General features: G+C 47.4%; 1 protein-coding gene across 2 annotated transcripts; it reads right to left on the bottom strand.

Annotated features, from left to right (window-relative positions):
- Positions 1–28,505: 28,505 nt before the first annotated feature.
- LOC121442698 (protein SSUH2 homolog) lies at positions 28,506–49,747 on the bottom strand. 2 transcript variants are annotated; one of them, XM_041644310.1, is made up of 12 exons: positions 49,647–49,747; positions 45,758–45,856; positions 45,134–45,215; positions 42,905–43,037; positions 41,618–41,678; positions 40,534–40,658; positions 39,145–39,207; positions 37,508–37,593; positions 35,935–36,027; positions 35,147–35,252; positions 34,325–34,435; positions 28,506–29,437 (listed from the first exon to the last, which is right to left on the bottom strand). In XM_041644310.1, the coding sequence occupies exons 1-12, from the start codon at positions 49,705–49,707 to the stop codon at positions 29,291–29,293; spliced, it is 1,167 nt and encodes a 388-aa protein (XP_041500244.1). In that variant the 5' UTR covers positions 49,708–49,747; the 3' UTR covers positions 28,506–29,290. The 2 variants fall into 2 exon arrangements, with proteins under 2 accessions (XP_041500244.1, XP_041500245.1); XM_041644311.1 differs by having other exon boundaries at positions 42,905–43,034.
- Positions 49,748–72,089: the final 22,342 nt, after the last annotated feature.

The following is a 72,089-nucleotide window of genomic DNA, read 5'->3' as shown; positions in this document are numbered from 1 at the left end:
GCTCACACACAAAGAAATTGGCAAAGCCATGCCTTGACCATTGTTAGTCATGTGTCCGGATCCAAGGTTCTCCCAAGTAAGGGCAGAAGAACAGGGCTTTATATCCCCATGGGGCTCACAATTTCTCCTCACCCACCATACATCCTGGTCTTGCCTCTGGGATGCTGTATCTTTTGCTGAACACATATAGCATTCAGAGTGATGCCTGGATTCCAGGCATTCAAGTGAAATTACAATTAATGCCTATGAAATCATAGCAGTATTATTCTTGGCTAGCATTACAAAGCTGCTGAGCGGGGATCAGACAACAGCTGTCCTCACAATACAACTTCAACATTTTTTGTTAGTAAAAAACTGATGCAAAAAATATTTAAATCTAGGCAGAACATCTAAATGTCCCTATTGTATTGAAAATTCATAAGATCCAGCCACGCCAGCCTTCAGGGACCTGTTTCTCTAATCCCACTGCCTCTCTAGCCAAGTCATCCATTCTCCCTCAAGCCGTAACAGCAGCCCAGACAGAAGTGTACTCTAGCCCTACTCTCCAATATTCCTTGTATACCTCTTCTCGTTGCAGAGGAGCCCAGGGAATTCTATTCTCTGCTCTTGCACTGGGGTCTCTTAAATATTGATATTATCATGCAAGTCAGATCCTGACTCTAAATTGCAGATTTTTTATCTTTATACAACATAACATCTAACCTTCATAATGAGTCATTTCAACCCTTGTCTGTCTACTCTCTGATTACTATGTCAGTCTCAACTCTTTTCACTCCTTGCAAAACCATCTTAAACTGCAATCATATTAGTGAGTGAGACACAAAATAAGCAAAAAAAAAAGAATGTAGGAATAAGAATGTAAAAGAGCTAAGATGGAGCATGACAGACACTATGACAAGAAATGATCACAGGCCGCCTTGAGATTTAGTGATCTGGTAAGGTTGCTTATAGGAGGTAGCCTCTGATCTGAGACTGGTGAATAAGAAGTGTCTGATGACTACTAACCTCCTCTCAGGATGCACTGTGGTGATGTGGGATCCCCCTCTGTATTCTGTGAATACCATTGGTTAATAAAGAAACTGTCTTGGCCTGATAGGGTCAAACAGAGCTAGGTGGTGAAAACTAAACAGAATACTGGGAGAAAGAAGGTGGAGCCAGGGAGAAGCCATGGAACCACCACCAGAGACAGACATGCTGAAACTTTGCCAGTAAGTCACTGCCATGTGGCGATACACAGATTAGTGAAGATGGGTTTGTTGAAGGGAGCTGTGGGCTGCGTTCCTGCTACCTGGCTCCCAGCCACCGGCTAGCTTATGCCCTAAAATAACAACACACAAACTGTATTCATATAAACACTGCTTGTCCCATTTCTATTAATGTTTGTAGCACCACGAGGTGGTGACTTACCAGGGAGATTCTAGCCTACGTGCATCTTGGGTCACAGCTTCATTGCATCTGCCTTAGAGAGCAGCAGCATGGCTTCTGAGCTCACTTCCCTTCTTCCCAGCATTCTGTTCTGTTTACTCTGCCTACCTAATTTTCTGTCCTATCAGGTCCAAGGCAGTTTCTTTATTTAACCAATGACCTTCCTCCATCATGGGTTAAATTAATATGTAAGAGTTAGCCAATAAGAAGCCGGAGCTAATGAGCCAAGCAGTGATTTAATTAATACAGTTTCTGAGTGATTATTTCGGGAGTCTGGGTGGCCAGGAAACAAACAAGCCACCTCCCACAACACTTTTTCTAAGCAATAAACAGCAGGAAGCAGTTTGGAGAGAACTATGCCCAAATTTTCCAAATGATTGTTTATAAATGTTTGCTTACATTTAATGAGATATGTTATAGAGATTTGCATAGGCTTGGCTTATTAATACAAATTTAAGGCCAATTTTTATATGTATATTTCTGCTCTTGATTAAGGTATTATGTTTATGCAGCTCACTTAAAACTGTAATGTATAATTAAGAAATATAGGTTAATAGAGAGTCATCTATAATAGTCAAGCTTGTAGCCATGTTAGATATATATATATATATATATATATATATATCCTAACTAACATATAACACCTAACTAAAATATATCCCTACCATATATATGGTAGGGATATATATATATATATATATATATATATATATATATGGTAGGGATATATATATATATATATATATATATATATATATATATATATGGTAGGGATATATTTTAGTTAGGTGGATAATCTTCAAACCTTTCAAAGACCTACAGAATATGACATTTAAAATGTATTAAGAAATTAGGACTTTTTATGACATGAGACACATCTGCTCCTGGCAGCACCAATTATCTCAAGAGGAAGATGTGCATCAAAGAGGCACCTTATGGAGTTTGCTAGCCACTTTGGCAAGAAACTGCTCTTGCCTGGGCTGCTTGATGTTATACTGCATGAAATGGACGTGCAGGACCCACAGAGAAATGACTGCTGAACTTGCCTAAAGGTGAGACAATCCTTCAGGGTTCCTGCTTCATGAAAGAGTCTGCAAGACACAAAAAAAGGTGACTGACAAACTGCTAATATAGGTAGAACTGTCTTTGAAATATCCTGCTTCATGGAAAAGTCTTGGACACTATGGGCCTGTAGGCTAAAGATTGGATGCCCCAATAATATGAAAGATCTTTGGGTGACTGTCCAGATAGTGAGATGTCTCTGTCAATTCTAGAGTTTTGGAAGTTGCTTACAATGTACTTTCTGTTTACTTAGGTATGATTATATCCATCTGGGGTCTTTGATGGAGTTGAAGACTAGATAAAATAAATATAAATATTGTAACTGTAATTCTTGCTTGATACCTGTTTTTTATATGTAATTTTATTATGTTAAAGGTAAATCCTTCCTTTCTATTTAAACAGAAAAGGGGAGATGATGTGGAGATTCCTTCTGTATATGTATTGCTTTTATTAGTTGATTAATAAAGATCTGCCTTGGCCTGGGATAGGATAGAGTAGAGCTAGATGTGGAAAACTAAACTGAGTGCTGGGAGAAAGAAGGTGGGATTGGATAGATGCCATGTAGTCACGGGGGACAGACGAGCTGGAACCTTGCCAGTAAGCCACAGCCACATGGCGATGCACAGATTAATAGAAATGAGTTAAATTAAGATGTAGGAGCTTGACAATAAGAAGCTAAAGCTAATAGGCCAAGCAGTGATTTAATTAATACAGTTTCTGTGTGGTTATTGCAAGCCTGGGCAGTTGGGAACATACAATCAGGTTCCCACAACACCTGCCTGTAGTGATGTACTTCTTCCAGGAAAGCTCTACTTCTAAAGGTTCTACAGCCTTCCAGAATAGCACTCTCAGGTGAGGACCAAGTGTCAAACGAAGAAGCCTGTGGAGGGTACCCACACTACTCATTCTAACCCAAAGGTCACTGTGAGACTTCACCTCCAACTGTGAGTTCATCACAGGTCCTGGACCTTGGGAATTCAACATGAATTGTTAGGGAGGAGAGGACTCAACCAGTCCAGCACAGCTCCAACATGGAGTATCTTTGAAGACTTAAGCTAAAAGAGCAAGTAAGACACTAAAGCACAGATAGATACCTTTTGAATCTCTAAAGTGACCAAATCCATGGAGACAGAGAGTATGACAGATGTTACCATGGTTTGGGGGAATATGAAATGAGAAGATGTTTCTTCATAGTGATGGTATATGATTAAAAAATCTAGAAAATGATGCTGGAGTACAGAATAGTAACGTGTGGTGCCATTAAATCATACACCTCACAGTGATAAGAGTGGAAAATTCCATATTGTATATATTCCTTCACAGTCAGAAATAATATTCAAGGAAATCCACAAAAAGAAATTATTTTCAATTTATTCTCTCATGTCTGAAAACTGTTGTCACAGCAAAAATTATTTCTATTTTTCTCACTTTCTAAGACAAGATATTTCTATTTTCTCTTAATTTTTCCCCTTGGATTATGTGACACCAGTCATTAGTTTAAGATATGAGGCAGGTCCACTAAAAGCACAAAGAGAAATAAGATGACTGATGAACAAATCATTTTTAAATATAATATTAAAGTCATCTTTTGCAGCTTAAATATTTAATGTTTACTGTGCCCATCCTTAGATTCTGTCTCCTGGCATCTCTCCCCAGGCCCAAGCTGTCCAGATCCTTGCCAGTCCACTGCTGGGCCCTGTAGACAGTTACTGTGGACTTCTGCCACAAGGAGCAGGTCACACCAGCCAGAACTGGTGTGTGACCTGCCAGCCAGAGGAACTGCACCCCTCCCTGGATTCAGCCCACACCATTGCAGCTCAACACCACCACTGTTGGGCCTGCCCCCAACCCAGGAGACTTTTGCCACTCAGAGGGAAGCCACCCCTATCAGAACCAATGAGTGACCCACCTATGGGTAGAACTGTTTCACTCCTTAGATTCTGCATCCCAAGAACCTTCCCATGGTCCATGCCATCCCATCTCAGTGCTGGTCCTTCTGCTGAACCTTGCTCTGACCCCCAGTGGACTTCCACCACTCGGGCCCACATAGTACCAGTCAAAACAGGCACAAGCCACACCAGCTTGAACAAACTTCAGCGACTCAGGTGCAAGCCACACCAGGAAGAACAGGTGCAGGTCACACCACTCAGAAGAACAATGACACCCTGCTGCACCAAAGGCCAAGCTAACCACCAGAAGGTCAACTCACAACTTGGACAGAGGTCACACCAGCCTCCAGAAACCCTGGTCACAAAGACTGGAAAAACAAAGAGGAAACAGAAACCAAGAAACAAACCATCCATCCAGTAAAGGCCAACTCAGAAATGAGGGACTAGAGCTAATCATCCCAAATCTAGATGACTAAACACCAGTCTAAAAATGCAATCAACAACAGCCAGGACAATATGGCACTACCAGAGTCCAACTATCGTATAATGGCAAGACCTGAATATTATAATACAGCAAAGCACAAGAAAATGACCTTAAAATAACTTTACAAATATGATAGACATCCTTTAAAAAGAAATGAAAAGTTTCTTAAAGAAATCCAAAAAAAGAAAACCAAGAACAAATCCCATAAAGAATGCCAAGAAAGCCAAGTGGTGGGAAGGAGTCAAAGAAACTGTTCATAGCATGAAAATCAACATGGAAGCACTAAATGAAGCACAACCTGGGGGAATTCAGGAAGTGGAAAATCTGGGTAGGTGAAAAGGAACAATAGAAGCAAGCATCACCAACAGAATACAAAACATGCAGGTCAGAATCTCAGACACTGAAGTCACAGTAGATGAAATAGATTCATCAGTCAAAGAAAATACTAAGTCTAAAAAACTCTTAACATAAAACATCTAGGAAATCTGGGATACTGTAAAAAGATCAAACCTAAGAATAAAAGCAATAGAAGAAGGTGAAGAATCTCAGTCCAAAACCAAATATATTTAACAAAATCACAGAAGAAAATTTCCCTAGACATGCCTATAGAGGTACAAGAAACTTACAGAACATACAAGAAACTTACAGAACATCAAATAGAATGGATCAGAAAAGAAAGTCCCTGAATCATTTAGTAATCAAAACACTAAACATACAGAACAAAAAAAATAATATTAAAAATTGCAAGGGAAAAATGCCACGTAACATACAAAGGCAGACCTATCAGAATTACACACAACTTCTCAATAGAGACTCCAAAAGCCAGAAGGGCCAGGACAGATGTCTTGCAGACTCTAAGAGTTCATGGATGCCAACCCAGACCAATACACCCAGGAAAACTTTCAATCGCCATAGGTGAAGAAAACAAGATATTTCACGACAAAGTCAGATTTAAACAATATCTATACACAAATCTAGCCTTACAGAAAGTACTAGAAGGAAAACTCTAACCCAAGGAAGTTAACTATACCCACAAAAACCTAAGCAATAGATAATCTCTCACACCAGCAAAACCCAAAGAAGGGAAACACACACACACACACATACACACACGTGTGTGTGTATGTGTGTGTGTGTGTGTCTGTGTGTGTCTGTGTGTCTGTGTGTGCATGCATGCATGGGTACCCATAGAGGTTAAGCGAGAAAAGGGTGTCAGATCTCTCAGAGCTGGAGTTACTGGTGATTGTGAATCATCTGATGTGGCTTCTAGGAACCAAATTCAAGTTGTTTGGAGAACAGCGAGTGCTTTTAACCACTAAGCAATCTCTCCAGCCAAAGAGGATATTCTGTGATGTAGTTTTATATAATAATCGACACCTATGATACAAGTTTGAAATGTCTTTTCAACTGTTTTAATCAATAATAACCTCACTACCTTAGGCTTAGCTTTTCTCAGCTGTGGAAGGAGGATGACAATAGACATGATAAGGAACAAAGTATGCATCCAGGGAATCACTCAATAAGGAGAAGCCAGTGTTTCATAGTGATGGAATGTTTCTCATATCATTCAGAGTTTTATCAAATGCTTAAGCATATTGGCACCTACTTTATCACTGTATCTACATAGAGATACTCACAAAGGAAGAAGTTAGGGGACTAAAATGTTAAGTAAATTAACCAAAGCACAGTGACTGCACCAATAGTCAGTTTATTGTTTTGAATCAAGGCTTTGAAAGAAAGATGTGAGCTTAAAGATCCAGTTCCAGTACCACTTATGACTGTTGAACATACTCTGGGTTTTCCTACCTATTTTCTCACCTAGAAGATGGTGATAATCAATCTCTTCTTCCTCTATAGTTTGCTTTGAGTCGGCTAAAAGGTTGGCTATAGCAACACTTGATCATGATTAAAGTCTCTAAACACAGCAATGTCTTGGAGTGGGTAGTACATGTCTGTCTTGCTCATTACAGTGCTCTTGGGTACTAGTTATTTGACTAGAATACAGTAGGTACCCAATTAATATAGGTGGATCCAAGATGGGCAAATGAATTATCATTGCTTCTACTGAGCAGGAATTTCTCACAGCAAATATTTCCTGAATATCCTCAAGCTCTTGCAATCCTCAAGACAAGAACTTGAGAAGGTTGTTGTCACTAACCTCCACTCCTATTTATCTTTGACTCCAATTATAAAATAGAGCCCACGTTCCAGAAGGGACTTGGAGTCCCTTTAACACAACAACTATAGAGAAGAATTAGGTTGCTAGATGACTATCATTGCAAAGGAGTTTGTCATTGAACCCCAGAATGCCCAAAAGGCCGTTTACTCAAGACAAATCTATTGACTGTCTCATGAATTCAAGTTCACACAGAAAAATACATGCCTATGTCATTAATGGTGTCAAGTCAGATCCTGGCCCCTCTTTTGGTGTCTTTGTGCAGGGGATAAAAAAGAGCCTCACTCAGAGTCACTCTGACTGCTATGTGGTCATCCTGAAATTCGACTTGGCCTTTCCTATTTGTCCAACAGAGATCAGACTGCCCTGGGAAACCTGCCTGGAACAAAGAAGAAATCCTTCCGGGAGCCACCATTTACTTAGCTACAGAGAAGATTAATTAAGGCCTTTTTAAAATTTATATTCAACACCCAGTTCATTGCAGAAAATGGATAGAGAAGAAAATCAGCCAGAAGTACACAAGACAGAGTCCAGAGAATCAAATAAGATTGCCTACTATCTTCTTTCCGCAGACTCATAGGCATTTCCCTCACTAAATATCATTTTGTAACAAGCTTCATAGAGCATCTTAAACAGCAAAGCTCACTGGAGCCTCAGAATTCAGAGTATTTATGTAGGCATTATGTAAGATGTATGTATGTATGTATGTATGTATGTATGGATGGATGGATATGAGGGTGGATGGATTCATGGATACAGATAATATAAACTGTTTATAAATTCTTAGATAAGAGGCCAGTGAAATTGCTTAATGGGTAAAGGAGTTTGCTACTAAGATGAATGAGTTGAGTTTGTTTCCCAGGCCCTGCATGATAGAACCAATTCCTGAAAGTTGTCCTCTGGCCGCCATGTCCATACCCATACCCATACATATGAACACACAAATAAGTAAATAAATAAATGAATATAATAAAGCTTTTAAAAATTAAATCTACAATAAAAATGGAATAAATCAAACTAAATTATTAGCAGTCAGCATTGAATGAAGCAGAATAAACACACCCTTTCTATGCTTCTCTGTTATTTGCTAATGACACCATATCTTCATAGTTGATGAGAATAACTGCCTTTAAGTATGCAGAGAATAAAGGACAAGAAGGAGCAAAGTCTATTGAGACTGCCAGGCCAGCCGATGTGACACCAGGTCTGAGGGACACAGGAGACTATAAATAGGATGGGATCTGCTGACTCACCTTGGTGTGGAATGGCATGGGCTGGCTGTATCACAGGAATCCAGAGTTAGGAAATCCCAATGAAATCACAACAGTGGGGGGTAAGCAAAGAGAAGGGGGACCTGTCCAAGAGAGAAGCGATCATCAGCATAGAAGCAGGTTGACCTTGAATGAGCAAGCAAGGTTGTCCTGAGTTCTAGCAGAAGGTTAGCAGGGACAGTGACCAGGTAGAGATGGTGGATCTTGGCCTAGAAAACAAGGAAAGGAAAGAGAAGTCAGAGGAGTAGGAAGGACTTTGTTTCTTCCCTGTTTGGGGGTTTCTCTGTCCAGGCCCCTGACCAGGAGCCAATAGAAGCCAGTGGCAAGGTCACAAAACCCCCCAAAGGTCACTCTATAGTATTCATCTTGTGCAAGCCACATTGAGCAATCCATGTCAGCACCCCATAGCTTCCTGATATATCCCCTACCACAGTGGACAGAACAAGGCCCATCTGCCCACCACTACCCACCGAAGAAAATGCATCTCTTGACCCTGGCTTTGCAGGGCTCAGCACTCCAAAAACGGGAAGGCCTGGCAGTTTTGAGTTGAGAAATACAGTCACAGTCTCCCTCTGCTCAGAATTCCTCTTAAGAAAAGATGGCAAAGCCGGGCGGTGGTGGCGCACGCCTTTAATCCCAGCACTTGGGAGGCAGAGGCAGGCGGATCTCTGTGAGTTTGAAACCAGCCTGGTCTACAAGAGCTAGTTCCAGGACAGGCTCCAAAACCACAGAGAAACCCTGTCTTGAAAAACCAAAAAAAAAAAAAAAAGAAAAGATGGCAAACAAAGAAAACAAGCAAACACAGCCAGGGAAGACCACATGCTACGATGTCTCAGTCTACACTCTGGTCAGTCCGAGATATAACCTGTGGCTCAGTCTTCAGCTTGCCCTTGGCCCCTCTGTGTTCCATCAAGCTGGGCTTGGTAGAGCCCTCACAGGCTCCAATTTTTTCTCCTATTCAACAGCATCTTGAACCCCAGACTGACTCCAAGGTCACCTATGATGGATTTTTATTTCCTGAATAGTAAAAGAAATTGAGTCTTCCCAGAGGAATTTCACTCTATTTCAAGTGTGAACTTCAAGCTGAGAAATTGTCATTTGGCTACCAACATGTATCCACTCTAGGCACAGCCCAGTGGGTCTTGGACACTATGGGGTAATGCTCAGAGCATCATGCTTCCATGGGACCCTGAGTGTACTTTGGACCCAGCACTTAGCATGGGCACAGAGAGTGCCCATTAACACTGGCTTCACTGGTGATTGATGAGCCAAGGATGGGGGCAAGATCTGGGGACAGGGAACCAAGTACCAGAGACATGATGAGCACAGAGACAGAGAATAAAATAACCGTCAAGAGGAGGAAAAGAAAGGGAGGAGAGAAAGGCACAAAATGGGTCCTGTTGTCCTTTGATCTGTAAACCTGTGAGCTCAGTCTCTATAAGGTGAAGAATGATGACCCTCCCCTTTCCTGACACCTGTCACACTAGACTCCACCTTCAGGGGACCTCAGCCAAGAATCTCAAATACCTGTCATTGAGTCTCCAGGACATCTTGGGCATTTGACTGGCCAAGAATTGATTACTGGAGATGACTCTTTTCTGCCTCTGGGGAGATCTGGAGATCTGTCGAACAAGGAGATGGGGGGAGTTAGAGATGCACACACTAGGAGATGGGGGAGTTAGAGATGCACACACTAGGAGATGGCAGGGGTTACAGATGCACACACTAGGAGATGGGGGAGTTAGAGATGCACACACTAGGAGATGACAGGAGTTAGAGATGCACACACTAGGTTATGACAGGAGTTAGAGATGCACACACTAGGAGATGACAGGAGTTAGAGATGCACACACTAGGAGATGGGGGAGTTAGAGATGCACACACTAGGAGATGACAGGAGTTAGAGATGCACACACTAGGAGATGGAGGAGTTAGAGATGCACACACTAGGAGATGACAGGAGTTAGAGATGCACACACTAGGAGATGGAGGAGTTAGAGATGCACACACTAGGAGATGACAGGAGTTAGAGATGCACACACTAGGAGATGGAGGAGTTAGAGATGCACACACTAGGAGATGGAGGAGTTAGAGATGCACACACTAGGAGATGGAGGAGTTAGAGATGCACACACTAGGAGATGCAGGAGTTAGAGATGCACACACTAGGAGATGGGGGAGTTAGAGATGCACACACTAGGAGATGACAGGAGTTAGAGATGCACACACTAGGAGATGGCAGGGGTTACAGATGCACACACTAGGAGATGACAGGAATTAGAGATGCACACACTAGGAGATGACAGGAGTTAGAGATGCACACACTAGGAGATGACAGGAGTTAGAGATGCACACACTAGGAGATGACAGGAGTTAGAGATGCACACACTAGGAGATGACAGGAGTTAGAGATGCACACACTAGGAGGTGGCAGGGGTTACAGATGCACACACTAGGAGATGACAGGAGTTAGAGATGCACACACTAGGAGATGACAGGAATTAGAGATGCACACACTAGGAGGTGGCAGGGGTTACAGATGCACACACTAGGAGATGACAGGAGTTAGAGATGCACACACTAGGAGATGACAGGAGTTAGAGATGCACACACTAGGAGATGGGGGAGTTAGAGATGCACACACTAGGAGATGACAGGAGTTAGAGATGCACACACTAGGAGATGACAGGAGTTAGAGATGCACACACTAGGAGATGGGGGAGTTAGAGATGCACACACTAGGAGATGGCAGGGGTTACAGATGCACACACTAGGAGATGACAGGAGTTAGAGATGCACACACTAGGAGATGACAGGAGTTAGAGATGCACACACTAGGAGATGACAGGAGTTAGAGATGCACACACTAGGAGATGCAGGAGTTAGAGATGCACACACTAGGAGATGGGGGAGTTAGAGATGCACACACTAGGAGATGGGGGAGTTAGAGATGCACACACTAGGAGATGGGGGAGTTAGAGATGCACACACTAGGAGATGGGGGAGTTAGAGATGCACACACTAGGAGATGACAGGAGTTAGAGATGCACACACTAGGAGATGGGGGAGTTAGAGATGCACACACTAGGAGGTGGCAGGGGTTACAGATGCACACAGACTAGTTAGCAGCAGCACAAGGTACAGCACTCAGGGCTCCTGGACAGAGAACTACAAATTGCTACCAGTGATAGGGTGATGAAATGAGACTGGCATTTCAGACTACAGCAAACTGGGTGATGACTGTCCCCACACATATGCTTCAGGATGGCTCATGTGAAAGAGGCACATACACCCAGCACCACACAGCAGACCATCAATGACACAGGGTGACATTGGACAGAGATGGTAGATGGTTGTGGAGAGGGGCTACCAAACAATGAATGAGAGAATTAGAACCCCCCCCAAAAAAAAATACATCCAGACAGACTGATGCAAGACAACCAACGGGGCAGGTAGTGGCCATCTCTGTGCATGGCTCATAGCTGCCTGTCCGAGGCTCGGTGGCACAGCTTGATAACAGCGTGTGTGAGAAAAGGCAGGGCGACAGGCAGGTTTGGAGTGTGCTGGTTATGGAATGCCTGCTAGGATAGGAGATAAGGGAATGTAAGAATGGTGTGGTCATACTGGTCTCCTATTTGCAGCAGGAGCCCTCGAGCTATTTTTTTAATTTTTTTATTATTTTCTTATTTATTTTACATATTGACCACAGTTTCCCATCTTTCCTCTCCTCCCATCCTCTCCTCCTAATTCCCTTCTACCCCCATCCACTCCTCCTCCATCTCCATTGAGAAAAGGGCAGGCCTCCCATGGGAATCAACACAGCAAGTCTCAAGTTGAGGCAAGACCAAGCTCCTCCCCCTGTTGGAGAAGGCAACCTGCCATGGGGATTGGGTTCCCAAGAGCCAGCTCAAGTGCCAGAGACAGGTCCTGCTTCCACTGTTAGTGTACCACAAACAGTCCAAGCTATACAACTGTCACACATGTGCAGAGGGCCTACCTGGATCAGTCCTATGCGGGCTCCCTAGCTGTTGGTCCAGAGTTGGTGAGATCCCACAAGCTCAGGTCAGCTGTCTCTGTGGGTTCCCCATCATGACCTTGACCTCCCCTGACTTGTGCAATCCCTCCTCCCTTTCTTCATCAGGATACAAGGGGCTCGGGCCAGTGCTTGGCTGTAGATCTCTGCATCTGTTTCAGTCAGTTACTGGATCAAGGCTCTCTGGTGACAATTAGGGTGGTCACCAATCTGATTCCAGTAGATGGCCAGTTCAGGCACCCTCCCCACTATTGCTAGGAGACCATCCTTGTGGATTCCTGGAGGATTCCCTGGTACCAGGTTTCTCCCTTTCCCCAAAATGAGCACCCTTATCAAGACACCTCTTTCATTACTCTCCCCTTCATCCTGCCCCAACCCACCTCCCATACTCAGCCCACCAACCTGCTCCCTCAAGTTCCTATTCTCCCACTCGTGCCCCCGGTTTACCCAGGAGATCTCTTCTATTTCCTCTTCCCAGGGAAATCAACACATCCCTTTTTGGACCCTCCTTGTTATCTAGCCTCTCTGGGACTGTAGATTATAGGTTGGACACCCTCGAGCTTTAAAGATTGGAAAATTCTGAGAACAGTGGGAGAAAGGGAACTGGAGCCATGCCATGTGAGTGACAGTAGAAAGAGTTATGTTTAACCTGGGAAACTGCTCAGTGGGGCAGCAGAGCTATCATCATCCATCTGGAACACTGTCAGAAAAGAAGAGGGATTGAAACTCCTTCTGCCTAGTGCCACAGGGTGAAACCGGATCTATACAGGTGACATGGAGGCAGATCTGGCCTCTGAGGAAGAAAGACTGATGCTAACAGGTAGCCAATATCTCCTGATGTCATGTTTTCCTCAGAGAGACTGAGCTGCCCTGTGAAGAATCAAAGATAGGCAGTTAACTATCTCTAATGAGCCCTCCAGTAGGTCTAAGCAAGCAAAGACCACCTCCCCGGGGTCTCTGACCTCAGGAACGGAGTCTTCCTTGGAGCTCTGAGACGAGTCTGCCTCTGGAGCAGCTGACTCAAAGCACCCTTGTCTCGATTCTCTGGCTAAAGAAGGGAGGCCACACACTTTAAAGGCCTGATGTTCACAGTCTCCTTTTCCTCCACTTAGTCCTCAGGGCCTCACATCTGCTGGAGCCCAGGGACAACAGTTTGAGGAAATACTCAAAATAATTAAGGTCATGCCACCTACATGGTAACCTCCATGAAGGGCCATGTTTCTCCAAATTATCATTCTTATGGCAGATTATGGACTTTTGCCTCCATGTGCCTGTGCTCCAGCAAGGTATTTTATGCCAAAATAGAATCAAAATAGAACTGAGCACTAGGATCCAGAAAGGGGACACTTGATTAAGACACGGGTCAGTGGTCTGCACTATCCCTGGCCATTTCTCTCTCTGCTAAAAGCTGTAGAAACTGCCTCTTCAAGGAGTCCTGCAAAGTTGGGGATGACAGCCAGACCCAAACCTGAGTAGGAGATGAAACACAAAATAGAGGCGGGCAGGTCTGTGCCTGAGTCTTGAAACAGGTTGAACAGCAGGACCTCATAGCACAAGGGCTTCCAGAATGCACCTACCTGCTCTGCTCACTTAGCAAGTTATGGACACATGAGAGGCGGTAGTCTCCATTATGACAGGTAGGAGAAAAGGACTAACAACCTCTCCTCCTGTGGTGTCTAAGGACATCAGAGCCCAGAGAGATTGTGTGGCTTGGCTGGGGTCATGGAACAGCAGTACTAAATGGTAATTCACAAAGTCCCTCATTCAAAGTTATATAAGTACTATGAAAAGAAACTCCTCAGCCTGCATAGCTGTCTGCAAATCCTGCAGTGTTATCCAGGTTTCTAGCTTCTTGGAGTGTCCCCAATCTGGGATGGGTTTTTTGTGATGTGGCTACCTTTGAGCTATATGCTCTCCTGTAAATGACCCCTTATCCATACTCCTAAAATTAATCTCAATAAACTGACTGGTTCACCAAGCTGGACCTTGGTGATATCATTGCTTTGGCTGGCCTTCCATTCCCTCTCTGGGGTGAACAGACATTTGCTTATGTCTCCCCCAGAAAAGTGTCACAGCAAAGCTGAAGCTGAGACCCAGGTCTCCTTCCACACTCACCGTTCTCACCAATGTCACCCTGTGGGCACAGAAGCACCAAGTCGTCCCCTGAACCCTTCATTCTCTGCCCCCTCATCTCTGGGACCTCTTTTTTGCATGTTACAATGTGATAAGAAGGAAAATTACTATAGGGGAAGAAACACACAATGTGTAAGCTTAAAGGAGGCGAGTAGGAAGAACACTGTTGCCTCCTCCCCAAATGTCCCCTTCTGGGGGAAATGTACACAGAGGGAATATGAGAACAAAAAGATGGAAACATGGGGGGAGAAATAAAATGAGTGGACTATGTCCATATTCTCAAAAAAATAAAGCAACTTGAGATGGATTAGTGGATCAAAATATTGGGCTTCAACTTCATTTGTTCTGAAGTACTTGCAATTAAATGATGCAGCTGCACGGAATAAGTAAACAAAGTGTCAAGCAGGCATGTTGTAAGAGCTGAAACAACTTAACAGCGACGACGGGGTATAGCACTGGATCCAAGAGGTGCACTGTACTGAAAACCCTCATTGGTGTGTGTTTGGAATTGTCTGTAGCTCGAGATTAGAAGAGGACATGCTGTGGGTATTCAGAGCATCACCTCTAATGCAAACTTTAAAAGGATAGAAAAGGTTTGATTTTTTTTAAGTAAAGGTAAATGTTGGCATTCATAATTACACATGCTATGAATCTTCCTGGCAAGCAGTTGAGTCAAATCAATGAGGTCCAGGCCAGTGAGAGAGACCCTAGTGCAAAGTCAAGATGAACAGTTTCCTGAGTAAGGACAATTGGGTTGTTCTATGGCCTCTTATACAAGTACACATACATGAACCACCATATATGCATGCGTACACCCTACACACACACACACACACACACACACACACACACACACACACCACATACACACACCACACACAGAGTGTTGATCCTTGTCATCTCTTCCTGGAGGCCAGCTGCCTCATTAGCCTTCTTGGTAGGAGGAACCGGGAAGCCTCTAGAAATGGAAGAGGTTCTCATCTTTTGATGATCCCTGTGCTTGGTTACTATGCCCAGGCCACAGTGACATCCACAGCAAGCCTGCCTGGGGGACTGGAATGGCTCTGAACAGAGCCTGGTCCAGCATACACCCAGACGCTCACATGCATGCCTTCTCTAAATAGAAGCCTTGTCTGACAAGTGTCTGCCCTTCAGTTGCCTGCAGAAGCCAGGCAGAAAAGTCCAAGCTGATGAGTTACAGGCTAATTTTTACCTGAGTCCACCTGTCAATGTCAGTTCCCATGGGTCTTGAGTAGTGCACATCCATGACGGATGATACTGTAGTCTGTCTTTGGAGCAGACTGTCCAGAGAGCATGGTAAGAATCATAGGCCCCTGGGAAATGGGGTTAAAGGGTCTAAAATCTGAGCATTAGACAAATCTATCACATTGCATCTTCTCTTCTCTCCAGATCCTGATGGCTGTGTTGGGGTCTCACTTTAATACAGCCTGTGTTTAATGCCTATCTAGTACGAGTCAACTAAAAGAGAGGCAGCCTGAGTCTCGGCGAATCTGCAGACAACAGGCCCAGCTAATATGAAATAATTCAGATTGTCCATCATCATTTCTGGGTCTGCAATTGCCTCCTGTTGATGGGATTTCTCACATACACAATAAGACAGTGGAATGAAATGTCACCTACTGACAACTCAAGTATTAAGCAACTCTTGAAGGAATGGAGACGGGTTAAAGGCAGAGCTACTGACACTGCTGTGGATCCTGCTTGAAGCTGCGTAGCACCACTTAACACAGAGATGGCACATGGGGGGAGACAGGCGCACAGGTGGAAAGAGCCCATGGGGGAGAGTCTGTACAGCTTCCTAAGCTCTGCCAAAGCCTAAAGCCGTATGAACATAACATTAACTGTTTAAAGGCCTTTCTCAGCCATCAAATCTCTAGGAGTCATCCTTTACAGTTTCCTCCAGATCTCGTTGATCATGTCCACTCCTCATAGTAACAACCATAGAGACTGAGTCAGCCTGGTAGGAATGAAGATATTCCAAAGAGACACCCTCAACTGTCTCTCAGTCTGCCTATCAGACTGCTGAAACAAGGGACCCAAAAGAAATGAATATTTCTCTGGAGTCTCATGCCAGAAAAAAGGAAAGGGCACCAGCCAGGAAGGGAGCTTGTCTCCCTGGAAGAAATTTTAGAGTTCCAGCAGCTTGTCTCAACCTTACAGAATGAGACTGACGCTCTGACAAGGACAGGTTCAAGGATGGTGGCTGGACCACACCTTTCCTGAGACAGCTTAGATAGGCACATCCTTGATCCTCTCTTTAGACTCTATTCTCACTTCAGGATCCTTAAGAAGAACTTCAGTTCACTGAATCTCTGTCCCTCTTCCCAACGTGACTGCATTGAATAAATCTTCTCTTTGTACTGTCCACTTTTAATTGGCTAGTTAAAAATAGGTGGCTGTCCAGAGGCCATGCTGATGTCCACAGCTTGTGCTACTACAGAGTGTTATAATGGTTTCTATGGCCCATTTTGTGGCAGAGGGCTGTGTTGATGTCCACGGTTTGCTACAGAAACCATGTGAAAGTTCATGATCCATGCTCCCACTGACTGTAAAGAACAAGGAAGCTTCTTTTGCCATGGTATCAATGACAGTAGACTCATAATTGAGAAAGAGAGGCATAGAAAGCTTCTGTGACAACCTCTGCTCCCAATTTACCCCCTCAAAGGTAACAGCTTAGATAAGAAGCCATCAAAGAGAACCCTTAAAACTTGTTGTAAGGATTGTTTAGTGTAGCCCTCCACAACTGATGGCTTCTGGCAGGAGAGGGGTGGAGAAGAACTCGGTTTTCTTTAAGGGGCTGGCAATTGGGAGTTTGACCATACTCCAATGAGTACATGGGCAATGCAAACTGGATTTTTCCTCTTCTTCTTTTTCTTCTTTTCCTCCTCCTTTTTCTTTTTCATCTTTTTTTTTGGGGAGGGAGGGGGGTCCCAAGGGTGGGAGGACTGCAAAGTGAGCTTGATTGAGGTGCATTATGTGAAATTAACAAATAATTAATAATATATGTTTGGAAAAAAGAAGAAAATGGGCGGCAGGATCTGACTTAAGAGCACAGATTATATTTGGCAGCATCAGCATCATTCTCACTATCACTGCCACCCACTGTTACCACCATCCCCATCAGCTCTATCACCACGGTCTTAGTTATGCTTTCTATTGCCGTAAAGAGACTCCACGACCACAACAACTCTTATAAGGGAAAATATAAGGGAAGGGGCTTTCTTCCACTTTCATAGGTTTGGTCCATTATCAGCATGGTGGCATGCAGGCAGACATGGTGCTAGCTAGAAAGGGAACTTGAGAATTCTACATCCTGATCCACAGGCATAAGGAAGAGACAAAGCCACTGGACCTGGATTGAGCCTCTGAAAACCTCAAAGTCAACCCCCAGAGATACACTTCCTCTAACAAAGCCACACCTACTGCAGCAAGGCCATAGCTTCTAATAGAGCCACTCTCTGGTGACCAACCATTCAAATAGATGAGCCCATTGGGGCAATCCTTATTCAGACCTCCAAAACCGCCATAAGCATCAACATCAACCTCATCTCCATTCTTGCTATCACCACCATCACTAACATACTCCCAACACCTCCATCACCATCCTCACCATCACCACCACCATTACTATCAGTGGCATCATTCTCAGCTATCATCAGCATCATTATCATCCTACGACAGCCCTCAATACCACTCTCACTATAGCATTATCACTGTTGCCTTATCATTATCATCAGCACCATCTTTATTATCCGTTGTGTCTACATTACCACATTTACCATCAACTTCTCATCATCATCATAATCTATTGTCACCATCATCACCATCACCTCTAATCATCATCACCATCACATTTTCATCATCATCATAGTCGCTATCGTCATGATCATAACTATCAGCACCACCACCAACAACAATATATTTTTTATTTTCATTACTATTACCACCAATAGTTAGTCATATTTAACCAACACCAAGAGTCAGATGCTGTGCTTAACATCTCTCCAGTCATTTCAGCGGACACCATACAGGCAGAGGTTCTGTCTTCCAGCCACAGATGATGATGCAGCCTTAGGTTTAGTCACTTGTCCAAGTGAAGTAAGCAGTGGAGCCAGGTCTATGGCTGGATATTAAGTTCTTCATCTATTGCACTTTTTTGTCATTGGTTTAGCCAATGGTGGAGGCCCAAAACTGTGAGCCTATTTCCACCTTGTCTAATAGTCAGAGAATTGGAGGTTGCTCCAAATTGTTGACAACAATCAAAGCTACACATCCTGACTCAGGATGTGGTTACTTGGTTCATTTGACATTAAGATGGCTCATACAAGTAGATCCATTCCATCCTGACAGATGGTCAGGACATGCAAGCATACTTCTGCTCCTTCTTTTGTATTATGAGGTTACCAGGGGAACAGCTGTCTTCAGGATACTTGGTCTAGAGTAGCACAACAGAATGCTAATGACTTGGTATCTCAAAGTGTTAAAACAATTAACTGTTCAGGTTGTCCTTTGTATCATGTTAAAGAAGTCTTTTGTTGTCTTCTTTCCCCTTTTGTATTGGTGTATAAAAGCATACAGAAAATTAAACTCAGGTGATTTCAGTATTCACTGGAACTCCCTCCCAGTACTAGTCTCTATTTTTCTGGTTTGTTATTGTCACATCTTCATACTCTTTACTTTCTGTTCCCCACACCCCTACCCTGGCAAGTGGTATTTTTTGCTGAGGCTGGTGCCCGACAGCCAGTGACCCAGCTTAGCCTTTCTTCTCTGGGCCTCAATACTACCTAACCAACCTGCGTGTCTCCCTTTATTCCCATGGAAATGAAGCCATCATCTCTTAAGCCACCAGCATTGTCTGCACAGTGCTTTACTATGTCCTGGCACTTTACGTGTCTACCAAAAATTTTTAAAGGTACCCCACCATCCAAACGATATATATAAACTCCTTGTACCTGTGGGATTCTTCTATGGACATCAACAGAGACGATTCTGAGCGAACTGATGAAGGAAAAACTCCAAATGCAGACAATTCAACAGAAGGACCCTGTGGAGTACCCTTGAGTTGACGGTGGGGGCACAATGATACCATGGGGGCATAGTAGCAAGTACTCCTGACTCATTTTCTGGGCAGAGGAACGGTCAATAAATGTAAAAGTGAGGGAATAAATAGTCATACTCGGAGGACATCAGCAGTTCTGGGCAGCCCTTCAACATCCTAGCAGGTGCTCAGATGCCCCAAGTGCATGAGGTCTGGATCATGCGTACACTCCACCCCGCTACTTGTTAATGGAAAGAATTTCCAGAATGCTCATTTCCAAAGGCTTTCTCTGCTTTCTAACCATAAATAAAATAAAGAATGCATCACCCGAGGTCCAAATCTCTTTACTTATGGTTCCACAATCACCAAGTATAAGACACAGCAGCCTTCTTCTCCCTCAGGCTTTCCCTGTAGGATGGTCACATCCAGCAACTTGAACTGTCCTGTGCTCAAGAAAAGGAACCATGCTCCACAAACACTGTATAATACCAAATTAAATTCCTTCAGATCATAACCATATGTTGGATTTAATATCAAAATGAGCTACACCTAACTGTGATAGACAATGAGATGCCAGTGCCGTGACAGAAAGAAAACCAGGTGCATAACCGCTGAGTCATGTTCCCATCAAGAAGCCCTGGGTTTCAGCAGTTACCACTGATGATTTATTAAGTATGTTCCAAGCCCTGGTGTGAGCAGAAGAAAGTTGAAAATTAAACAGGTAAGAACTGGAATTTACCACACAGCACATATACAGTGCTGTGGACATCCATTGGGATATATTTGTACCCACTAGAGCATATGAGTATTCGCTCAATCTCTACTCAGTGAGAAAAGTTCCTAGAAACTTTCTCAAAATTAACCAAAATGCAGGAGAACACTGAGACTCAGAAAGACTGGGTTCTTGTTTATATGATACCCATCTAGTGTGTGCCCACTTTTCATTTCATCTACACATCACAAAATCCTCCCTAAATATTTTGTACATTCTCCGCCAAAGGGAGCCAGGTGCTCAGACATCGCTTGGAGGAAGTGTGGAGCAGATGTATGAACTCAAGGTGCAGTGGTGTTGCTAAGAGCTTGGCACCAACACACCATCAAGCTGTCAAAACTCTCCAGCACTTATTGGGCCTCAAGTCCAAGGTCATCATATCACTTTCCCAAGAATGGTGAAATGGGCCCCAGAGGGGGAAAACATCTGGAAAGCAGAAAGCAAGCATATACTGCACTTGGAACAAGAGAAACTCTCCCACATTGTACATGACTACTAACAAACACTGGCTTTGCCTTGGAGACCAATGGAAGAATGGTTTTTAGGTGGGAGCAGGAGCCAAAGGTAGAGCCAGGACCTGGAATAGAGCCAGGACCATGAAGAGAATCACTGATAAATTCCATACAGGGCACACTTCCTCATCCACCTTAATTACTTCTCATAGATGTCAACTCCTGATACCTTCATCCACCATATTCGAGGTTAGGGTGTCAGCTATGAATTTGGCAGAAGAGATACAAAATTTCAATGTGCAGCCATCTTGTTTGCCAGACAAAGTGCTTTGCCAACCAAACTCAAATGAAGTCTTTGAATCAAAGGCAAAGAAAGCATCGAATGCAAAAGAAGTTTCTTATTGATCAAACCCAAAGAAAACTTCCCATTGGTTAAACCCAAAGGAAGCTGTTCATTGGCTAAACCCAAAAGACTCTGTTCATTGGCCAAACCTAGAGGAAGTCAAAAGAAAGGGAAGCCCAAGGAGGATATCTTCAGTGTACACAGAAAACTGAAAAACAAAGCAAAACAAGAATGAAAGGGCTGATGGGGAGGTATAACTAGAACAGATCCAGTCTCCCATGCTTGTGAGAATCCCTCGATAGTTTCTGCTGACAGTTCCCAGCACCCAGTACCCTGAGTTCTCCTCAAGGACACGATCTGATTCCTCCTCAGCCTCCTTCCTGGAAGCATTCACTTTTCCTTAAGTCAGCTCCCTTCTTACTTTGAGCTTCTCCTTCTCTAATTATACAGAGCCATTTAGAAAACATCCTGCCCTCTACTCCAAGGGGTGGCCCCAACATCTCTCTTGACTGTGCAATGCCCTCCCAGGAGGCCATCTGGTAAGCAGCTTTCCCGTCTCCTTTTACATGTCTGTCATTCATATTGCGCTGCTTAAAACCCTTATTATCTGCAAACCCCTGCTGGGGAGTGTCGCAATGATAATTTTCCTAATTGGCCTGGATAGACATGTGTCTGTCATTACAAATCCCATCCCTTTGTGGATCATTGGCTCCGTTTACAGAAAGGAACTCCAGGGCAGAGCCAAGGTGGCTTTGTTGTCACTGTGAGAGGCAGCCACTGAGCAGATCTTCCTTTGAGAGAACGCTCTCTGAGCCAAGCCGGAGGAATGAGAAAAATAAGCGGATGCTTGGAGCCAAGAGGATTTTCATGTTTCTATAATCAGATGGGATCTGTTTCCCAGTGAGAGTTTGGATTCCCTCATGTCCACCAGCAGCCGCAGACTCCAAGCCACCTGCCCGCATCTATACACCAACGCCTTACGGGAGGTCACACTGGCTTCCACAGCCTGGCTGGCCTCGAGTGTATTCTGGGGCTGAAGAAGGGGTTTGGTTGGCCAAGTGCTTGCCACACAAGTCCTATTTCCAACATCCATGTAAGAAGTCCAAAATGGTTGAGAACCTAGAAACTCAACACTAGGGGAAGCAGGGGCAGGCAGATCCCCAAGCTCTCTAGGCTGCCCATCTAACCAACCAGTGAGTTATGAGCACAGTGAGCAACTGTCTCAAAAAAATAAGACCAGAGAAGACACACAATAATGACCTTTGGTGCCACACATGCACACTGAGTGCACATGCATACAAGCATACACACACTACATTCTGCCCCGAGGAAGAGAACACTCTATCCCTTAGAAACATCGGCGTCTATCTTTCTCGGCATCCTCCTTCTAGGCACATGCTGATCACTGGCAGAAGGTATAGACCTTGGTAGGGTAGGGAAGCTGAGACCCTGATATTCCTGAGCAGCTTCAGGCAGGATTCCAGCCAGTGTAGACAAAATGTCTCTGTCCCATAAACTCCCCCAGCCTGGTGGTGTCTTACCAAGTTTATCTGTGACCTTGAACCAATGTAGACTTACTGTCTTCCAGTGAAAGATAGTAAAACCAAACTCTAAAGTATACAAATGCTGGCCTGGTCATCTGGTTGCTTAGCTGTCTGTGTCCCTCTCTCCTGCATGACATAGCATCTACATTTTCCCAGGAGAACTAACTATGCAAGTTGGTTTTGCACTGCTGCCACATACAGCACCTGAAAGAAGGAATTTAAGCGCACTGTTGAGAAGGTGTCAGTCCACCACGGTGAGGAAGACATGCCAGAGCATTTCAGGCCATAGTGGTGGGAGCATGTGGCAGAGTTTGTTCCCATCATTACAGACCAGGAGTGTGTGTGTGTGTGTGTGTGTGTGTGTGTGTGTGTGTGTGATGGGAAATGGGAACCAGGGGCCCAGTACAGCATTTGAAGACCTACATACAGACTTCTGCTAACCTGGTCATACTTTTCAAAGCTTTGATAACCTTCCAGAATAGATCCACCAGCCAGGGATCAAGCTTGTTGTACGTGAGCACTCTACATACTATATGATATTGTAAGCGTGTTCCATGGATGGCAGACAAGACCCTCCATACAGGATGTCATTAGTCCTCTTATTTTGTCTAGGCAATTATAAAAACAGAAAGTCAGAGTTAGTATTCTACCCTTGGGTGGGTCCAGTCTATGTTGTCGAGAGGCAAAGTCAACTTTGACAAGGTACAGCAAACCCAAAACTTCCCTCCATTAAAACCAGTCCACTTCCAGTCAGTAACTGCCAGCCAAGGTCTCCTAACAATCACTACTGCTCCTGTTCCTGGTGACCCCAAGGCAGACACACGGGTCTCCCACCCAAGCTTCATCACCAAGCATTGGGTTGAACTTTTTCAAACTCTCTAGGCTTCAACCTCCTTCTGTTCTATGAAATGGGGATGACACAGTCCCTGAAGTCAGGTGGCGTCGCAAAGCATGAAGTGTCGCCTTTACAAAACAGTCCGAGGGGCACTTGGCAGCTGCAGAAACTGGAGGTATGGTAAACTTGCCTTGTTTAATCACTGGGATCAGAAAAGAAGACAAGCCCTAGGCAGGGCTCATGTGTGTGCATCTGCTGCCTCCTGGTGGGCAAAAGCTGTGTCTTCTGGCCATCGCACTCAGGAGCTCACAACTACCATGGTTACCACACAAAACCTGCATATAACTGGCCATATCATCATGGATAGGAAGGGGGGTCATGAGACTCTGTCCCTCTCTAAGGGACTCTTAATAGTTGCTAGTTGCTGCAGGAGGAAGACTCATCTGTCTCAGTGGAGCAGCCACTTGTTACGCTGCCAGGTAATCGGCAAGGTTCCACCCCAACTCCGGCAAGAAACTAGCCAAACTCAGTGGGTCACACACAAGACAGAGATGAAAGCAAAAAGGGGAAGAGTGGCTTCTGTGGAAGAGGGGAGGTGAGAGTGGAAGTGAAAACAATTGGCATTCACTGTAGGAATTTACGGAACTGTCGAGGAAGAAAAAAGAAAGGAAAAATGGAGGCTTAGAGAGGCCTGCCCGTGGGGAGCCCGCACTGAGGCTTAATGCTGTGTAATTGCTACATAAGGCCAGCACCGAAAGTTTGGCCCACAAGGTGACGCTACATGGAAAATGAGGACCTAGGGAGATAGGCCCTAGTGAGAGGTTCTCAAGTCATTAGAAGTATCTCCTTGAAGGGGATTGTGGGACTTTGCTTTCTTTTTCCTTCTGCTCATTTTGAAGCCATAAGTCTACTCCCTCCCCATATTCCAAATCAACACAACACTCACCTCCTACCCAGTCTTGAACTCTGAATCTCCCAAATGAAATATAAATAAACTTTATCTCTTTCCAAAATTAGTTGCCTCCAGTGTTTTGTTACACAGTCACACAAAGCCCTGCCAAGCTGAGAGTTGATATTTTGATACCTACGAAACCAGTTATGGTGCTGCAAGCTGGTAGGGTACGCTGAAGAGGGAGAGGCGGTTCAAGTTTAAGGTCAGCCTGGGCTACCTGCTGTCCTCTGGACATGACAAGGCCATTGGAATCTCAAACTCACAGCAGCAGGCCAACTGAATCAGTCAACATCCCAGCAAGCAGCACTAACCGAACTCAGCAAGTCTCACACACACACACACATGCACACACATATACACATGTACACTCACACACACACAGAGAGAAGAGAGGACCCAAAAGTGGCAGGGGTGTGTTGGGGGTATCTGTGGAGATTGGGAGGGGTAGTTGGGGCGAATATATTAAGATCAAAGATACATTGCATACATATATGAAATTGTCAAAAAATAAATTCAAAGAATGTATGTTTAAAAGCTCAAAAATTTTAACTAATCTCCTGACCTTATTGCAAACTAAAAATAAATGAGAACACTGGGCACCTCTAGAGAATTTCAACAGCTGTCACCACAAATGTCTAGAAATAAGATCCACCAGGGGGCGACAGCGCTTCATTATGACGAACTGCTTGGCACCCACCCAGAGAGGTCCTGGTATTTTGATAGTCTTTTAGAAACCCCAGTCTGTGCCTAGGCACCATGTGCTGGATGACCTCTCCCTTCGGTTCTGACCTCACGCGCCATTCTCCATGGCTAAGAGAACATCCAGGAGTCTGAGTGCGCATCAGCGTCACGCACACAATGGCCTCAACACCCCACCAGCCCCAATAGTTATGGGGACCACCAAGGACAGACAGAGCAGGTAAGTAGAGCAGTATAAGGTCAGAAGGCCACACTATATATGCTGCTTCCCAACTGTATCCCAGCCACCACAACTTCTTGTCTTACTTTCTGATCGTGATATAGAAACTAAAGTAACCAAAAGCACAGAGATTAAGTTTGGCCACAAAGGTTAGCACAGCCTTTCCCATCCCCAAATCAATCTTTCTTTCAGCTGGAGGATTCAGTCCTGTCAGGTGATAAGGGAAAGGGATTGAACTTGTAGAAACACGGACAGCGCCCAGCCGGAGAACCTGCTAGAGGACCCACATCTGGATGCACCCGGCTCTCTGCTCCAGACAGACTACAGCGAAGCTGTCAGCCCTCCGGAGACCCTGCAGTCAGGCTCTCCACATTTGTCACAAGCCAAAAATGAGCCTGTGCCAACAGCTGGATTCTCTCAAAACGGAACAGCCACAAAAGACTGTGCAGGAGGGCCTTGTGGTGGGTTTAATCACAGTCCGTCTTCCTGATTCACAGAGAATGTCCTGGAAACAGTGAGGTCCCAAGGGACTCCAGCCTAGATGCATTCAGCTGGGCTCCTGGACCTGAAGGTTCAAGGGCAATAGAAGATAGGGTGTCCCCTACCCATGGGATCTGTTTTATCAACCTGTGTGTGCCTGTTTGTGAAGGTTGGTCTTCATTGTCAACTTGAGAAGATTTGGAGTCATCAAGGAGAGACTTCTAGGAGCGTTTGTCTGAGGGTTTTCCAAAGGGGTCTGAGGAGGAAACATCTACTGACCACACCATGTGCTGAGTACCAAGACCTAGAAAACAAGCTAAACCCCCTGTCTCTCTCTCCTCGTGTGTGTGTGTGTGTGTGTGTGTGTGTGTGTGTGTGTAGTGTCTGTCTATGTTTCTGTGTGTCTGCATGTATATGTGTTGTGTAGTCTTTGTCTGTGTGTTTGTGTGTTAGTCTCTGTCTTTCTCTCTCCTGCTCAACTGTTGAATGTCCCTCTGAAGTCACCTTCTTCCAGCTAAAATGTTCTTAGTGACTTCTTACACCAATAGCATAGTTGAATCATTGGATATCAGCCTTAAACAGTGATGTTTCCTTCTCACCCCCAAATACACACGCGTGCTCATGCGCACACATACACACACACACACACACACACACACACACACACACACTCATAGCCAGTATGGCTGTAAACATCCTACATAAGCTTGTGTGCCTGAACGATTGGCCCCCAGCTGGGGACGCTGGTTTTGGAGGTTGTAGGACCTTGCGGGATATGGGTTCTTGCTGGAAGAAGTGGGTATCAAGGATGGACCTTGTAGGCTAGAGTGGCCTCTGCTTCCAACACAGTTTCTCTGCTTTCTGGCTGATAGGTGATATCACCAGTCACCTCACTCTCTGGCTGTTCCAACCACAGTGCTTTCCCCACTGTGGGGGACTGTATCCTCTCAAACAGGGAGCCAGAATAACTCTCTCTTCCCTGAAGCTGCAGCTTGTCGGGTGTCTGATCAGAGCAAGGAGAAAAGAAACACAATAGCCCACTTACATCCAATGTTGAACACAAAGGAGAGATTAGAAGAAATCCCTTTATAAAAATACATGCATTTCAGCATGCAGGTGCCCAGGCATAACAGAGGGTGCAGGAATAAGCACAGCTGTGCCCATATATGAGCACATATTTGAAATGAGGTGAAAGATCTGGTATTTCAAACAAGGTAAAGGGGCAACTCAAGAGAACAGAGCTGAGCACTATGGGAAAATGAGTATTCTATGAAGAAATAGCTGGTGAGCTTTCTGTGTTTACTTATACTGAACTTCAACACCAGTGGGATACGTATACTGTAAAGCTGTATGACATATGTCATATGACATATGTATATGTAAAGCTGTATGACATATGCCAAGGGATTAGCAACTGAAGTTTTGCTTGCCTGCCCTTCACCCACCAAATGCCAATAGCTTGCCACACTAGAGTACGGTGGTGCTCCAGAAGAGGTGAGATCTGCCCTGGAGACTTCTCTCTTTCCCGTGCCACTGCAAGACTCTGTCCCTAGAGAGCAGCTGCTGCCCATGCCCTATTGCCCTGCAGCATAAGAGTGTGTCCCTCCAGCCTTGAAGAGCTCACAGACTTGTCAGCAGGCAGCCAGAGCAGGAGCCAAAGTCTGGATGTGGAGAGCACTTGATTTAGTCTCAGCTCAGCCACGGGGCTCCCATCGCCTTGACTACCCAGCCCAGTTCCTGCTTGGCTCCACAGTCCCAATCCTGAAAGAGCTGGAGTCGCTTTACCTAGCCCACTGTTAACAGTGCTGCTCTCATCAGCGCTACCAGGATGCCCATCCAGACCTCGCAAAGGATGACTCGCCCGGTCCAGGAAATAATCAAATAGCCAAACAGGCATGGGGAAATCCAGGGCTCGAACGGTAGCAGAGATGGCACAAACACTCTGCATCCCTGTCTCCCCCATCGCCCTCCCAGGGGCCTGTCCTTGAAGGGTAGGGACACATGATGCAGGTAAGACTGACTTCAAGTGGGCGTTCCAGACGGCCCATAGGGAAACAGGTGTAGAGGCCAGTGTTTCTGCTAAGCACCTGTTCTAACTCAAGACAGGTATCACAAAATGACAATCCTCTGGTTCCTCACAGTCAGGATCATGGTGGCCTTCCGGATCCAGGAACACCTCTCCAAAGCTGAGCCAGCATTTGGGTCTACAGGGAGCTCCCTCTGCCTGCCCAGCTCCAACAGTAGGATCCAGTTCACATCTTCTGATTCCAAACCACATCTTCTCAAAAAGAAAACATGCCGTGAAACCCATCCCGTGAGCTCGCCACGGGGGTCAGCAGCTAGACCCCACCCTTCCAACACAGGTGTGTTTTGGTTTGGTTTTCTGAACTTTGGAGAGAGACCTCTTATTTTTCAATTGAGCACACATACTGGTGACCTTTCAAGTCCTCTGCAACAAAATGCCTGACAAACACAACCTAAGGAAGGAAGAGTTTATTGTATTTTTTCTTCACAGTTCAACGGGTGCAGTCTGTCACGGTGAAGAAGGTGCGGCAGTAGGAGCATGAGGCAGCTGGTTACATTATGTCTGTGCTCCAGAAGTAGATAGAAGGAGATGAACGCTGGTGCTCAGCTCACTTTCCCCTTCTTAATTCAGTCCAAGACCCCAGCCCATGAAATGGAGCTATTCACCGCTAAAGACGGGTGACATCGTCACCTCAATTTGTCTAATCTAGAAACTCTCTCATGGATACACCCAAAGGTTTGGCTGCTGGGTGATTCTAGATTCTGGCAAGTTCACAGTCAACATCAATCAGCCATCACGGTACCCATGAACGACAGTCACCATAGAGCTTCCATGTTGTGAGGAAACCCAGACTGGATAGCCTGGTGGGCAGCTCCAGATGGAAGTGGCCTTCGGATGACTAGGGCGCCCATCTTTGAACCGCCACAGCCTTCTAACCTCAAAGGGAAGCCTCAGACCTGGCATTGGTACAACGGAACTATTTCAGCAGTGGCTAAAGCAGTGTTTCCAGCCCAGAGGACAGAAAGCAAAAGTGCTGGGCAGAAGTCAACCTGTAATTACATTTCAACACTTCTATACCGTTGGGCATGCTCCAAGGCTCATAGCAGAATTCAGACTAAAATAGGGATCAGCAATACAAGACCCCACATACAACTGGGGTATTAGATTGGGGGGAGGCGGAGCCCCCACCATTTATGTTACTTCTCTTCATTATTCTACAGGAAGTTGCTTAGGAAAATTCTTATAAGTTAAACATGGGCCCCACCAGCCGAGCCCCATCAGGGGTGGAGTCTGGACAGATGATTAACCAATTGTTCAGAAAGACTTCTGGAGTTTGCAAGGGGTTGTCCAACATCCACCAACACAACTAAACTTCAAGAGCACCGCTGTCCCCTTGGCAGATGTAACCGGTGGACTCTGGGGACAGCTCTGTCCATCAGAGGATCGTGCATCCACAGCAGTATCGCTTGGGGTAGTCAGCCACGTATACCTGGTGGTCGGTGCCATAGATGTAGTAGACAGAAGTCTTTCCTTGGTACCAGTAGTGAACTTCTGTGATGGGGATCAGCTCGATGGTCTGGCGCTGAGGAAACAAACGGCCAAACACGGAGTCACACCCTAGTCTCTCATTTGTTTACGAGGCAGCATCAGCTTCCCCAGGCTTGTGGGGTAACGTGCTGGGTGCACAGGATGTCCGGAGCTGACCATCTGGATTCATCTCCCGCTGCACTCCTACGCTAGTCCTATCTCTGACACTGTGATAAATATCCAGACCAAAAGCAACTCAGGGGAGAATGGGTTTACTTGGGCCCCTAACTCCACGTTACTGTCCATCTCATCTCAGAGGGGAGCTGATGCAGGAACTTGAAATAGCTAAGGAATGTATCCCTTTTCCTGTTTGTCATCCGTCTCCACACTCACACAGCTCAGGACTCAAACCTACGGAATGACGCTGCCCACAGTGGATGGGTCTTCTCATCTCAATAAACACAATCCAAGACAATCCCCCACAGGACAACCTGATCTAAACAAAATCTCACTGGGAGAGACTCTTCCCAGGTGATCCTAGACGTGTCCAGTTCACAGCTAACTGCCCATCACTGTTCCTTCCCACAGTCTACGTCCTGGGAAAACCGACTTATCTTCAGTTACTGTCTGATATTAGAAGTGAGGCATGGGTATCCCCAGGGGACCTCAAGAAAGCCCCAAGACATTTCCAGAAGCATAAATGTCTCCATGAGCTACTGGATGAGGGTGAAGAACAAAGTTGTTTTCAATATTTTCATATCCAAAACAGCAGAGAAATGTCTCGAGTGGCTTATTGATTTTGATTTTGGTTTTAAGATAAAATGTCAGAGAAATGCCAGCATTTGGTGGATTCTGTGAGGCTTATCTAGCCAGATGTCCCTCTGCCACCACCACAGTTGTGTGTCAGCATAGCCTCAGAGGAGTCTTTCTCAAATGCTCTCCTTTTGGCAGATAGGAAAACAAAAGGCTCATGTGACTTTGGGTCCTGAACATCAAACACTGCAAACCTGGGCCCCTCACCTTAGCAGTCCCCTTGTCAAGCTCATATCTCCTCCCAGCATCCACCTCTTTCTAAACAGCGCCCCACCCCGCACCCAGAAGAGGGAGCAGAACTCTCTATCTTCCACAGAGTCAGCCTCAGAACCTCAACTCCAGCCCCTTCTCTGAGTAGTTAGTTCAAAACCTTCAGCTCTGCTGAAGAAGGAAGTGGGGCTCCTGGGGTGGAAAGAGGGGGCCCCTGTCACTTTTAGTTCCTGGTACTATTGGGCTGTTGGCAAGGGCAACCCATAGCTGGTATACAGTTGTGGCTTCTCCAGATGTTAAAGTAGCATGTCCCTGGGGCATTTCTGTGGTCTGCCCTGTGCCTTTGGCTCATGCTGCTTCCACAACCCACTCTCGGGCATAGAATTCCAAACACAAGAAAATGGTATGACAGCTAGGGGCCAAACCTTCCTCACTCCCTAGAAGCCCTTCCCATCAGAAACCATCAGATGGTTGCTCAGCTTTCTCTTCTAACTGTCCTTGAGTCCCCAAGGAATACTGGGGCAGAGCAGAGCCCTGGAGAAGGACCTAGGAGCATAGGACACTGCCCAGGAACAGGGTTAGAAACTTCTGTGACCCTTCCTGTGTGGTGCTGAGCTCCATTTCTCAGACCTTGACTTTCTTATATGTGGAATGAGGTCAAAAGTCTTTCAAAGTTGGGGTGCCAAATGAAATCAGAAAACTAACTCATATTCATCAGCCTAAAGCAATGGCACAAATGATCATTTTGGAAATCAAAGGCAGAAGCCGAAACACTCCCACCAAAATTGATATGCAAAGCCTTGTAAATAAGGACTAACAGACACACGAAATTAGGAGCCAAGGCTGCTGCTCAGAGGCCTGGGCAGAAGATCAGGAACACTTTGGCTTCTAGACCCTTCTACAAGAAGCAGCAGCATCCCCGCCTCTATCCACTGTGTGCTCAGAAGATCTGGATTTAAGCCCACAAACTACCCAAGCCCTCAGCCCTTCAGAAGACGGTCCTCTTGTAATTGACTGCTTGTGTGTTTGCTTCTTGGCTGTACTCCACGATGGGGAGGATTCTAGCTATCCACTTGCAGCTGCTGGAACTGTGCTCACTGTGGTGGCTGCCACCTCCTCATGACTAGATTCCACTCCCCCATCGTCTCTAACAAGAATAAAACACTGTCACGGATCACTGACTCTGGCTCAATCGGGATCAAATCAGGACCAAAGGCCAGTTAGAAAAGAGGATCCCAGATGTGACCTCACCCATTCTGTCCCCGTAAAAATAAAAATACTTTTTTTAATGTGCACATCTCTTGCCTTGCTCTTTCCAGCTCCAGGATTTTCCACGGTGGATTATGTTGCTTGAGGTTAGCTTGTCATGGGAGGAAGGCTTTAGAGGCCGCACCAGTCACTCATATACCGTATCATTTAGTTCAGCATGTTGTGAAAGGACTCACATTGGCCACTCTGTGAGTATAATGGTCCCCACAGTGACCAGTGCTTGCAAGGTGCTCGAGTCATGTTGTCCCTCGAGCCCAAAGTATTCCAAAAGCCTCCTGCCATGCCCAAGGTGATGTCCCATCTGGGACTCCTTTACTCAAGCCAGACTGTCACAACAGGAGTAGAGCTATGTTGGCCAGACACTCATGTCCCTCCCTGGCAGACTATTGACACAGTGGATCCCAAGGAGTCACACAGCGGGTCAGGCACCATGCAGAAGAGGTGGGTTAGTGATGGGTGGGGTCACGCCTTGACCAGGACCTAAGGCCTGTCGGGGTTCCAAAGACAGACCTGGAGGTAGAAAGTCATTAGATTTCTCTAGGCATGCCTCTTCCCAGGGTGCTGCAGCTAGTAAATCTTTTTCTGCTTTTACCAATCCCTCATCTCGTTAGTTCACATATGGGGAACAGGTGGCCAAGCCCAGACTGTGGTTTACTCAGGTAACCACCATGGTACTCCACCCAATGCCAAAGCCCCGGGAGACCAGTGGGGGATCCGTCCCTGCCCAGTCCCATTTCCTGACAGCCTGCTGCTGCACCCACCCCAGATCTGACCACCGATCCCCATAGCCCAGTTCTCTGCAGAGAACTCTGAGGGCTATCGAGCCTACCTTCCATGGCCAGGGAAGATGATGCCAAGAAGGCAGCAGCCCAGCCTCCTGGCATTGGGGCATGACTGAAGGTCGGAGCCACTCTGGGCTCAGACTGAGGCTGCCTTGTAACTGACATGGCTTCCCTCTTAGCTCTTCCCCTATCCTTCAAGCTCCCTTTCCTCAGTAAATGACACTCATATATGCATTTCTTGGGGCTGCTCTGCAGAGCCCAAACTGAGATAAGAACCAACCCCATGACTTTTCAGACACGGAGGGTCAGTGGACGGGGGTTTAGGTCAAACCTCCGGAGAGTGCCAGAACTGAGAAACAGGTGCCAACTGGGTGTGTCCTGCAGTGTCTGGGTTACTGACAAGGTCCCAAGTCTCCCACCCCAGATCCCCAAAAGCCTATACTAACTTCCGGAATATCTAACAAAAGAACTGCTCCTCTTAAGAAATTCCTTCCAGTCTCTGGGCTTGCATTTATAAGAATAACCCAGGGGATCAGATTGGACCAGGGGACACCACAGAGACTATTGGCTCAGATTCTTGTTATGATGTTGAAAAGCTGGAAGGTTCCATGTAAATGCCTGGATGCTAGACAGTCTGAGAGCTCCCTGCTACGTGCAGACACAGAGCTGAGTAGAGACTGAATCTTCAGAGGGCCACCCAGGTGACCACCTGGCCCTGGGAGACAATAGAGTTTGCAGTGCCTGAAGCTCACTTTAGTCCCCTTCCAGATCCCAGGTGGTCTCAGTTCATTTTAAAGCATGCATGTTTGCTTTCTCTCTCCTTCCTTCCAGCGGGAGAGATTGCAGAGAACAGGAAGTGGGGCTGGGTCTCATTGGGAAAGATAGAAACGAAAGCAGGTTGTGCCACAGGGTAGCACCCGGAAACCTTTAGCCCACAGCAGCAGTCAGAGAAGAAACCAGCCAAGAAGACATATGAAGAGGCTGCCTCAGGAAGCCCCAACTGAACCAGAATGCCCCAGCTGCCTCAGGATGCCCCAGCTGCCCCAGGATGCCCCAGCTGCCCCAGGAAGCCCCAACTGAACCAGAATGCCCCAGCTACCTAAGGATGCCCCAGCTGCCCCAGGATGCCCCAGCTGCCCAGGATCACATGAGGATGCAGGAGACCCAGAATCTAAGCCCTGCCTGAAAGACCCAGGTTCCCCATCACCAATCTCAAGCACTGGGTGTTCTTTGAGATCAGTACTGGAAATCTTTTCTTTGAGACACAGACCCTCACTGAACCAGATAAGCTGGGCAGCTAACCTCATAGAGCAGCCTGGACCCCCGGGGAGAGTGTCACTACAGAGGATCTTTATGTGGAACCTTGGGATCTGAATTCAAGTCCTCATGCTTGAGCAACAAGCACTTGGCTCACTGAGCAATCTCTCCAGACCCAAAGAACTCTAGTCTATGGCTATACCGTGCTGCAGAGATGGTGATTCCACTGCCACCTAGTGGCCACCAGAGGAACTTCCCAAATGCACCAGTGCACCGGCCTGAGATCTGGGTACTGACTGGGTTTCTTCCTTCCCGCTCTCTGACTATGAGGGAGTTAGAATCACACTAGAACTCATTTCCTGTGAATGAATCCCCAGTCCTCTCTCCCAGTGACTGATGGTCCCTCCTGCCTTTTCAGTGTGATATGCTGGCCCCCAACTCCAGCACACTGCTTCAACCCTGAAGTTTCTTAGGCTGTGCATTTCCCTCCCTCTTGATCTCCCGCACCCTCACTCCTTCAGGTAAAGCCTCATCCCCCTCTCTTTTGTGTGACCAGAGAAGCAGCCCCAAGCCAAGCCCTCATCCTCAGTCCTCAGTTCTCCCTGCCTCACCTGCTGAAGGATGCGCGCACTCCGGGAGGCCAGAGCAGTATTGTGCTCCTCAATGCCCCTCTGGGAGGCCAGAGAGATATCCCGCAGGGGAAAGTCCACAATGGGGTACACCTGGGGAGAGACAAACAGAGCACCTCACTTTCTCTTTCAGAGCACCCCCACATGGGCTATGGAAGATCCCAGGGACAACTCCACTAGGCAGAAGAGTAGGCCCAGAGGGTGATGGGAGAAAGGCTCCGAGGCCACGCAGCAAGCTGAGGGAAACTCTTTAGACCTCATTAACCAGTTGATTGGCTCAGGGTGTCCAGGACAAAGGGGAGGGGTGCAGAGATTCTACACTCCCACCTGCAGCTCATGTTTTCCAAAAGACCCTTTCTGGGGTCCTACTGTGTGCTGAGCGAGATAAAGCCGGGATTAAAGCACATGGGTCATGTATCACACCAATATTGAAGCTTCCCACTGTGTGTCTCAGGGACACAAAATGAACTGCGCAGAACCCCAAGCAGCAGGTTAGCAGCTTTGTACAGCATTGACTTGAGATCGTCTCCCACGTGGAGACAAGCCCCGCCTCCCTTACAGCTCCTCCTTTAGCTCATAACACAGGCAACCTGGTGCCCTTTCCCACATCCTCTCAACATCCCACCGCCTGGGCAAGGGGCCGATGACCTCGTGGCCCTGACACCAGACTCCATTCACAGTCACCCAGGGCCTCATCTCTGTCTGGGAAGCTCTGTCCCCACCATACACATCGGCCCTAAAGCTCACAGAGGGTCAGATGCGCCAGCTAGTCTTCAGGATGCCAACTTCCTTGCACCTTCTTACCGTGGCATTCTCGTCCCTGAAGAGGTTTTCTCCTCTGGCTTTGGCAAGCAGCTCCCCGGGGCAGTGGAGGTGGTGTGGGGACACAAACTCAAACAGGCTGTTCTTCCTGGAGGAGGGAACGAAAGGGAATCGGCCCCACCTTCAAATCACTGATCATCACACCTAAGCGGGGTGGTAAATGGGGGCTGGAGCTAGTGCACAGCCTCTCTAAGCTCAGGGCTTGGTCTGCAAAAAATCAGTCCCCATGTACCTTTGGTTGCCTAGCATTTATCCGGGCCAGGGACAGAACATGGACTTCGTAATGGAGAACATCCATGGCTGACCTTGGGGATACATGCACACGGTTTTATCCCGGATATCAGCGTTCATGGGCCCCATGGCTGCTGCCCCAGCTGGTGATGATGACAATGTAAACTCAAAGCTAGAGCCAGGACCATAGCTCAGGGGGTGAAGGTGCTTGCTGCCAAGCCTGGCAAACTGAGTTCAATATCAGGATCTAATATGGTGGAAAGAGAAGCGACTCCTACAGGAGGGCCGCAGTACCCAAGTGCCTTCACATGTACGCACGCACTTCCACATCTGAGCATCCTCACACTCACACAAAGTAGTAGGAGTAAAAACTTGAAAAATGAGAATAAAAGTAAGCTCAGAGCCAAAGCCACCCTGCATTCTCTCCCGTCACCGCTGCTCCCTCCTGGACCAGGGAGAAGCCCCTAGGAGGAGGAGGTTCTCTGTATCCGCAACAACCCCCCCACCTCCTCCAGGCCTGGCCCCTGGGTGTCACTTACCACATGATGACCAGTTGGACAAAGTGCTCCAGCTTCCTCTCCCCCTTGCAGGTGGCACATGTCTTGTTCCCCCTCCCAGAGCAGGTGCTACACCTGTGGTCACAGATAACAGCATTCCTGTGTCTCCAGAGGCCCCTGCTCTTAACCCTCTCCAATAGAAGACAAATACCTGCCCACTGTCACCCTGATGTGGTAGTGTCATATATCAATCTGTTGATTTCATTGGTTAAGTAATAAAGAAACTGCTTGGCTGGCCCTCACAGGTTAAAACATAGGTAGGTGGAGTAAACAGAACAGAATGCTGGGAGAAAGAAACTGAGTCAAGGAGTCCCCATGATTCTCCCACTCCAGACAGATGCAGGTTAAGATCATTCCTGGTAAACCAGCTCATGGGCTACACAGATTATAAGAAATTGGCTAGTCCAGGTGCGAGAGTTAGCCGAGAAAAGGCTAGATATAATGGGCCAAGCGGTGTTTAAAAGAATACAGTTTCCGTGTAATTATTTCGGGTAAAGCTAGCCGTGGGGGGGGCCAGGTGCCGGGGATGCAGCCCGCCGCTCTTACTACTACATCACCCTCTCCCTCCTCTGACTGCTGAGCTAGAGTAGCCCCTTGGGAGTCTATCCTCTCCATGCCCAGGCCACTTGGTTCCGTGGCTTTTTGTTCCCACCCTCTGTGGCCAGCTTGTGGTCTCAGCCTGGCTGATTACCTCATTCCATCTGTCTGGCAACCAATACATGGACCCAAGTCAATACGAGGAGAACCACCTTAGAATGTTTTGGGAACTCTTCAGAAGAATGTCCCTTCCCAGTGGGCTACTTAACCTGGTCCTCACACCACTCCAGTTTGGTGACACTATTTAAGCACCTGGATCTAGCCAGACCTGATACCATGACACAAATATCTTCTTAGACTGTACTATAAATGTACTCTTTTGCCACAGCCAATTTTAACTGGGTTGCTGTACTTGAAAAATGAAATAAATGAATTTTCTAACCCAAAGACATTATTCACTAGTCACGGTAGAAGGTACAGTAAACCTTGGCCAGTGAGGCTCAGCCATTAACTAATCTAATTTTAAATATTTTCTCTCCTTGTAGTTTTCTGTTTCCCTTCCACAGTTTATACATATTGAGAGGACATGAGTTCCAAGACATCATAGCCCACTGTATGCAAAGCCCCAAGGGTAGAGATGGAATGTTCTGGGTTGCTTAGTTGGTCCACCGACTTGCTAAACAGCTCCTACAGCTAGGCCCTGCTCTGAGTTATATAAAGAATGCTTAGCCCAGAGCCTGGGCTCAGAGTTTAAACTGGCCCTTCCCGCTGGTGTTCCTTAGAGTGCCTCTCCACGCCCCATCTCCTCACGCGTGCATACTTTTGATGCATTTCCTGAAATGCCAGGCCCTGAAACAAGCTCACCCACACACGAAGTCCAAGAGCACCCAATAGCCACGGACTCTGGCGGTACAGTGATGAGAGGGTCAGTGACCCATGGCCTTTTCAGCTGCGCAGTGACTAGAAAGAAACCTAAGAACAGAGAGCCTCCCCCCACCTCCTGCAAACACACTCCTACCTGCGCCTGCCGGATCCCGAACACATATGGCATCTCCGGGGCTGCCTGGCCTTTCGCTTGGTACCACTGCAGGACGAACACCTCACCTGTGGACACGCCCAGACTCAGAAGAAGTCTCTCCCAGAAGCAGTGCCCAGGCCATCCTGGGACCAGCTTCCAACCCAGCCCTGTGACGCTGACCCACGTCTCTTCCTCCCCTGGGTTTGTGGTTTGTGGCTTGAGGATTGGTGACTATACACCATGCCGGGCACAGGGTTCCAAGACTTCATGTCCATAGATCCCTGCTTCTTCTCTCTGATTTGACCCTACTCCAAAGCCCCAAGACCTGCCTCCAACCAAGTGTCTGGAAGGACCCAAGAGTGCACAGGCTGAAGTCCAGGGTAATGGCAGGTCATTTTTAGGAAAGTACCAGGGGTGGACTCCTGACATTCAAAGCAAGAGAGGAGGAAAGGAGCCAGCCAGGAGGAAAGAACAGAAAGATCACAAGGAGGTGGGGCGGGGGGGGGTGGAGGGGTGGATTGCAGAGGCCCCAGGAGGCAAATGGCAGGAGGACACAAGGAGAGGAAAGAAAAGCCAGGGGCAGCCCACTGGGACCCATCATGAGCAGGTGAGAGATGAGGGCCCAGCAGGCATCTGAATGGGGAGAGAGGCATGGTGGTACAGCAAGCGATCAATGTGTGTCTGACGAGCAGACTCAAAGAGTGAGCCTTGGCTTGAACTTCTAGCCTCCAGAGCCAGCGGTCTGGCCTCTGTAAACCCAGGATGTCTTAGTGTGCTGCAGCAGCCTGGGCAGATAACCCTAGCCCTTCTACCTCACCTCCCAAGCCTTGTGAACTTCACCTCTCTGCGTCTACTTCCCTGAACTCATGGCGGTCCTCCACAGAGGGCTCTGTCTCGAGTGACTGGCCTCACAGTCAAGCAACCATCCACCATCTTGGGGTGTTCAGTTGTACCCCCTTTGCAAAAGTTCATCCAAACTGAGATTGTTGACTGTTTCCACCCCCTCACAGAGGGTTGGGGAGGGTCACAAGAGTCTCACCTCAGTTCCTGTCACTCTCCACTGCCTGTTATATGCAATTCTGCCTCAAGGAAGCGCTAGAGTATCTAGGTCTGGGAAGGGGGACTCCATCTATGCTGACAGTTACCACCTGCTGACTAAGGCATTTCAGAGCCAGCATGCTGAGGGAGGCACATCCACACCCTTATAACCAACCCTCAGAACCCCAAAACACTCATTGGCTCTCCAGAATAAGCTCAGGTGGAATTGTGCCTGGGCCTGTGGTTGGGACCTTGGGAAAAGGGACAGATGTTGTTTTCATCGTTCCTTGGGAAGGCATTTTAGCATGGCCCTAGGACCCATTCTCTGACGGGGCCCAGCCCTATGCAGATCCTCAATGCCTGTGACGAGGAAGAGGAGAAATTCCTAAACTGCATCATCAAAGCATGAGTGAGGGTTGCCGGAGGCACCCATTCTGACTATCCCAGTCACAGATGGGAAACTGCAGACTTAGAAAGGGAAGATGACTCACTGAGGTGACACCTGGTGCAGGAAGCCTTTAGACCCTGCCCCGCCATCCCTAAGTCCACCCCAACACCCACACAGGATCACTTACTCTTAGGGCCCACCCATGACTCACCATGCCGGCCCCATGGCAGCCGCTGCACTTATAGCGGCCACGCCCGTGGCATTTGTGACATTCCTGAAAGGGAAGAGTGCTCCTTAGGTGGAGGTCCCTAAGCAGGACCAAACAGCCTGCTCTCACACTGAACATAAGCAGAAAGGGCCTGGAAAACTCAAAAGGCTCATGCATTCTGCTTGGGAGAAAGGAGGACAGGAAACCCTGGATGGCTTCGTTCTCCCAACCCTAGACTACCATGGGAAATATCAGGGGGAAAGACCCTTCCAGGTGGCTGGAGACACAAAGCAGTTTTGAATGCCAACCCAAGGTCTCAGGTCAGAACATCCCGGCCCATCTCAGGCTTCCCCGCTTGCTAAGATGCGGATGCTGTGAGCCCTCAGCTAGCTAATACTCTAGCTTCCTGTCAGACTAAACCACAAAGGCTGTCTTGCCTCAGTAACCCACTCACGTGGGCCTTGAGAACACATGAAAGGGACAACGCTTTTGTGAAAGGCAAGGAGTAAGCTGCTAGACTCTGTCGCTAAATGGAAATAGTTTCTGTGTTGTCCAGAAACGAGCGAAATGCTTTTGTGACCCACTTCAGCTCCTCTGTGTCTGGTTACTTTGAGGACTCAAGGAGTCAAATTACATTCTTAAATCAAGTGTTAATGAGAAAACAGCCAATTGTCAGATAAGAAGAGAATGGGGGTGTCAATCAAACACCAGGTTTCCACACTTCCTGCTAAGACAGATTTCTAGACAGCAGACATCAAAACTGTTCTCCTACTGACATCCAAGAAAAAGCTCAGTGAAGTGTGTGTGGGGGGGGATTGTACGCTTGTGTTTACACAGCTCATATGGAGACCAGAGGTCTTTTAAGTGTCTGCTTCGATTATTGCCCACCTTACTTTTTGAGACAAGGTCTCTCTCTGAGCCTCCAGCTCACCACTCTGGTCGGGCTGGATGGCCAGGGAACCTCAGGGGTCCTCCTGTCTCTACTTCCCAATGATGGGGTTACAAGTGCAAGCCCCCACACCCAGCTTTTTACCTATGTGCTAAGGATAAAAACTCAGGCCCTGTGCTTGCTCAGCAAGTCATTTACCCGCTGCATTTCAGAGTTGAGCTCGTGCCAATTTCATTGAGTCCTAAACTACTTACCTTACTCTCAAGCAAAAACCGAGCAAGGAAGCATGCATGCATACAGTTGCCTTAGGAATTTTGTCACTTGCTATATCCAGCTGGTGACGGCACTGTCGCCTCCCTAAGACACATGCTGTTCTTAAGTTGGGCTTTATTTTTACCACAGGCATGGCCTACGAGGCTGGCCTTGGGAGCAAGCCTGGTAAAGCACGGAGAAGGTGAGAAACAGACTTAGCGAGCAATACGGATGACCCAATCAGCTGTTACCTTGACCAGAGAGGAGTGAGGCACTTGGAACTTTCTGGTGTCTTCCTGAAACATCGGAGGCACCTGGACCTTCATGTCCCAGAGTCTGGGAGAGGCACCTCTCTGCGGTCCATCCACCGAGTGGTCTGACACAGAAGGGGTCATCGTGAGGACCGCAAAAGGCACCAAGCATAAACCTTTGTGTTTCCACCCAGCAGCATGACTCCCCCTCTTTGGTGTGCACATCATGAGCTCGGGCTGCAGAAGAGTGGGTACAGTGCCCCCCTGCTCTCCAAGGTTAAGCACTTTGGACCTGGGTTTGAATCCTGCTCCTCTACTTCCCAGCTGTGTAACCCTAGGAAAGTGATTTAACCTCTCTGGAATTTAATCATCTCATCTCTAGCATGGGGATGAATAATGGGCACCTAACACGTAGGATTACAGTGACAATTAAACTGAAGCTTGTGTAGAAGATGTCTGCACAGGATGGCAACACTGAAGGACCAATGAGCAGGAACCATCTCTACCGCAGCCTCTACCCTGTTCCCATCCTCCTCTTCCAGACAGCATGCTCTCACACTGAAAACACACATAAAGGGCCTGGAAAACTCAAAAGGTTCGTGCATTCTGCTTGGGAGAGAAGAGGAAAAAGAAATCCTGGAAGGCTTTCTAGAGAAGGTGACACCTGGTTGGGTTTTGAAGAATGGACTAGAGATGGACAGCAGAGAACAAAAGAGAGACACCTCTAGAGCACTGCAGAGTGCAAGGTGGGAGGGCACAGTTCGTGAGGAATTTGAGGGTCTAGAAATTTAGGGAGGTTAGGTGGATGTCCAAGCCCAATGCTGTCTTCACAGTCAAAAAATGCTAGGCTTTCCTTAGCCTCTTGCAAACTACTTCCCAGGCAGAATCACCTTCCAGGGTCAGAACTCGGGAGTCACTAAGATAAAAGGCATCCCACTGTTTTATACTAAGTGGGGAAACGGAGACCCCCACACACAAAGACAAACATCAGATTCAGCTTTAGTGACTGAACCAAGTCCTGAGATGGTCCCGCAGGCCCAGCCTTGTTCCTTCCAAGCAAACCAAGTCGAGACAGTTCACTCACTGGTGACGGGCTGAAATGTCCACTCGCTGCCCCGGGATTCGCTGAAGGTCTCCAGGCGATACTACAGATGAGAACACCAGTGCCTCGGTACAGACGAGAACACCGGTGCCTCGGTACAGGCGAGAACACCGGTGCCTCGGTACAGGCGAGAACACCGGTGCCTCGGTACAGGCGAGAACACCGGTGCCTCGGTACAGGTGAGAACACCGGTGCCTCGGTACAGGCGAGAACACCAGTGCATCACGAGCCGCGCCAGCCATTCCTGGTGATAGCACTCTGCTGCAAAAGGATGATGCTTCCACCCGCATGGGTTGCTGGGAACAAAAGTGTGACTACCACTGCCAGGACCCAGTGCAATCTCAGCTTCCCATGAAGTTCTACATAAGATCCATCTACAGGACAAATCCTGTACAGGGCAGTACTAGCCCATGGTCCAGGGAGGCCCCAGGTTCCCTGTTCTAAGCACTCCCTGACTCATGACAAGGTCCTTCTCCTTAATCCTTATGCACAAAGCTAGGGTGAGAAGGGACCTTGGGCCTCACCTGGGTCTCTCTCTCTCTCTCTCTCTCTCTCTCTCTCTCTCTCTCTCTCTCTCGTTGGAGAAAATAAAAGCTTTGAGAGGTCAGCTCTTTGCTTAGATCACAGGGCTGCAAGTTGGTCCCTTCTTTCTCCACATCCAGGACCTATCCACTCTCATGAGCTGACTTCCACTTAATTGTGTCTTCTTGGAGTAAAAGTTTGACACTAGCAAGTATGCCCTGAGATTCTGTTTCAGGGCCCCACGTGTGCAGGAGACCAAAGCACCATCTATGGTCTGAAGGTCAGAGGTGAGATTTCCCCAGTTCCAAGGCACTGGCATGACTTAGGAGACACAGAGTCTAGGCAGAGTCAAGGGAGTAGAAGGTCTCTTATCAGTCTGTGCCTCATGGAAGTGTGCAAGGAGGCCTAGGCTTCTGGTTGACAAACCTAACTTTGAACCCTAGATCTACCACATCTAACCATAGGTGTTTGGTCAAGCATCTCAGCCTCTCCTAATCCCTAGTACTGGCTCCGGACTCTGTGGACAACTCTGCATTATGATGGACAGTTCGCCAGGGCGGGAGGGGGGGGTGTCTAACATGGTCTTATCTGCTTGTGCACGTGAACTTGTCCATCATGATGAGATTCCTATGTTCTGATTATTAGATACAAAATCGGGAAGTTGTGGAAGAGACTGTTTGCACGCACCCCCAGGACCAATGCCCCCATGGCTCAGTGTCCCCAGGCCCCCAGGTATGGCCTCCCTACCCTGCAGAGGGTTTGCTGTCGCAGCTCCTGGATGATGATGTTGCCAGCAGCCGCAGTGCTATAGCAACACTGAGAGTTCACGAAGCTGACCAGGGCCTCCCGGGCCACCTCCTCAGTCACCACAGGGACTCTGCTGGGAAGAAAACAAAGGAGCAGAGGTCTGGGAGGGGCCTGTGGGCTAGCCACAACTGGTCTCTTGGAGTGCAGGGGAACAACACTCAAGCCCGAAGAGCAAAGAATCCAAGGCCTGACTGTGCTAAGGAGTCAGTGCAGGAGATATCTAGCCAAGGGGACCACATGACAGGGTGCTTAGGGGAAGTAGGACATTCTTGAAGGCCTAAAACCCACATTAGCCCAAGTATGGGGCCTAGGAAAGAAGCTAAATTGTGAATTAAAAAAAAAATCATGTCCTGAGAAAACCAACTTAAAGGGAGGAAAGATGATGAGAAAGGACTGACAGTTTCCATGGTCACAAATGAGTTAGGGCTGACAGTCTCCATGGTCACTTGGCTCCAAGCTTCTGAGCTCACAGTGAGGCAGAGAGCCATGGTGGGAGCCTGTGGGGGTGCACAGAAGCTGCCCTGGAGGACAAGAAGCAGAAAGAACAGGAAGGAGCCAGGGACCTGCTTCCTCCAATAAGATCCACCCTCAACAGTTTCCACCGCCTCCCAAAAGTCCATGCAGCTGTGCTCGCAAGGGGTGAAACCAGCGACAAGGCTGGTGCCCTCAGGATCCATCACTACTCAAAGGCCTTCAGTGAGGGGGAAAGCGGGAGATGAAGCCTCTGGCACAAGAGCCTCCAGGCTATCTCATCTTCAAACTGTAGGAGATGAAGTATCCGGCACAAGAGCCTCCAGGCTATCTCATCTTCAAACTGTAGGAGATGAAGCCTCCGGCACAAGAGCCTCCAGGCTATCTCATCACAAGAGCCTCCAGGCTATCTCATCACAAGAGCCTCCAGGCTATCTCATCACAAGAGCCTCCAGGCTATCTCATCACAAGAGCCTCCAGGCTATCTCATCACAAGAGCCTCCAGGCTATCTCATCGCAAGAGCCTCCAGGCTATCTCATCGCAAGAGCCTCCAGGCTATCTCATCACAAGAGCCTCCAGGCTATCTCATCTTCAAACTGTAGGAGATGAATGGCCCAGCTCCTACAGGTGTGGGAAACTGAGGTCTAGAGATGATGCTACTTCCTCCTATGGAGGTAGAAACAGACTAAATGACCTCAGGGACCCGAATCTTTGTCAGAAGAGCTGTGAGCATGCACGATAACTAACTGAGGGCTGGTCCCCAGGCCACAGCCTGAGTGGGATGGAGTGAGTACTCTCCAGCCCCTTCTCTGGAAAAAGTTTCTCCCTGAGATCCAGGCACCTCCTTACTAATGTCTTTCCCCAAAACACCTCAGTAAGGAGCCTTCTGTTCTTTACCTCCCTCCTTCCCACATGCACAGTCTCCCCGATGCCTGGAAAACCATTTTCTCCCCATTCCTAAATCTCACCACTCCCAGCACAGCCAGGCCTGGCATAGGGTCCCAAGTGAGCAACAGAGCTAGCCACTCAGTGTCACATGGGCTCATGCTAGGACTGAGATGCAGATACAGAAGTGTATGCACACAGAGTGACAGGGACTCTGGAAGACTCCTTTAGGCAGGCCACATGCTGAGCCACAAGGTGCATTTGGGAGGGGGCCTCACCACATCCCTTTGGCACAGAGCTGGCTGGAACCCAGAGCTCTGTGACAAGTTTTCTCGAAACAAAAAGGGTGTACATCCCCCCTTCCCCGCCGCCGCCGCCAAGATAGAGATTGGGAGGGTGGGGTGGAGGACTTCAGCAACAGAGAACCAGAGTCAATATTTGAGCAGCATGAGACAGACAGGCATGGGTCTACTGAGCTCCGCAGTGGCAGGGCAAAGGCTGCCATAGACAATGTACACACATATGACTGTGGCTGGATTCCAGTATCACAGGACTCACAGAAAACAGCCTAGGGGCTGGGTTTGACCCAGAGGCCAGAGTTTGCAAAGCCCTGATACTGTCTGTGGTTTCCACTGCTGAAGAACCCAACACGCTGAAGATTCCCAGGCCATATCCCCAGGGAGATCTGGTTTAGTGAGTCTGGAATGGAGTGTACCACCAGAGGGTATTTCAATGGTGGAGGCAGGGTCAGAGCATTCCAAAGAGAGTTCCCATGGGGCAACAGGAGCATGTGGAAATGCACTGAGACTCACCTATGCTCCAGGACTGAGGACCAAGATGCAGGCTCCTGGGACCTTCCCAGGGACTCTAGGGATGGAAAGAAGACCTGTCCTCCTAGAGAAGAGGGAAGGAAGACATTACCTCAGCTTAGAAGAACACGTGTTGATGCAGTGAAAGAAAAGGCTGGCCTGGTGCTAGTTTAAGGTTAGCCTGGGCTACAGAGTGAGTTCTAAGGCCAGCTTGTGCTATTAAAGAGAAAGGAAGAGGAGGAGGAGGAGGAGGAGGAGGAGGAGGAGGAGGAGGAGGAGGAGGAGGAGGAGGAGGAAAAGGAGGGGGGAGGAGGAGGGAGAGGAGGGGGAGGAGGTGGGGGGAGGAATGGGGGGGGAGGAGGAGGGGGAGAGAAGGAAGAGGAGGAAGAAAGGAGAGAAGTAGAAAGGGCTGGCTCCAGCAAACAGAATAGGAATTTTAAGACCAGCATCATTTGGGTAGCAGAAGGTTCAGCGTCACAGAACACTGCCTACTCTCTATCAAATCCCACTCCCCACACTTCTCAATACCCTAGGAGAAATGAGAGCTATCTCAGCACTGACCTATCTACTCCCCAACCAGCAAGAGCCCCTGAAAGAAGCTGTAGAAACCATGACACTCTGACTCACCGCGCCCTTGAAGAAGCCAGTCATAGCTGGGCAGTCCTTCCAGGAGCTCATCAGGGGGCGCCACAGGACTCTCAGCCTCAAAACTGAGGTCAGCCACACCTGCCATAAAGACACCAAGAGGACAGTGCCAAACTTTGTAGCAGCCAAGGAGATGGGCAAAATCTGCAGCGAATTCAGGGGAAGCTGAAAACCGAGGGTGGGTACACACAAAACACCTCATTCTTTGGGGAAGGTGCCTCTTCCAAACCCTGGATTGGGCTGAGGGTGTGACTTAGTGATAGAGAGTTTCCCCACCACACACAAGTCTGATCCCCACTGTAGGACAAACATCAGAGAACCCTCTAGATTGTTACTTGTACCAAAATTAAATTGTATGGCCCATTCCTTCTAGGCTAATATAAATGGTGAGCAGAATGCTAACCAGGTCTCGTGGTGTGGGAAGTCCTTCTGTATATGTGTTGCTTTTATTGGTTAATGAATAAAGAAGATGCTTTCGGCCAGTGGTTTGACAGAATATAGCCAGAATATAGAGAGAGAGTAGGAGGAGTCAAGGGGAAGTCATGGAGCTGCCAGAGGAGAAAGGTGCAAGCTGCCAGCTAGAACCTTGCCAGTAGGCCACGAGCCTCATGGTAAAATATGAAATAATAATAATGGGTTAACCAAAGATATAAAAGCTAGCTAGCAATATGCTTAAGTGATTGGCCAAGCAGCGGTTTAAATAATATAGTTTCTGTGTGATTATTTCGGAAGTTTGGGTGACTGGGAAACAAACAAGCAGCCTCCGACTACAGTATCGCTCTCTAGGAGAGCAGCCAGGTTCTCCTGGAAGGGAGGGCTTAGGGTCGCTGAAGATTGCAACATGTGGCTGGGGACAGTGACGGGAGAAAAAGAGAATGTCATAAAGACTGATACTCCTCCCTGACACCCTCCAAGTTAGCAAGGCTCTTCTCTATTAGTGAGACAAGCTACCTGTATCTCTAATCCTTCTTTTCAAGGCAGAAAACATGCAGGGGTGGGTTTGTAGCTAGAGGGCGTGCGCTCCTCAGTGGGAAGAGGGGTGGCAGTGATGCGAAGTGGCAGGGTCCCAAGCTTTTCAAAAGGTTTTGCTTTGGATGAGTTCACTGCTTAGCTGCCAGAGTCAGCCACTGTCTTCTGTAAAGAGGTAGGAGAGAGGTGTTTGGACTCCATAGGTTTAACAATCCCAGTCTCGCTTACTGGGCATCACTGCTGGCATAAAAGCAGCCGCACCTTGGCAGATAAGTGTAGCTTTTGTGGGGAGTGAAGTGGGCATCCGGGTTGGCTGCTAAGCTGTATTTTGCCACCTTCCTTGGACCCTCACAAGCCAGTTGATGGAAATAGTCACCTGTAGGGAAGGGCCCTCAGAGGGTCAGGAAGGTGGAGGCTGGAATGGGGGTTTTTCTGAGCCAGGATTCACATGTGGCCATCCATTGTCATTCCCAAGAGCTCAGTAAACATTAAAGTCAGTACTGAGTATATGCCAGTCCTGAGTCAAAGGGATCAAGGGCCATCATGGCTGTGTGTGGCTATGGTCCTGGGCTCTCCAGCATGCCATGCCTTCCCAGGTGTCACACAGATTGAAACTGACGCCCACATAATGGGACCGTGTGTGACAGCCTCCGGCCCTGAGCCTGGCATATAAAAGCCACTCTCTCCCTGGGCTGATCTTGATGTGTGTTCCTTTAAACTAGAAAACAACAAGGAAAATGTCAAGTGTAGCGAGAAAGGCCACTTCTGTCTCCTGGGATGGCCCTGGCTATCAGGCAACCTTGGGTCAACTAGGGCACCAATCTCCGACCCTTGAAGGGAAGACAGAGAAAGGCATGTGGTTGCAGTGACCTCCTAGAGATAAAATAAAAGGGACAGGATGATGGGAAGAATGGAAGGTGGGTAACTCAAGCCCCATCCATTACCCTGGAGTGACCCTGACCTCTGGGGCTGTCCCGGTACCTCATTGCTAAGTTTATACCCCCATTCCACCCAAACAAGAAAGGACTCCAGGCTGACCCCCAGAAGGGCACATTTCCTGTACCACGGGAGGAGCACAGCAGAATTATGGCAGTCACCTACATTGTGCCACACTGTCCCCAGGCCATTGGGGTGAGTTTGGGGGCACCTGTCTGGCTGAGCACCTCACCCCGTTGCACATGGCACTGTCTAAGCTCACACGGAAGTGGCCTCCCCACGCCGCGACTGCTGCATGTTCCCACTCGTGCAACAGAAAATGAGGCCCAGAGGTTCAACCTGAGGCGATCAGTCCACACAGGCAGAGCAGAAAGAAGTGCTCATAGCTCAAGCCCTGCCTCCTTGTCCCCAGGGCCTCGGCATCTGTCTCCAAGTCCCCAAGTAATCTGCTACCACGATTTGCCTTGCAAAGACAGATGGGGAGGTGGAGTCTGCTTGCCAGTCACAAACTAATTTTCTTTTGCATGAAAAGAATGGTTCTTGTAGAGGAAAACAAAGTTAAGAGAGAAGCCCTCTCATCTTTTCTCTTTCCCAATGTTATTCTCTCTGGCTCAGAACCTTCTCTGTCTTAACGGGATCCCAGGGGTAACCTCTCCAGAGCACCGGGATCTCAATGCAGGCCTGCCCATCACATCACACGCCACTTCTCATCCCCTTCCATGCATGGGTGCTCCTCTAGAATACTGAGAAGAAGAGGCATTCAGTAGGCACATACGAGTGTTAGGTGTGCAAAGCACCCCATGTGTGTATGAGTGTGTGACTGGATCGTTGCTTAAGCTTTAAAGAGACATTCAGACCTCTCTTCCTCCAGTTCTCCTAACACCTCCCCCCCTCCCCCGCCCCTAGGTCCCTCGGCTCTCTGTTTCAAACCATACAGCCTTGAAAAATGAAGTCCAAAAATTCGAGTGGGCTGAGCTGAGTCACCCAGCAATCTGGAGGCAGAGCTTGGATCTGAATCCAGACCCGACTTGCTAGCCTAAACAGCGGGAAGGGACGTGCCATCTGTAAACTCCAAGTCTGCTAAAGAGCCACAGCTTAAAGAAAAAAGATGTCACTGGGTATGAGAAGACTTTCAGTCCCAGGGTCCATGGAGATATGCTTGGCTCACAGACTTCTCTAGGATTCCCAGAAAAGTGGCAAGCCCCTCATTGCCTACCTAGAAAGCAATTCAATGACACTGTACCCATACCCCATGGTCCCCACACTCGGGTCTCCTGGTCCAATTTCCTTTTACTCATGGAGAAATGGAGGCTTGGAGACATTAGGTGTCTTGGCCCAAGACCACACAGTCAATCTAACTCAGAGCCAGGACTTGAACCATATCCCCCAATTCTCCACCTGCTGCTGCACGACCACCACTGCCTTGCCTGTACCAAGTCAGGAAGCAAACGTTCTTTTATGTAAACATAGTCTATTTCCTGTAAAACGTGTTTCCTTTCTTGGGTTTTAAGCGGCCCTTCTGTCCCATTGTATTTCTATCCTGCTAACGACAGACTGGGGTGACCAGGACTGTGACAGGCAAGAGGGTGTGTGTAAAGATTTGGGCAGTGACGTTGTACATTAGCTGCGTCTAGGAATGAGACAGAAAAATCCTGAGGGTCAGGCTTCTGTTTGGCTGGATTAGGGGGAGAGGGAGGGTCACTATCACCTGGAGAAAAGGGAGACAAACATGGACAGGGCATATAATAGGAAGGGAGATGCCCTTGAGGTAACTGTGGCATTCTGCCCATTGCTCTAAAGGATATAATAGAGGGGCTATTGGCTGCCACCATCTGTCTTTCCCGAGCAAAGAAAAAGGAAGGAAGAGATATCAAGACAGATGCTAAAGGAAGGCAAGTGATGTGGAGCCAGATCTCGTCCAGTGCTGGCTGCAGAGGTGACCCATTTCCCCCTAGGTTCTACTCACTGTCATCCTCATTCGGATCCCGGTCCATGGTCAAAGTGTCCAGCCAAGTGAGAGTCTGCATTCCTCAGGGCTGAGGTTCCAATCTGAGGGACTACCCTCGGCCCCTCCCAACCCATTGTTACCATTCTACGCACGGCAGAGGCAAAGCTGCCACGCATCCGTCAGAGCAGAGCCCCGCCCTATGTCCCAGCTCCTTGAGTGTCCCACAAGAACCTTTAATTTGTCAAGCTAGAGACCTGGGTCCCTGCTGCACTCTGTGCGGGGAGCTTACATCCTGCCATTGTTCCCAGCTAGGATTCGAACCCTCTTCTGCCTGACACAAACCCAAGTAGGCCACTCCATGCACTGGTCAGGGGCAGGCTTTTACATCCCAGAAAAGCACAGGGAGCTGGCTGACAACCACAGGAGACTGCCCCTCATCGGAGAGATCACATAGGTGCCCTGGCTGGAATCTCTGAAGTCTGGGCAGCAGTCTCTTGTGTCCTTGAAAGCTTGGAGCAGGAGAACACAGAGCACATCACAGTCAAAGCCGGGTTCCCACCTAGGGTGTGTGGGTCATCCTGATACCACTCTACCTACCTATGGGGTTGTTTGGGGAGGTGTTCTGGGGCTAGAAGCCAGGGCCGCAGGCATTTGAGGCAAAGCCCAGCACTGAACTGAGCCCCAGGTCTGTCTGAGTTGTATACGTCTGTGTAAGTTTGTGGGTTGGTGGGTGAGTGGGTGATGTATGTATGTATGTATGTATGTATGTATGTGCGTATATACACAAATGTGGTGAAGGCTAAGGACCATCTCTGGTGGACAGCCTCAGACACTGTCCACTTTTTGTTTGAGACAGTCTGTCATCGGCCTAGAATGTCACCATGCAGGCTAGGCTGGCTGGCCAGGGATGCTCTCTCTGCCTCCCATTTCACCATCACTAGAGTTACAAGCTCACACCATGACATCTGGGGATTGAACTCATCTATCTTCATTTTTACACAGAAGTGCTTTACTGACTACGCCATCTCTCTAGCGCCATCTGTAGACTTGGAAAGGTCTTTACAAGCCTTTGACAGTGAGTTCCAAAAATTCTTCATCCCTCACCCTTGGAAGGCCATTCCTCCTCCAGATGAGTCTAAATATTGACCACCAAAGTTGGTCTCCCACTGATAAATGTAGACGACTTGAAAGTTGGTCCCATTCTCCCCTGTGGCCTTGGCAAGGCTTCCTCTGGGCCTGGGAGGGTCCCTAACCAAGGTCACCTGACTTGCCCACCAGTACTCGAGGGGGATGTATCATGCCACTCCTTCCCAGGGTTCTGGTCACTCTGTAAAGCCTGCCTCGGGTGGCCACAGTGCCAAGAGGCAGCTCCTGTGCTGTGTGAGCTGCCTTGGCTCTCCCTGCTGCCTTTCTCTCCTTACTCACTGTCACCCTCGGGAGGACGCCAGAGATCCACAGCAAAAATGATACCCAAACTTGACATAAAAAACAGACAACTTGCCTGGCAATGATTGCACATACCTTTAATTCCAGCACTCGGAAGGCAGAGGCAGGCAGATCTCTGAGTTCAAGGCCAGCCCGGTCTACAGAGCCAGTTCCAGGACAATAAGGGCTACACAGAGAAACCTGCCTTGAAAACCAAAAACAAACAAATGAACAAAAATAAAGACAACTCAATCCTCACAGGTAGGTTTTTAATGGGTAGGAACATTGAAGTTCCTCATTGTGAGAATCTTAAATGTTGTATCTCTGCAGATATAGGAGTAAGAACAGCTCCCTGCAGAAGGAATGCAGATTGGGGACTCAGTGAACATGATTCCAAGCCAGAGGATGTGCCATCAGTGGCTACATAATGACCAGAGATTTGTGTGCTTATATCTCTGCGTATGTGTGCAAGCACATCTGAGTTTAAACCTGACGAATGGTAGATCAACGGACAGGAATACAGATGACAGACAGATCAATGAGAGCACAGCCCTAGCACAGCTACAGTGCCCCACCATTTTATCTGGGGCGTTTCATTCGGCAAGCCATGCTTGCCTAAACTCCTTTGGCATTTGAAAGAAGCAGCCATAGGGAGTGGTTTCAGCAGCAAACAGGAAGGAACAGAATATTAAGTAGAGCTGAGTATTAGGAGTGACAGAAATCTCAAGGCTGCAAAACTGATGGTAGCTGCTGCCTCTTGGGAACCAGAAAGCACTGGACAGCGAGAGTGACAAGTCCTTTACTATCCTCCACCCTCACCAACTTTAAGAATTTATAATAGCTCTTAAAATACATGGACAAATGGGGATATGTCTCAGTGGTAGAGCTCTTGCCTACCATGCACGGGTGGGGGAGCCGATAGAACCTCCTAATCTTGCTTAGGCGTTAATAGAAGATACTGTGTGCAGTAGCATGTCTGAGTGAGTTGGGACCAATCACATCCATCATCATGTCGCTGTTATGCTGCGAGCAAGGACAAGTACTGCCCATGTGAGAACTCAGACCAGTGTAAGGTTAAAAGTGTACCACCTCCTGCCACCATCTCCACGTGGGCAGGGTGGGAAAATAGATCACTTACAGCATGGTACCAGGCAATCTGCATCCTTCTGCACCCTTGGGGTTTAAGGCAGCTCCTCCACACTACCCAGGCCCTGCCGCTGGTCCAGCACCACAGCTGTCAAGTACCCAGACTCTGCTGAGCTCTTCCTGACATCTCACTGAGCCCCTGAGGAAGAAACCTCAAGAGCTGCCTCCTTCCACAGGCTAGTATCTGAGCACCTTGCTCCCGTGGAAATCAACTCTGTGTAGTATCCTCTGCTCAGACCACGGATCTCATGGGATGCCATGGTGGCAGGGAGTATTAGGATCAGGCTGAGCTCTGGAATGGCAGCTGAAAAACCATCTCATGTGGCTGTTTTTTAATACGATGGGAAGGGGGATGCCTAGAAGCATGGGTTGGGGGTGCATCTAAAGGTGTCTTTGTGTATTTTAAAGACCATCCTGGGACAGAAGCTGTAGAATAATCTCAAGACAAGCTGGTGGAAGAGAATCTGAAGGGGGCTGTTGTCTCCTCCCCCCAGGCTTTTGGGTTATGGCAAAGCAGCTGACGAAAGCTTAAGGCTTAATCCAGTAGCAGAACATAGCATGTGGCCTCAGAGTCACGTAGACCATGCTTGGAGCCCATTTGTGAACAGGTTTGCCTGTTCAACTTTGCTTTCTGCCTGAGCTTGCTAGCCCGTTGCCCACACCCCACCCCACCCCCTGCCCGCCCACTTCCTCCCTGAAACTAAAACCTCTCCAGGTAGTCCACAAGCACTGGTCTTTCTCCATTCAAAGGGTGGCCACCACATCTGCCTGGAATTCCCACTTAATCCACTTCCTTGGGGGTGGTCCCAGGCTCTTATTTCTCTGTAGGTGAACAGGTGTCAAATATGTGAATCCAGGCTCCTTCTGGGGAGATCTGGTCAAGCCCACATAGGCAGAACCCCAAGTGTAGATGGTTTTACAAGACCCCACTGGTTCCAGCTTGAGCAGTCTATACTAAAACGCACTAGATGCAGACAGCCCGACTGGTATAATACACTCACTGATCTTTCGCTCCTTAAAAGGGTCGCATCAATAATCAATAAACACTAACAGTGTCTCTAACTGCTCCAGAAACTGAAGTAGGAGGATCACTACAAGACCAAGGACAGCCTGATCTATACAGTCAGTTCTATACAGGTCAGGGCTTCAAAGCAAAGACCTCGCCTCAAAACAAACAAAGTGAGTCAGTGGAATCGAGCTTTTTCCTGAGGTTCGCTCCATCTGAGTGGGACTTTCTTCGGCTCAGATGAAAACTCACAGAAAGCTGGGAGCTTAATGAGGTCCCCAGCTTCCAGCCCCAGGGCCCATCCTCTCTTTCCACCCCCAAGGCACAGATTTAACAAGATGTAATCATCTTTACAGCAGGGCTGAGAATGGGTCATTTTGCAATCACAGAGAATCTCCTCCAGGGCTGCGTGAAATTTGAGCAATTCCAGGACTTTTGAACAAAGGTATGTGGTTTTCTGCCTCACCTCTTCTGACCCTATCGTGACCCCCATCACTACTTGAGGATTTACCCAGAATTTCCATTATTCAGGGTTCAGCTGTGACAGGGGAAGGGCTCAATTCTTGTTAACAATAAACTATACAGGAAGATGGTGGCCGTGGACTTAAAAATGTCATTAAAAAACACAAGTAGCATTTCCCACTGTGGCATTTTTTAAGGGTGCAATCTAGCATCAAACTGATGCTCCAGGGGTAGGGAGATGGCTCGGAAGGCAAAGTGCAGCCTGGGGAGCTGAGTTCAAGTCCCCAACACCCAAGGAAAAGTTGGGCGTGGCAGAGCATGCCTTTAATTCCAGCTTGGGGAAGTACAGAGAGGAAGAGCTTGCTGAGCAGCCAGTCTAGCCAATCAGTGAGCTCACACACATATACACATGCACGCATACATGTGTATGCACATGGGTACACACACACATACACACCTGAGATTATAAACCATGAGCCCTAACTCCCGCTACCCCAACCCTAACCATCCTGGCCCCACTTTCTGACTCTATGAGTTTGAGAACTCTGGTACACACACACACAAAAAAACACACACTCACACACAGATTATGAACCATGAGCCCTAACTCCCGCTACCCCAACCCTAACCATCCTGGCCCCATTTTCTGACTCTATGAGTTTGAGAACTCTGGTACACACACACACACACAAACACACACTCACACACAGATTATGAACCATGAGCCCTAACTCCCGCTACCCCAACCCTAACCATCCTGGCCCCATTTTCTGACTCTATGAGTTTGAGAACTCTGGTACACACACACACACACAAACACACACTCACACACAGATTATGAACCATGAGCCCTAACTCCCGCTACCCCAACCCTAACCATCCTGGCCCCACTTTCAGACTTTATGAGTTTGAGAACTCTGAGGACCTCAGAGGATAGGACCATGCATAGGACCATCTGCTACTTGAACTTCTTTGCCTGGCTTAGTTCGCTTGGCGTGTGTCACAAAGTCCATCCATATATCAGAACTTCTTTGTTTTGAAGCTCAACTAATATTCCACTGAGAGCATGGGCTGTGTGATTTGCCCCTTTGCCCACAGACGGACACTTCCATTGCTTCCATCTTTGGGCTACTTTAACAATCTACTAGGGGCATGAGAACAGCACAGCTCTCTAAGACCCTGCTTTCCATACCCCGGGGTGGGTACCCAGGAGTGAAACTGGGGGGTCAATTTTTTATATATGCCATCTTCTTCAACAGCTGCAAGACTGCCCTTTCTCACCATTGGTGCAGAGTAGCTCTTCTGCATGGCCACCATCCCTCGTTACCTTCTGTCTATATAGTACTTTACAATTACAAATTCTCGTTCAGTCCTCTTGGCATATAAAAGGTTCAGAGAGGCCAGGTGCCTTACCCGCAATCACACAGTAAAAAGCCCAGCTGGAACCACCGGGGTCTGGTGTAACTGGGACACTCCCCCTCATCTCTCCACACACTGTTTTATTCCAGGGGCATTCACTGAGTGCCTACTGGGTGCTAGGCTCTGCCCTGTGCCCTTTCAGCAACCATCTAAACCTAGATCCACCCAGAGCCTGGCAGAGGCCAACAATGCCCAGAAAGTGATTTCTGCTTGGGCCTGGAATCCAGATAACATTGTTGTTGGCTTATCTGCAGGCTGGCGCATGGAGACCATGGTGCCCAGGGCAGACCAAGGCTGGCATGCAGGAAAATGCTTTTGACGCAAATAAGAAATGGGACTAAGTGGGGTATTCCTGCCACACTGCACCTAAACACCCTCCTCTCTGGATCCAGGGAGCCAGGCACATCCTGCAGGCCCAGGTTATAGGCTCCTAAGCACACAGGAGGAAAAGAGACCTCTCCATGTCCCTTACGGGACAGAGTTAAAAGGCGATGTCCCCCAGAGTTGGCTCTAATCTAAGCATTCACAACAACCTGCTAGAGATGAAGATCAGGATGTAGCTCTCAGCTTCTGCCCCAGGGCCGTGCATGCTACCTTGTTCCCTGCCATGATGGTAATAGACTGTCCCTCTGAAACTGTAAGCAAAATAGTTTCTTATATAATAATTGCCGTGGTCATGGTGTCCCTTCGTAACAATGGAACAGTGTCCCATCTCCCCTGGATCACTGGGGTGTCTTCTCGCTGGTCTGCCATTCTTTGCATGCTCCACACAGTCCAGCACTGAGCACTAGAAATGGCGCAGTAACTGTGTTCTGCCCCACTCCCAGCCTGACTGCCACCTCCGGGAAAAGGAAGTCAATCTTTTGTCAAGGGCTTCAAGGACAAGCTGCAACCCTGTCTTCATCTCTCTCCCACTCTTGACTTCAGTCCTGACTGCCTCCACCCTGCTCCTGGGCCACAGCAAGCACCCTGCAGTCACAGGGCCTTTGTACACATCAACCCCTCTACCCGGAAGGTACTCCCTCACCTCAGACAAATCATTATTCAGATGTCACCTGCCCAGTGCGGCTGTCCCTACTTTCCCTGAAATTTCTTTTAGCCCAGTGGTTTCATTTTACTTCAATAGGTAGCATTTGTACATATTTATGAAGTGCATACAACATATACAGGTGCATATGGTACGGGCTATTTATGGTATACACATTTCCGTACATGTAAGCAGTATGTGCCGTCCAGTATCCTGCATGTAGCTGCTGTATCCTGGTGTGCCTCTTCATTCATTTCTTTGTGTTTCAAGCCTTTGAACTTCTCTCATCTAGATCACTATAAAATACACATATTATTGTGAACTATGGAGATATAATAGCCCCTCCCCCACTTAATGGTATTTCAGTACTCGCTGTCCCAGTCGTAGCTCAACTACGTGAACCTTTCTTCTTTCCTCCCTCCTTTCCTCCCTCCCTCCCTCCTCACCCACAGACACACACAGACACACACACAGAGAGAGAGAGAGAGAGAGAGAGAGAGAGAGAGAGAGAGAAAGTCAATGTGTTTAGCATCCGCATAATGATAGCATTTTCAGTATTTCCGTTTCTTGCTTATTTCACATCACAAAAGGCCCTCAAACTCCATCATGTTTAAATTGAACATCCACTACCCCAGCTCTCCCCTTTTCATCTCTCTTTTGTTCACAGAACACGTTTATCTATCTCACTGCTGTTTTGTCTAGTACCTCTTCATACCCTATGATCTGGATGCAACTACAAAAACAAACAAGAAAGGGAACCAGATTTTGTACCTATCCACTTAGCATCCTCCTGCACATTTAGCAACCTGAAGAGGACCCAGTAAGCATCAGCCACTCCACACATCCGTTGATGAGTGAACAAAGAACATATTCAATCTAATAATACAGGGGTCGTATCTTCTCAGCACCCTGGACTTCTGAGCTGTCTTCTGCAAAGACAAGCTTTGTGCCTCCAATAAGCAAAGGAAAGAAGAAAAAGCTCCAGTCGTGCTAAGCATCCCTAAGTTACTGTCTCTAGAGACTCATTTTCAACACAGCAATGGGGTCTCAGAGTTGCTGTGTGCAGAGAGGCAGGGGAAGTGAGGCTTGGCCAATGCTCACTGGGAATAGTACAAGCTCTGCCCTGTGTGGTCTGGAAACTAAGCATGGTGGCTCTGGTTCCATTCCCAGTCATTTCTCACATCACTTTCCAGCAGGTCGCTGCAGAAGCCCAGCCTGAGCACTCCAGGCTAAACCCACTGGATCCAGTTTCTACAGCTTGGGCTCCTGTCTTCTCTAGGCTAGAAAATGGGACAGGGTCTCGTGTGGAGGTTCATGGCTGGCAAAAAGGACAGAGTGCTCGTCACCAGCAAGCCAGAATGGCTAATCGCATAAGGCAGAAGGCTGCCTGGCCGTCATTCCACCCACGTCTCCCTGTCCCTCCATTTCTCTCTCCCTTCCTACTAATCAGATCCATTTTTTTCCCCAAAACCAATTCAGAATTTTAAAAGGCCAGTCTATTTGATTGCTGAAATTTCCAAACTCAAATTCAATTTGCTTTGCAAGGCGCCATCAGCCTTCCCAGACATCACCCGTCAGTCTTGCGTCTGCACAGGAGGGTTCCAGCATAAAAGCTTCAAGTCTGTCCTGGGGAACCATTGCTGCTGTGGACAGGGATGGTTGAAATATGAAGTGTCCTCCTACAAGCTTGGCTGAACGTCTGTCCACTCATAGAAGGTGACACTATTTTTGTAAGATGGTAGAAACTTCGGGAAGAGGGCCTCAAATGGCTGGGTGCATCCTTGAGGACTGTATCCTGCCTGGAACTTTCTTGTATTTCCTCCGTGTGCTTCCTGTCTGTCACAGGATGAACACACACTTCACATGCTCCTGCCACTGTGCTCACTGTGCTGTTTTTCCTCACCATGGGGTCCCAAATCACTAGAGTCAAAGATCATGGACTTTAATCTCTGTCGCCATGGGCTAAAATAAATCTCCTGTCTCAAAATCAGTATTTTATTCATGTCTGTGTGGAAGTAACTCACCATGGCCTCTGGGGACCTCGGAAAACTCTAGACTACCTTCTTATCGGGCACTTAAGAAAAGGGAGGGACTTTACCTGGTCACCTGGCAGAGAGAAGCCAGTTGAAGCTCAGTTTCTTCCATAACATAGATGCCTGGCCCTGAGCATGCTGTTCCAGACGTAAAGGACTCAAGACCACCAGGGGAGGTAAGAAGGTCCTGGGGACTAGGAATTGGATGTGTTTCTACTTGTTGTTACAAGAGTTTTTTTCTTGTCAGGGACCTTGGTGGGGACAGGAACCGTAAGCTAACATCAGCTAGGGTTCCATGAAGGTACCCCTAACCCAAGAGCCTAGAAAGGGCATAAAGGAATCTTCCTACCATCTTGTCAGAGAATGAGACAGAGCTCACCAAGAACCAGACATTTCCAGTAATCCCTAGCCCATTTCAGCATCCTCAGTCTCCGTGGAGATGGCCAACTACACCTTGGTCTCACCTTCCTTATCCCACACTCTGTTTCTCTAAGCAGCAGGGGCCACTCCAAAATCCCTGGTGAGGGGGAAGCCGAGAAAGGGTGGAGAAAAGTGGCTCATCCCAGAGAAGAATAGGAGCAACTGAACCATCACAGTTGTACTCAGAGACCAGAGAATACCTCAAAGCCATTTCTCCTTCCTGTGCTGAGTTCCAGGCCAGATACCATAGAGGTACCTGCTTCCTTTATCCCCTGCCCCCCCAGGGCATCAGAAACTTTATGGGAGTCAGGGAATCCACTGAACCTAGAATGGACATGATTTACCATCTTTTAGAACCAACCACAGATTGTTTTTGTGGCAGCTACTTTTCTCACAGCCTAACACGGATGTTTATGAAGCCTACCCACCTTCCAAGACTCTTTTATACCTACAGACATATGTACATGTTCATGTACACATGTGCGCACACACACATATATACATACACACACAAGAAAATAAGAGAGAAAAAAGTAATAAAGATCAAAGTCTTCATCTTTCTGCACTAGAATCTGAATAATTCAAATTGTAAATTGCAAACCCTCGATGGCTTCCTGGCATCTTTCCTAGCCTTACCCTTTATGCTTTCCTCAAACCCCAAGTACTTGCTCACACGCCACTCCTGCATGCCCCTGCCATGTCTCAGTCACAAGCCAAGCCCTGAGGATACAGTCTCCCCATCTAGAGTATCTGCCTCTTTGTTCGCTCCCATCAAACTCATCTTCCCAGGACCTTCTCAATGTTCCCTCCTCTCTAAGAAGCTTTCTTTGATGTCTATGAGCAACGCAAGTGAATCCTTTGTCTGTGGGCTCCTCCTTCACAGGGCTCTTCTCTTTGGATGTAAGCTGATTGATGCCCCCGGGGATAGAGGAGGGGATATCCCTGCTCTGGTTATGATGAAAACTCCTTCTCCTCCTCCTGAGGACCAGCTACTTGCATGGCTATGCTGGTCTATGACACCTCACTTCTGGAACTAGCTCAACATTCAGCTCCTACAATCTCAGCACTCCAGGAGCAGAAACAGGAGGATCTAGGCTACCTAGTGAGACTCTGTCTCAAACAGTAGCAGTCAGTAGCTCAGACACAATCGGTGGAGAAGGGACTGAGGAATTCATTTAGCTCAACCTCCACATCTGCACACATCCACATGCATGTGTAACACATACCAAAGAGCCACAATGGAGAGTTAGTGACCTGCAACTCAACTCTGCTTCTCACTACTTCTGGCGGTCCCACTTCCAATGCATATGTAAATCCATATGCAGATGTGCATGTAAATTAGAATTTCTATAAAGCACAAATGAAGTCATATAAGAAATATTGCTCAGAATCATTTGTTGAAAGATCAAAATATATTATGAACATGTTTCTATGTCAATATGAATAATATATAATAATATACATATTATATTACATTATATACAGGTCTGTTGATTTTATTGTTGGTTTTATAGTAGAGTTTTTACCTTTAGCCCATACTTACATAAAGTCCTGAGCTAGATCCCAATAAAAGTTCTTACATGCAATTATCATTTCCTAAAATAAAGGGACTTTTTATTTTAATAAATTTCATTGTAATATAATACAGGCTCTGAAAACAACATACGTCCTAAGAATACAACTTGATGACTCTTCACACTCATACTCAGATGCAGAAAAGGACATGGTCAGGCTCCAGCCTCTTCCCAAAGCCTGCCTTGCCACCCACCCAAGGACATGTTCAGCTGACTCCAGTGCACAGCACACATCTGTCTACTGCTGACTTTCATGCTGTTGATGGCACAGGGCAGAGATCCACATAGCCTACTCAGGCCTCAGACCAGGAGTTTTAAGATAGAAACTGATTTTCTCATAGCTCTGAAGATCAGTGGAAGTTAAGGGGCCAGTGTGGCTGGGGTCTAGTATGGACCAAAGTTCTGGCATGCAGGAAACTTTCTGCTGTGTGTGCCAGTCAAGCAGAGATAGAAACACACTGAGACAAAGTCAGAAACACAGAGACAGAAGCAGCCGCAGAAGAGCAGCATCCTTATGGCCTCTTCTCACCAGGATCCTTTCCCACAGACCCTATCTCCAAATACCTTGAGGGTTAGGGCTTCACTGCTTGAACTGGGAGACAGACTCAGGTCTAGCAGGACGTTCTGGATTGACTCCCTTGGCCTATTATGATGTGAGACTCTTCTGTCATGTCTCTACCTCATTTTCTTTTCATTTGTTTCATTTGGTTGTTTGGTGTTTTGGTTAGTTGGTTAGTTGGTTTGCTAGTTGGTGAGTAGGTTACTTGTTTGTTTGGTTGGTTGGTTGGTTGGCTAGCTGGCTGGTTGGCTGACTGACAAGTTAGTTGTTTGTTTGTTTGGTTGGTTGGTTGGTTGGTTGGTTGGTTCATTCATTCATTCGTTGGTTAGCTGCTTGGTTGACTGGATGGACGGATGGTTGATTTCACTAGTTAGTTGTTTGGTGCTCTCTGTAGCCCTAACTGACATGGAATTCATGATCATCTTCCTACCCACCCTTCCAAGTGTTGAGATTGGAGTCATGAGCAGCCATGCCCAGCTTCCACTCACTCTGAAGACTCCATTGTATCCTATTTTAGAAACATGCCATGAAGTATTTAGCTCTTCCCTTCTTAATTGATAGTCACCTTGTTTCCTATTATTTCTGATCAGTGTTAAGATCTTTAGTAAACCATGAACATATATGTCTTTCCTTGGGGCAGACAAGTTAGAAACAAATAAACAAGTTAGCTTATTTTACAGACAGATGCTGGTGCCTGGGGAGCAAGGAGGTGGGGTATGATTAGCTAAGTGGGCAGACTCCTCAAAGACACCAAGCACACAGGGCTAGAAGCACAGGGCCCTGATTTCCATCCCTGCCAGGCTGGTGTACACACCCTTCTCTGTTCTATCCTATTGAAAATGCAAGAATTAAATGCACGTCTTCATTTGGGACCCCAGGCATGTGTGCAGATGGTTTCTAACAGGCTTTGGAGCTGCAGGCTTCTGCGAAGGCCACTCCATTCCACCTGTTTACAGCAAACGAGGCCACCTAATCACTGGGTCTCCTCACCATTTAGCTTCAGTTCCCAGACAACTCTCAGTGGGTTTTAAGCAGGAGGCCCCAGCTCTGGTTAACAGGGACTGCCCAGGCAGACAGACTATGATTTCACAATTGTACACTGTTCTTTTCCGAGCACAGGGTGCTGGGGAATTTTCAAGAACACCCCCCCCCATGCTCTTTCTTCTTTTCCCATGTGCCACCTTGGCACAGGGGACATTGTGTTTCAGAAGAATATTATTCCAATTAAACCCAAGACTGTGCTGCTAGAAAACAAGGACCTGCATTGTTCTGGTTTTCAACACCACGTGCTCCACTTTAACAATGGTCAAGGAAAGAGGGAACTAGCAGGCTAGTGCGATATTCAACCAGAACACATACCACAATGTGACTCAGGCTTGAGTTCACATGAAAAGACTTCAACCTCTAGGGACAGGTGGCCCCCACGGTCCCCACTCCCTGCTGTATTTATGGTCCCATCTGGTCTCCCCAGGAACAAGATAGCCCGAGAAGAGGGCTGTCCAGGACCCGTGACCTTCCAAAGTCACATTGCAGACTTCCCCTGAGTGTCCCCTCTGTCTCCTTGCTGGCCTGAGCGGAGTCGTCTATGTCCCCTAGACCCCAGGACAACACGGCATTTATTTCCCTTCCCTTTATTTGTAAAGCATAATCTCAAGTTGCCTAAGGAATAGGAATGAAATCCATGATCTGTGAACTGTGTTCAGACACTGGTGGGGTTCAGTGTCCTTTGGGAAACTGGGCTGGGGTGTGGAAAACAGTCAGTTGAACTCTGGCAACTTCACCCCTGCCTCTCAGCAAAAGCAACTGGTGAGCCATTGGATCTAAACTTTAAGCATGGCTCCAGATATTTCAAACTCTCTCAAGGCTTCAGTTTGCCTGTTTATACGATGAGGCTGAGGCCAGGCCATGGAAGGGAGACCTCTGGAAACTCTCTTTCCCAAACTCCAAAACAAAGAGCCTGGAGACAGATGCAACCCTGGTTCTGACCAAGTTTGAGCCAGGGATCATTGATCCAGCAGTCCATCTCTCCATTCTTGGACCCCTTGGTTACTCCAAGCCATGGTTAACTGAAGAAGGATGAGAGGCAGCCATTCCATTCCTCTTACAATAGTCCTTAAGAAGAGGAGATGCCATGAAGAACAAGGAAGATGTGGTCCTTACTGTGTTAGGAAGGAGAAGGGGCCACAAGCTTCACACATAGCTCACTCAACTCCTACTACATCCTGAGGTTCAAAGGTCAGGACAAAGGCACAGGAGGGAAATGACCATACCCAGGTCTTCCAGTATGACCATGGTAGAGCCATGATTAAAGTATGTGTCCTCTTGGTATCCCCAACTTCTCCAATTCCTCTTTTACAGAATTTGCCATCTTCAAGTCATAGCAACATCTTTTTTAAAGTATCTATTCCTTTCTTGAATCTAAATTTCCAAGGAAGTGTCTAATGGTCCTCTGCATCTCTCACACTAGTCTCAATGTCTGTGTGATAAGTGGGTGGATGGAAGGATGTATGAATGGACTTCCAGGAAGACAGCTGGATAGATGTATATAGGTAGATGGACAAATGGAAGGGTGGATGGATAGGTAGACCGATGGCCAGATGAAAAGACAGGTAGGAGGATGGATAGATGGGTGAGTGGGTGGATGAATGAATAGATGGATGAATAGATGGACAGACAGATGGGTGGGCAAATATAGGGGTGGATAATTACCCCTATGGGCAGTAATAAGGCACTGATGAGACAGACCCAGAGTGGCACAGAGAAGCACAGACTAAGACCAATCCTCAAGAAGCTCTCAACCCAATCAGAAAGTTACTTCATGGACATACAACATACCTCTAGCCCTGAAACATCACTTGTACAGACAGGTCACGACAAAGTCCAGATGGAAGGATGGCCTTGTGTGCTAAGTGGGAAGAGGTAGGGTGGCAGCCTAGAGGGTCTATGGCTAGAGCAGGCACTGAATCATAGCAGGGATTAGATAAATGGGGAGGAGGAAGAGACAAAGATTAACTGCAAAGACCATGGTCTTCCTGGTGTATCCCAGCAAGGGAAGGACAGGCTCCATGCTTCTGGTCTGCAGGTTCCTGGCACCCTAGCTCCCCTTTCTCTTAAAGAGTGGGTTCAGTGACCCCTTGACCATGGAGCACACTGGCACTACCTACAGTTATCCTCACACTGTGGAGGCTCTACTTGTCTCTTCTCAGCTGTCAACAGGAGGTGGGCAGGAAGCTAGACATCCCCATAATGAGTTAGCCACACTGAAACCTCAAGAGGCAAAATCAGGGCCAGGGTGAAGGTCTTTGCTATGAGACTTCCTAATAACTCCTTGCTTCCATGCCCCTTCAGGGCAAGCACTACAAGTAGCAAGAAGGGTATGAACTCTGCAGTAAGTGGTCAAACCACTCCCTACCTAGCTGAGTAACCCTGGATAAGTCGCTTAACCTCACCCAGCTTCAGCTTCACAAATGGAAAGTGGGATTGTCCCTCATAAGTACATTTCAGGATAAGAGGCAATGAACAGAAAGTACTTGGTCAACACACAGCTTGGCATCTATGAGCAGGAGCCACAGCTATTACAGGCTAGCTTTTATCCTTGTTATATGAGGGAATCACACTAAATCCTTACTATTTCTTGCTTGAGCAGCTTATACGCTCTCCGAGTCTCCAGCTGGGAGACAAGGAGGAGGACATGTGGCCTCTCTACCCACTGACGCCTCTAGGAGACCCATGTCCACTGGGACTAGTCACTAGTCTGGGTGTGGAGTGGGTAGGGCAGGCTCTGAGACACTGACGCATTCCTGGGCTCCCCAGGGTAAAAATAGCTTTTCTTTGTTCGTCTTGGATACACACCCACTGGACTGGCAGCATGCCCACTGGACAGGCAAACGGCGGGCTATTTTAGGCTGCAAAAACAAGCCTCTGCCAAGTCCCAACCTCAGGCCCCCAAATGGTGGTATTAATAACCCACTATCTCATTCTCTCTGGCCAGAAAGAAAAGAAAGGAAAGAGAGGTCTGACGTTGACCAGTTCTTGTGTTCCCCACAATCCCTGATGACAATGCCCGCAACGGGACACTCAAATGTCATATTCCTGCAAGTAAAACAAAACACACAAAGGCCATGGTCGCCATAGTAACAATAACAATAACAAATTGTCCTGAGATATTTTCACTGGCATCCTGCTGCCCCAATTCCTACCTCCTCTGACAAACTCCTTACACCGTACATCATGCTGGGGCTTCTCTATGTGGTCTTACTCTGGTCCATTGGCCCCTCAGCCTTCGTTACCACCTCCTCTCCACCCATCTAACTCTCCCTACCCATACATCCTGTGGAGGCCCAAAAATGTGAGCCTATTTCCACCTTGTCTGATAGTCAGTGAATTTTGAGGATGCTCAGAATTGTTGACAACAAGTGTAGCTACACATCCTGACTCAGAATGTGGTTACTTAGTTCTTTTGACATTAAGATGGCTCATACAAGTAGATCATTCCATCCTGGCAGATGGTCAGGGCATGCAAGCATACTTCTGCTCCTTCTTTTGTAATATGAGGTTACCTGGGGAACAGCTGTCTTCAGGATATTTGGTCTAAAATGGCTTCACTGCCTAAACAACAGATTGCTAGTGGCTTGATGTCTCAAAGTGTTAAAGCAATTAACTGTTCAAGTCGTCTTTTGTATCAGGTTAAAGAAGTCTTTTGTTGCCTTCTTCCCCTTTTTGTATTGTGGTATAAAAGCATAAAAAAATTAAACATTGGAAATTTCAGTATTCACTGGAACTCCCTCCCGGTACTATTCTGTTTTCTGCTTTATGATTTTCACATCTTTGTACTCTTATTTATATTTCTGTTCCCCATGCCCCTACCCTGGCAGGAGGTGTTTTTGTCAAGGCTGGTCCCCAACAACATCCCTCCTCCAGCAAGTTTTCCTCAATACCTCCTTGGCCAAAGTAGAGTGGTTCTCTCCTATCCAATCTCCCTTCATATCCAGAGTCCATAAACATGGGACACCTTAACACAGGTGACCCTGTGTGACAGAGACGTGGATGTCTGTGCTGTGTCACCTCAGTTTGATGTTCTGATGCTTCCTGAGACAATGGCTGCGCTCAGGCTCCTGTGTCCATTCATAGAGCTTTCCTGCTCCACATCCCCTGGGCATCGGATACATCTCTCTACTCATGAGCTATTCACCCATGCATCAGCATATTACATTGTCACACAAGTTCTCTGCAGTGAAGAGATACAGAAGTTGATCAAACAGCTGTATTTACTTTTCCTGGGAAGACTTGAAAAAACAACTCTTTACTCCTAATGGGGCATCAATGATGGACCAAGTCCAGCCTGATAAACCAATATCTTGCTTGTTGAGCACAGATGGAGAGTTTACTTAGAGCAAGGTGGGTGACCCTAAAACATTACTGCAAACCTCACTCTCTTACAGGCCTCATGGAAGTTGCAACATGAAGCCCCCCCTTCACCTTTAGTGAGTCTTCTGCCTTCCTATATACTCCAGAATTTCCCAAGATAACTTGCAGCTGTCATGTACAAGGGAGTCATAGCTGGAATCCCAAGTGAGGGTTCAGTGACTCTCTCCTTCCTTCTTTCTAGAGAGTCTTGACAGCCCCGTTATCATTGCCATAGACCTAGCTATCACTTCACTGCCCTTTTTATTTTGTTACCATGGCTACTGAGTCAAGGTTATTTCTACCTCAAGGGGTCAATGGGATTATCACATTGTGTCCAGAGAAAAGAGTCATATAAAAAGCAGATTCATGCCATCAGAGGCAAGAAAAAAGGGGGTGATTTTTACAACTGTCAATAAACCGTATGGAAGAAAAGGTACTGGGGTCATAGGTATCATCCCAGGAGAAGTGACACTGGCACTTGGTTTTAATGACAGAGTGGAGGCTAACAGGTGACAGTAGGAAACAGTCTTCAGGCTTGAAGATAGCCCTGGAAGGTCTGGCTTACTCCCTTTCCTCTTCATCTCCATCAGGTCTGGGCCAGTCGGAGCCTGCTGCAAGTAAAGCTGCCATCCAGTCAGGGTCACGAAGTGTTTCAGCAGTGTTTACTGCTTTAACAGTGAGCTGAAGTCTGCTTCCCAGCACCCACACTGAGCAACCCACATCTACTGACTGTAAGTCTGGCTCTTGGGATCCCACTCCCTATTCTGGCCTCTGTGTGCACAGGAACACCTATATGTGTGTGGGCATACATGCACACAAATAAATAAATAAAACTTAATTATCTTTTGAAAGTATTTGCTTTCGTAGGGCCAGTCACCCACAGGGAGAGGAGGGGTACAACACAGTGTGGTTATCTGTCCAGTTACAATGGAGCTGTTGGCTCTGAATGGTGAAAGAGAATTATTACAAAGCAAGAGAGCAGGCGAGAGGCCCTGGAGGGAGCAGGGACTTTCCATCCTGTGACAGACAGCTCAGCTCTGACCCATCAATACCCTGACATCCCCTTCTTCCAGCCTTCCCAAGAGTTTCTCTGATTGAACATCCCAGTGACAGCAATGGAACCAGGCCAATGAGGGCAGGAAGGATGAAGGGTGTTTCAAGAAGGGGCAGAGCACACTGTCCAGACCAGCTAGCCATGAGTCCCTGGATTCGGTGTTCCTGGACTAACCACTTAATTTACCCTTCACCTTTGCACTTCTGGACCCGTACTTTGTTCCCTCTCTCCAGGCTTCCTTTGCCCAAGCTCCCATCCATCAAAGCCTTGTGCACCAGCAAGCCAAACTTGGAACCTCCTTTTCCTCACTTGGCCAGAAAGTACATGTCTCTTAGCACCTGTATTTCCTCACTTCCTTTCTGCCTTCGTTCCCTCTACTCCAAATCATCTTACAGCGATTTAAGGCTGGTGGATACAGCTTTAAAAGCCTGAGGAGCTTCCTCTCTTAAGTCACTGTCACAGAACCTGTCAGCACTGTGAAGGGGTGACTGCATCCAGTGCAAGCTCACACGTTTCCCAGTCAAGTTCCCAGGAGTAAATACATGATATCATCAATCCAAGATGGAGGGCTTTATTACTCGTGCAAACAGCAGGAGCCAAATCAGCAGCATTTGGACACCAGTTCCCTAAGTCCATAGGATCACATGAAGAAGGCCAGGAAGCAACTGCACGTTCAGTGCCTCATACTGCTGGAGAGCAATGCTGAGCATCAGGAACCCAAATGCTTCCTAACTAAAGGTTACCCTGTCTGAAACCATCACCCAAGGATGTTTGCTATGAACCGTGTAGGATAAAGGGCAGAGAGTGTCTTCCCTCACAAGAAATGAAAGACCTGGGGCCCTGCCCTCCTGACAGAACTTGGTGGATGACACCATGGGTAACTCTGCCCTCCTGCAACGCAGCATCAACAGTGAGAATGAAGGATACACAGGGGAAGTCCCTCCTAAGGTCTGCCTTCCAGAGGCTGCCGCCACCCACGGTAACACTGTTGTCCCTGACAATAGAAGGAGCCATTAACATAAGGTGGTCAGGGAAGTGTGCTGTGTTCACCCCTGTGAGTAACTGAGCAAGCACACAGCAAGTACTATGCATGTGAGTGATAGAGAAAAAAGAAAAAAAGAAGGAGGAAAGAAAACATACATGGAGAAGGGTAGAAAGGGAGTGTAGATCAGAAGGGCCTGTCCTGCTCAGCGGTGGCCAACAGAAATCCAGCTGTGAAGTCAGATGGCATTATTGCCTTCTCCCCAGCTGCATGGACCACATAGGCAGATGTCATTTTCTGCACCACTGACTCTGGTCCCCATGCCAAGTCATCGAAGGGATGAGGTGACATCCACGTGGCTGAATATGGCCCAAGGCTCCAGTTGGGATTAATCATTGTCCACTAGAAACCGAGATGAATGAGTCACTGTGGATTCTTTCTTTCCAAATACAAAATAAGTATCAGGGTCATTGTCAGACTATGATTCCTATGATTCCTGCTGAGGGGTAGAGATGGAGGAGGCTCTCTGAGAAGCGTCATTATGAAAGAAAAGAAAAAAAGAAAGAAAGAAGGAAGGAAGGAAGGAAGGGAGAGAGAGAGAGAGAGAGAGAGAGAGAGAGAGAGAGAGAGAGAAAGCAGCCTCTCCAGTGTCTTAGCTTAGTAGTTCACATGCCGACACTAAGACTCGACTTACATGCTCAGTCTACCTAATCTTCCCCAGGGACAGGGACCATCAGTTAAGCACTGTCTCTGTTAACAGTGAAGTTCACAAAGACAAAACAATTTTGTCTCAAGTTCTAAGCACAGATGTCAAGCCAACTCTAACCCAGAAGGGTAGGTTTCACAACACTACACTCCCCTGCTGCAAGGAGCCTTGGGGATCATCAACCATCCCATTCAACAGCCAGGTGACATACCAGGAGACAGAGACTGGGAGAAGTACAGTGTGTGTGCTCAGTCCCAGGAACAGCCTGGGACCCAAACCCCTAACACTAGGCTCAATCTTTCATCCTACAGCCTTTGTACTCACAGCTTCAGTGAGACTCTGTGGGAGCTAACAGGCTGCAGAAATGGCCCCACAATCGTGGGGACCCTCAGCACCCAAGAAAATATTCAGTGTGGTGATGTGTGCTGTGATCCCAATGCTGGGCGGCTTGCTGGCTAGCTAACCTAACCAGTTAATATGAGCTCCAGATTGAGGGAGAAAAATAAGTTGGAACATGATAGGGAAAGACATCCCTGTGTCGACCTGTGGCCTGCACATACATGTACACTGCTGAACAATGCATACATTCCATGAAGATGCATGTACACACAACAGAGAGAGAGAGAGAGAAATAAACACAAAACACAGAAAAAAATTAAGAAGCTGTGGTTGGAATAGGGCATCTGTGAGAACCTCCTGTCCTAGACGGGTCTGGTGGTATCTGGCTGGGAATGCTATTTCCAATTCAGTCAATACAAGCAGTGCTGTCCACCAGGGGGCGCTGGGAAGTCATTGATTAGGAGGCTATCTCAATCCAAAGCCATCCTTTCCTCACAAAGGGTCTCAAGATCAGCAGTTTCCAGGAGCACCACTGAGGACCTACATGGTGCCAATGATAAAATCATATCAACTTATTAATATATTTAACTTAATAGTACATCATCTAAAATTTTTGTTTTCTTAATTTTACTGGAACAAATAAGAAATTTGCTTTCTACCCAAGAAAGAAATATGGTTTTTCCTTGGTTATAAATGGAGGGATTTTTTGATTTTTTTTTTTAACTCCAAAGTACAGCTTCTCATGGAAGGGCTTAAAGACTTTCAGTGAAGACTCCTGGTCCAGGTCAATGCAGTGTCTACTGAGTGGGGTGCTGTGCAGGAGGCACTGTGCACATCCATACTCTGGAGCAGAGCATCAAAAAAAGACAAGCTGATTGTAACTAGTCAGAGCTGGTGTGTTTCAGATGCCACAAGAGAATGGAAAAAAAGAAGAGGAAGCATAAGAAAAATGAAGGCTGGGGATGTAACTTGATTGGTAATGGTTTGCTTAACATGCATAAGGCCCTGGGTTTGATCTTCAGTACTACATAAACCAGGAATATGTGATGTGCACCTAAATCCAAACCCCAGCACTCAGTAGAGTCAGGAAGACCAGGAGTTCAAAGTCATCCCATGCAGCATAGCAAGCTAGAGGCCAGCCTGAGATACACAAGAATGTGTCTCAAAATTTTAAAAGATGAAATGACAAAGAGATAAAGAAAGGAACAGGGGATGAAGGACAGAAGAAGGGAGGGATGGGAGAGATCAAAGTGCCTGGCCGCAAAGGGTGGTGGGTCATGTATCATTTCTCCACCCTAAGGATCCATAGTAGCACAGTCTGCTGAAATCAAAGTCTGTTAGAGAAACCAAAATTGAACACAGTTAGCCCGGTCTCCTTAACTAGGGAAGGGACAGTCTGACTCAGAGATGAATCCTAAATAAGAAAAGAAATGAATCTCATTATCAGAGACCATATGATCTGGGAAAGATTACAGAGATCACAAAGAGTGCTACCTGAATCATTGAGCCCAAACCAAACACACAACACCTGCCTCCTTTAATGTCGCTGGGAAAATCCAGACAAACAAAATGTCACCAGATAAGGAAATGCAAGGCTGTGGCAATTGAAAAGCACTTGCTCTCCCCGCAAGAGAGATGGGATTTCTTGTGCACCAGGGTTTGTTCTCTTTGGTCAGCATGGTCACTGAGAGGCTGAGGGAGGGAGAACAGCTAAGAGACGCTCCTCCAGACGACCTGAGTTCAGTTCCCAGCACCCATATCAGGCAGCTCACAACCACTCCAGTTCCAAGGGCTCACACACCTTCTTCTGGCCTCCAGCACACATGTGGTACACACGTACACACGCACACACACACACACATACACAGGGGTGGAGTGAGAGATAAAGAAACACATAAATAAAACTAATACAATTAAATCTTTTTTAATGGAAGTATCTCGGAATTCACCTTCAACAACGAGGCTGCTGGTGGTTTGTTCTGGGGCGACATAAAGGAGAAACAAACAGGAAATGCTTCTTTATATTCAGGAGATCTGAATATAAACCACTTACCCGCCCCACTCTCCTCAGTCTGTAAAGCAATTGGTTGCCAGTTCTAGGGCTGTTATAGACTTTTTTATTTTTGTTGTGGGTACGTGTTTGTTGATCATGAAAGTATAACATTCCGTGTGACACTCCATGACTTCCCTTCCAAACGGCCACTCTAACTGTAGAGAAGTTCACTGAGACGCATGGTCTTAGGGTCTGGTTAATTTCAGTTATTATTTGTTATTTACAACATCTTTGGTAATAAAGGTTTTTTCTAATCTTTTAAAAAGTGAATCTTATTATCATTTTCTTGATTAGGTCAGGCCTCATTCCAAGAAAACCTTTGGGAAAACTGCCCAAGATGGAAAGCAAATGTGAAGGAATTCCCTACAGGAAATCAAGTGTGCTTTGCATCCCAGATACTGACATAGTTTGCGGCTGCTATGACACAATGTCCCAGACTGCGTAATTTATAAGGAAATTAGTTTAGTGGGGTCATGGTTACACAAGAACATGCAGCCACATCTGTGGGGGCACAGGCGCTACTTCATAACACAATGGAAGCAGGAAGCAAGAGAAGGCATTCCTGTAGGGATTGAGATGAACCTCCACCAGGTCTGATCATTAGGCCTCAGGCTCCATGATCTCCATACCTCTCTCTCACTAGGCCCTCTCCCAACATGGCTGCATTGCAGAATGGCGATTCCACCCTAGGAACTCTTGGAAGCACACTCACATCACGGGATTACTGGGAGAGGGAGCATAAACGTTACCAACTCTAAATGCCAGTGCGTGTCTACAACTTATGCAGTGCAGCTATGGATAAAGGTGGCTTGTAATTCCTCACCCTATGCAACTCTGAGAAACGGAAGAG

The sequence above is a fragment of the Microtus oregoni genome, unplaced genomic scaffold (genome assembly GCF_018167655.1).
Source record: "Microtus oregoni isolate MIOR12 unplaced genomic scaffold, Mior012 000094F_ref0000399, whole genome shotgun sequence".
NCBI lineage: Eukaryota > Metazoa > Chordata > Mammalia > Rodentia > Cricetidae > Microtus > Microtus oregoni.
Note: the sequence above shows the minus strand (reverse complement) of the source record. Positions and strands in the feature narration are given on the sequence as shown.

What these genes read in the sequence shown, in the direction of transcription:
- LOC121442698 (XM_041644310.1), bottom strand. Translation starts at nt 49,707, where the DNA reads ATGCAGACTCTCACTTGGCTGGACACTTTGACCATGGACCGGGATCCG. An exon ending in CTGGCTTCTTCAAGGGCGCG is followed by an intron (nt 45,216 to 45,757) that starts GTGAGTCAGAGT and finishes CCTCTTCTCTAG; the next exon opens with GAGGACAGGTCTTCTTTCCA. An exon ending in GACAGCAAACCCTCTGCAGG is followed by an intron (nt 41,679 to 42,904) that starts GTAGGGAGGCCA and finishes TCTCATCTGTAG; the next exon opens with TATCGCCTGGAGACCTTCAG.